The 60,948-nt window shown below is 36.4% G+C and overlaps 2 protein-coding genes across 3 annotated transcripts; both read left to right on the forward strand.

Annotated features, from left to right (window-relative positions):
* The first annotated feature begins 25,172 nt into the window (after window positions 1-25,172).
* LOC117419448 (uncharacterized) lies at window positions 25,173-32,008 on the forward strand. Its single transcript, XM_058986500.1, has 8 exons — window positions 25,173-25,189; window positions 25,688-25,912; window positions 27,858-27,955; window positions 29,066-29,160; window positions 30,027-30,242; window positions 30,787-30,923; window positions 31,087-31,163; window positions 31,455-32,008. Exons 1-8 carry the CDS (start codon window positions 25,173-25,175, stop codon window positions 31,568-31,570), a joined length of 981 nt encoding a protein of 326 aa, XP_058842483.1. The 3' UTR covers window positions 31,571-32,008.
* A 2,271-nt stretch (window positions 32,009-34,279) lies between these two features.
* LOC117419526 (neuroepithelial cell-transforming gene 1 protein-like) lies at window positions 34,280-59,448 on the forward strand. 2 transcript variants are annotated; one of them, XM_034032327.3, is made up of 12 exons: window positions 34,280-34,640; window positions 39,513-39,579; window positions 44,192-44,251; window positions 54,053-54,160; window positions 54,358-54,525; window positions 55,143-55,205; window positions 55,458-55,554; window positions 55,832-55,908; window positions 56,023-56,280; window positions 56,433-56,603; window positions 57,127-57,313; window positions 57,727-59,448. In XM_034032327.3, exons 1-12 carry the CDS (start codon window positions 34,507-34,509, stop codon window positions 58,137-58,139), a joined length of 1,803 nt encoding a protein of 600 aa, XP_033888218.1. In that variant the 5' UTR covers window positions 34,280-34,506; the 3' UTR covers window positions 58,140-59,448. The 2 variants fall into 2 exon arrangements, with proteins under 2 accessions (XP_033888218.1, XP_033888217.1); XM_034032326.3 differs by lacking the exons at window positions 34,280-34,640; window positions 39,513-39,579; window positions 44,192-44,251 and adding an exon at window positions 49,941-50,184.
* The last annotated feature ends 1,500 nt before the right edge of the window (window positions 59,449-60,948 follow it).

A 60,948-nucleotide genomic window follows, 5' to 3' on the forward strand; every position in this document is an offset into this window, starting at 1 on the left:
TTTTCATACAGTCACTATTTTGAACACAATCTGAATATACAAAAATGAAAAATAGTTCTATCTTAATGTGTTATTGTCAACCTGATATTTTTTTTGAGGAGGATAGACTTTTAAATAACTTGTAGATAAAGTACTTGTGAATTTGCTGCCATTAATCATCCTTGTAAGGGGAGCTTTTATGCGTTTGTTAACCTGCTACCCCAGTCACCACACTTACTGCTGTAAATATCATAAACCATTTAGGCTGGCAACTTCACATTTTCAGTGCTATGGAAACTCTGCAGGCAAAATCCAACGAACACAATGCATAAGTCTTCTAAGCGAAGGTATTACGTTAGTCCAGTGATTCTTTAGACTAAGAGCTGTACTAACGTGTTGCTCATATGAGTAGAATCCTTTGATGTGTATTTTCAACATATTGAACAAAGCGGTTATTTTTTTAATTATAAAGCATTGAGTTAACATAATTCTGAATGTGTAAATAAAATATTTTGACATTGATTTAGATAACGTCAAATTGTAATTGGACAAAACAAAAACATGTTACATGAGTAAAAGGTTACACTCAATGATTTTTGCAAAAAGCCTGTTTGCTAGATTTCATGGACGTACTAAAAAGAAACATGGTTATACATTTAGACAACTGTTTGGGCAATAATTTCTCTAATGTCTGCTAACTATTCTTTTAAGCTTCAGGTACTGAATATCTTTGCATTGCATGCTACAGAAATTAAATGTACACCTATATCTTGCCCTCTTCAGTTCCATTAAGAGTGTTATCTAGTAAAAATGAACCCTTTCACTGTGACATTGCTTTAAACTCTTGACCATATCAATGATACAGACCACATGCTTTGACATTGGGTCTTCATGGTTGGTAGAGTTATATTCTGTGATTTTCTCAAACAAGTTCCATACAGGTGGTGACAAGTGAACATTAACTGTTTACGTGCCACATGTTTTTAACCTCTGGATATATCAATGATACAGATCTTTTTTCACATTTCCGTATTACTTCATGTTTACAAAGCATTTGGTCTGGATTATGCTACCTGGAATTTTTTTTATTTTTTTTTTAACTTGGCCTTATTTGTTCATGTTAACAATGTACCAAATTAAGCTATCTGAAATTTTTTACTACATTCATATGGATTTATGTTCCTAATCCTATGTCATTGTACTTTTCTGTACTGTATTCTTAATGGCTGTTAGAATTGTTGCATGGATGCTAGTTAGGCTGCTGAACGGTGATGAGTGATTATAAACATGTGGCATATTTACAGGATCAAAGGTTAGGAAAGTATTTGTCTAGCACTGGGCGTTTTACTTTGCTAAATCACCTTGGCTTACGGGTGCCGAATAGTTAAGGAATCCACAGCATGTTGCCTGCACTTTAAAGTGGCTTTATAAATGATTTGCACATTATACCTGCTAGGTCATGAAATATTAGGAAACTGTATTCCTCAAAGCATTTCCAAATGAACATTTACGCGATAGTGCCCGTCGATGATGGCTCTACTGTGTGATAGTTGACTGCAATGGGAGTTATGCGTCCCGAGCCGAAGGCGAGGGCGCTAACGAAAGTCAAGGACAACTATCGCATGATACAACCATCGTCAAGAGGGCTCCATCGCTATTAGAAAACGATTTTTTACCATTGTTTTCTTTAAAAAAACACCTTAAAACCTAGATTAAAACCTTGAACTTGTACTGATTCGTCGGGTACCTTTCCTCTGAGTAAAGACGTTCTAAGAAAATAGTCCCGAAGATTTTTTAAATAAAGAACAAGGATGACGTACATATGAAGAGAAAAACAATGAGTTTTTATTTGGTAAATTGATTATTATTTTTTATTAACTTGTTATGGTTTTATTTATAATCAGGACATTGCCTGAGGAATGACTGATGAACAGTCCGTGTACGATGGAGTCTGAACTACCAATACAATCTCTCATTAAAGACCACTCTAAAATGCCTCTTGTTTCTACCATCAGCCAAAGCCTTTCTCTCCTGAATCTATGTATGAATGGAGCAATATTACTAAACTGTCCGCGTCTCGCGTTGTTGTTGAAAGATGCTGTGTCTGTGCTCCAATCGGGCTGACAGTCTGTGATTGGCTCTCGGCAGTTGCAGGTACAGAATTGGTTGCTTTCGTCGATGCAAAGTATTAATTGGCTGGTTTTGGTGGATAATAAAATTAATTTGGACCAATTGTGTCTTTGTTTAGTATTTACTGTCCAATAGATGTGAACTACACTGAAAAATACAGCAAGTCAAAAACAAAAGGCCAGCAGTTGCGCAGATTGATTTTAAATTTGATTCACAGTTGGTGCTGAGACGTTCCAGCGGGCATCTACTGTCTATTAGAGCCCGCTAGAGCTGGAAGCTGATTGGCTGACGGTACTGAATCGTTTTCTAATCTTTAATAATGTGTATTGCTGATCAAAAGGGGAATTTAATGTGGGCATACTTTGAATCTAGACATGATGTCTGTTACAAAAAAATGAGGGAGTTTTTTAATGTCTGAGCTTTGTTGGCTAACGGAAGAAAACACCTTTATGATGTGCTGGCGTACACCTTATGTGCTCATGTCAAATTGACAGAACTTCACATGGCAGGCTACCCTGTCAGAAAACAGCAATGTTATATTAGGACCCTCAGTGGGAAGTACAGAATGTGTATCTCCTGTGGCCTTGTTAGGGTTCCTATATAGGCCAGAGAACCCTCCTTTTACTGGACTGAGACAATCAAGTGTATCACATCTTGATAGCTTAAAACATGCTGGTCCCTTTGGTGGGTCTTTAATAGCGACTTCCTACATTTTTGTTTGCTTCTTGAATCTGGTCTTGAAATCACTCAAACAGGTATGTAATATTGAATACATTTGTGAATAATGAAGCACCATGCCAGAATTTAGCTGTGATGTGAACAAATCGGTAAATGTTTTGTAAATGTACTGCTGTGAGTACTGTGTGAAAGTAATGTTGCATGACCTGGTAAGGGATCGATTATACCGTATCCTGTCAATAAAAAGAGTACCGCGTGGCTCATTCAGCAGCAGAACAGATACAGACCAGTAATGCTAATGACATCTTAATGCCCAGAAAATTGTTTTGTTTCACGTATAGTTTTAAAAGTGGCACCTGCAAGTTACATTGACTACGCATCAATGACTTCAGCTTTCCACTAAGCATTTTAGTAATTTTTCCAAACTTCTAGGGCTTAGTGCTTTACTAAAGTCTGTTGTACAGTAACTATCTCACTATGAAGGATAACGCAAAAGTCGCAGAAGACATTATTAGTTGATATGTGGGCAATCATTATGCAGCCCACTCTTTAGATGGATGCATTAATATTGCTGCTTTTGAAAGTACATATTATCTAAACTCAATGAAATTTAGTTTTAGGGAATTAAGAGTATAATCTAGATCAGGGTTCATTTCTTAATAAAGTAACTGGATACTGGTGGCAGGTGATTCAATAAAAGCTGGCATCATTTCTGTATGGTGTTCAAAAGCAGGAATTGACTCACTTCATGCCTGAAATGAGAAGGGCCCCCAGAGGAGTTTGTTTCAGCTCTGGGTGCAGCAGGGAGAAGCAGCTGAAAAGAACTGAGGTACAGCAAGTCATCTTGTGGTCAGGTGAGTCACAAGCCGAGCACGTGTGTCAGTGGTCTTTGTTTTTCTCTTCCATCAGTAGATTTATTATGTGGATGCATAACTCAAACCGGGAATATGATTTCTTTCCTGTGAATCATTTCCACAAAAGAACAGGAGCAGTTGTCAGTAGCATGTGGCTCAGATTACAAAAGACTTGAGAAAGAATGTATGAGTCATGTGTTTCGTAAGACTTACTCAAAATGAATCTAAAGTTATGGATTAACCTAAATAGTCAAACATGCACCTGAGCTTGTAATGGGACATGATTTATTTTGGTTCACAGAATCTGACCTTATGAATCTGCTGGTCTGGCTACCTGCTGATGATGTTTTTTAACAATTATGCACTCAGCTTTACTATAATGCATTTGTTTGTATGTTCCTGCCACTATGCTTTTAGGGCTTTAGCAAAATCATCAAATTGTATATATTATGGCCTGATAAAGAAAATGTGGGGACATTACTCATACATACAAACATACGAAAGAGAGTTTATTTTTTTTGCCCTAGAGAAGAAGCTTATAAAACAGTCCATAAGTGCAGTTGGCTGTGTGTTCTTGGCAGTATTCTTTCATACCTTTTGTGAGAGCGCCCCCATCTGTCTGAACGCCTGCAATACTGTGTCTGTTAATGTGTTGGTGAAAAGGTGAACTAATTTATCTATGCCTGTTGACTCACTTGACAAGAATTACTTGAAACCAACTCGGTGTGGTTTTCTTTTTATTCCTGTGGTTGATTCAGCCAGTCTAGAAATATGTGAAGTGGATTATAGAGCAGCGGCGGCTCTGGCACTTGTTCCTCTTTCACTTGATACCAGGAAGCATTTCATCTGAGTTCAGCGAGAAAGATTTTCAGGCTTCTTGAAATGGACTAGCACGGAGGAGACTGAGGTTGGTTTACATAGCTTTTGTACTTCCCTATTTAAATGATCTTGTTTCATGACTACGGTAGCTTAAAGTTCTTTAATAATACAGTGTGCTGGTACAGCAGTTTCTGCTTTCTGCTTTCTACACCGGCAGTGTAAAAAACAAACTACGACGAACAGATCAAATATAATGTTGGCTATAATGGATTAATCTAAGAAACATGTGACATTTTGAAAATGCTTTTGTGATTTATTTAGACCTTTCATAAGACTTGACCGCAATTTCTACCTTGGTGTTCATAGCAGTTCAAAATGAGGCTCATGCAAGTGCATTATATGAAGCAAGATTAGGCCGTAGTGATGAAGCAAGATTTGGTCTTTCGGGTTACTGAGGACTTTAAAAGTTTTCTTATTGAATTTTTTTTTCACATGACTGCACATTAATGTGACTATAATGGAATGGCATGTAACTCACTTTTAACTTGTTTAGTTTGATGGATCAGGATTGGTCGTACCTCAATAGAATATATGCATTCTTACCTTCCTAATCAAAAGGGATAGGTTAAATATTTCTTAAAGCTTCTTTTTTAAACAAGTTTCTCAGAAATGAGGGACATTAGGACATGTGTTCTAATGTTTAAGGAACCTTAAGAATAAGAGTGTTTTATTGCACTATTTGTATGTTTATCATTGAGCAAGCTGAGAGAATAAGAGATGGGTCTGCATTGTAAGTCAGTGATAGAAAGTTGGCCATTAATAAATCCACTCCTTTTGTTATACTATTAAGTACAGAGATACTTTTTTTTAAAGAATTAGGATAGGAAAAACAGTTGTTTAAAGAACCTCAGCACTGGGGGGCAGCTGAATTGTTATGTCCCTCATTAATTAGGTTGCTGCCTATATTTGAGTCGTTTTGTACTAATTGAATTCAGATGTGGTCATTCTTTCTTTTGAGGAAGCACCAAAAACTATTTGTGTGTGGTGGTGGTGGTGGTAGTGGGGCTGTCATCATTTCAAGTTACTGTATTTCTATTTTTAGACTTCCCCTTATGTTTCCATAAGTGTTATATGAAAGACATTACTTAGACTTTGCGTTGCTTCAAGGAGTCGTGGTCTAAAGGATAATTCATTGTGTCCAATGTCCTGAGGATTTTTTAGGAACGTTGTCACTGGAGGAGTTCAGGCAAGGCAAAGGAGGGGTTTGTAAGTATCTGTTCAGTGAGTGTTACGATAGCTTTTGTACTTGGAGTGAGGTCACAGTAATCCCTGGGCGGTCACAGAATGCCACACCCTGCTTATGAAAATGTACACAGGCAATCTATCCAGAGCAAATGTCACATGTTTTTGCAAGAGTGTTCACAGAGTTACGGTATATCATCACATATCTCGCTTTGCATCTCAGAGACCTTTGACAACTTCTGACTTCTGAGGGTGTGCGACAGACAGGCCTTGGTTCAGCTAAAAGCCCACACAAAGTTTGGGGAATTATTTGTTGGGGTTTTCTGGAGATTAATATTTCCATTGGATTACATTGCCATGCCTACCTTAATGCAGTTGCAGGAATACAGTGGAACTGTCTTTGAAAGATTTGAGCCAAATTACAAAGACTTCCTTAGACTTTTCTTTTTATGTTGAAAGTAAACTTTTAGAAAAGCTTTATGTGGTATCCTATGGATAAAAAACATAGCAAAGTGTAGTAAAGCACAGTAAAAGCAGTAAGCACATTGTAAAGCACGGGCAAGCATTGTAGTAAGGTAGGCGTGGTAAAGCTTTTGTAAAAATCAATACTGTATATTGGTAACCATGGTAACAATGGTACACCTGGTATAATAGTAATGTTAAACTGCAAAACTACCATGCAAATACACCTTGGTTAGAGATATTGGTCACAAAGTAAAGTATTAATAAGATTTGCAAGTAGGACTTTTACAGTATTTTAAAAATAACTAACCTTTCTACCTAGTGATATAGAACCTACAATTTTTCTTTACTCGAGAATTGTATATCGGGCCTTGTGATAGGGGGTGTGGGTTATCCACTGACAGAATGGAAGAGACAAGTAGTTGATTCTGACGTACCTCATAAGCGGGCAGGATTTATTTACACAAAGAAAACACAGTGCGTGACTATACCAGCAATGGCATGTAACAGGCGACTATACATCAAGTGTACAGAAAATAAAATCCATAAATGGCAAAAGAAAACACTAGAAGAAAAACTATAAACAAAAAGGAGCCATGAATAAACCCCAGAACAAAAAATAAACAAAACACAAGGGTGGAAATATGGCCACCTCCATGTGTTAACATTGTCATACTCATTTGTTTTATTAGATTATTTATATGAACATTGCACTGCTCAAAATGGTGCAGTTTTCAGCTTTGGCCTGCAAAAACCCTCTGAGGAATGCTGATTTCCTTTCTAAAATACTACTGTATTCCTAAGTGCAAGGGTTTCCAGTGGATACTCGTCAAACTAGTGAGAGATTGACATGGTTAGGTGAGTAAACCATTGCACAGAGGATAGGCACAATTCCTCTACCTAAATCTCTTCAGCACTAGGGCTGGGACCAAATCAAAACTTTGACAACCCGCTAATCGCACTTAACAAAACTGTATTTAATAGCATCTTCTTTTTATGAGTAGAAGAAATAAGATACTTACAAAAAAAAGAAAATGCTATTAAATACAGTTTTGTTAAGTGTAAAGTTTTGATTTGGTCCGGGCCTAGATCTTAACTACTATAAAAACAAACAAAAAAACAAAGACAGACCTACAGGCCTACAGTATTATGTTCCCCATTCATAACCAGATTGATTCCAGAGGAGTATTGTACTGACTCCACCTACCCTGTGCCATACCTAAATATTGAAATAGGCTGCCATGGTCACAATATTTGCATAATTATATACTGTCAAGGAAGCAGTCAAATTCAAAGCCCTTAAGTAAAGCAGCTCTGCTTGAACCTTGGCAGCCTAGCTTCTATTCATGTCATGTCTGATTGCAAAGTTCACAAGGGGATGGGCAGAAAATGTTTGCCAAATACATGTTCAGTGTGTCCTTGGTAGAATCAGTTAAAGCTTAGAGAATAGCTGCCAAGAACTTAAAAACATTTAAAGTAAAAGGCATTGGGGGTCATGTATCAAGCATTTGCGACGACATTAAGGCCATAGCGCCGAGTTTACGCTGGCCTTAAAAATGCCCTGTATGTATCATGACACTTTTTTGGCAAGTTAAGGCTGTGTTAGCACTGCAAAAATGTGCTCTGCCATGCAATGCACTTCGCTGCTCATTAGCCATGCACTGTAAGGCATGTCAATGCTTAATTATACGCATGGGCAAATTGTAGGTGGGGCTCATTTATAAATGAAGTCTGTAATATTAAAATGAGATTTATGAAGCGGCAGAACAGCTGTGCCAGCTCTAAAAGGGTCACAAAAAGTCAGATTTCAAATTGGTCTTATTTGGGCGCAAAGAAAAAGTCAGAAAGCAGCTGATAGGAAAGAGCATTATGGCAGCAGTCATAACATATTTCTTATGATGGAGAGTTCAGGCTCCTAAACTTCCTGAACAACCCAAGAACAGAGGGAGAGTACTGAGAAGAAAGGAGTGTATTTAGGGTCCGTATTACCCTTTTTGATCTCCCTGAGGATGAAATTATAGCTTGATACCGGTTATTTCATTATGTACAATTGTTTGTATTTGTCATATAATAAACTTGGTTCATTAAGTTATCCTTTTCATTATGTATATTTGGTTTTATCCACCGTATAATAATAATAATATAAGACACTTAGTCAACATGGGTGATTTCTGCATCTTTAGATGAGCTACCAGGGCTTTAATAGGTTAAAACCTGTACATTTTATTTAAAACACAGGTTAGCACATTTTGAACTGTCATTTCTGCCCTTCCAAATGACCTACCTATTGTTTAATTGAGGTAGCCCATTTGGAGGGGAGGCGCTATTTTTCAGATTAGTCTGTTAATCTGTGCTACCGGTAGCCCGTTTTGAGCAGGTGGCACAGCGCATTTTATTATTATTTGTTTATTTAGCAGGCGTCTTTATCCAAGGCGACTTACAGAGGCTAGGGTGTTGGAACTATGCATCAGCTGCAGAGTCACTTACAATTACTTCTCACCCGAAAGACGGAGCACAAGGTGGTTAAGTGACTTGCTCAAGGTCACACAATGAGTCAGTGGCTGAGGTGGAATTTGAACCAGGGACCTCCTGGTTATAAGCCCTTTTCTTTAACCACTGGACCACACAGCCATTTAAATGTGTCAGTTTATGCTGTGACTCATTCATTTTGGCACAGTTAGTACATTCGGGATGGGGTAAAATTTGTGCCACGGCAGAGCGCTACTTTACACTCTGCCAGTTTAGCACTGCGTCGTCGATCTTGATACATGTTCCCCATATTGGGCTGGGCTTACGTGCATACATAGATACGTAATACATGAGGATCATGTGTTTTGATGTTATAAAAATAGCATTAATTAGCAGAGCTTTTTTTTTTTTACTTTTTTACATTTTGATTGTGCGGGTGTCATATAGATGCCTGATCATTCACTATATTATATACCAGTATTTACTGTAACAGTGTTGAAATGAAGAAACACTTTCTATTGCTTTACAGGAATATGTGACGTGGTTTTTGATGGGGCTTCAGTATGTTGTGAAGGTTAGTATATCTGTTACATGAATTCACATAGAAAACGCTTTAAAATCCAAAGACATTGCCTTTATGTGCTGCACTGATGTCATATGAAAGAAGAGGGTGAGTGAATCTCAAATTTCAGTATTTGGCCTCATTTTAACTTCAATGAGAATTTTTAAAGCCTTTTGAATGATTGCTTGTTTTTAATAATAATGTATTTACCATTGCTTCTCTGGAAATCTAAGGGTTTCAGCAATTTTGCTTCTGTTCAAAGTGACGTGCGCACCAAAGGCACACCCACATAGAAGAAAGGTTGAATAAAGGTTTCTCGTACCCAGTAACTCAATGCATGTACACTACGGATCAAACAGATTTATTTTCATCTGATATTCCATTAAATATACTATTGTTTCCTGTCTTCTTTTGAGAGCAGCCTCCGTGAAGTATTGTAGTTGACATGCTTGATACTCTGCCATTTTTTTTTCTAATGGGTGTGTGCTTCCTTTTTTTTTGTTCAATCCACCGCTCCCTCTGTTTTAAGAGTACGACATGAAGCAAGAGTTTAGACACGCAGCATTTTGTAAACACAGCAGGGTTTCCTTAAGTTTCTTTAATACATGTGAAGGTGACAGAGGGGAAGAGCAGGCAGCAAAAGAGGACTTCATACAGTCAGAGGCAGAGTGGCTTGCTGTGCCAGGTGGCTTGGGAAAACCACGGCACAAGACCAAAAAAACCAGGACAACCGGATATTAAAGTTGGGTTGAGTGGAAATTCACTGTGTCTCATACTTCATACAGTATGCGTTCTTTTTTGTCTGCAATAAAACCTTGCTGGGTCGTGGCGGTGTGCTGTAAAGTGTAAGATGTTTTTCCTGCTCTGTTTTATCTAAGTTTGGAGTTAAAGTGAGTACCGATTTGTTTAACCCTTCTTTCTTTAATGAGCTTTTGGTTGTGAAACAGTTTGACATGTAGTCTTGCTCTCAATCCCCACTACATTCAGACTATTGAAGAGCCGATTGAAAGACTGGTGTCATGTTCCTAACAGTGGGAGTACACTTCGAAGTTTATTTTGATAAGAAAATTGGGACACTGTGTGTAGAGAAATAGCATCCTGAATTTCATTTAAGGATTGCGAATTATTTTGTGCTATTTATCAGGAAAATGTCTGGCGTGTAATGTTTGATTATTTTGTTTGTCTTTTTATTAATTATTCTTGCCAAAAAGTGGCGTAAGTTGACTGTGGATGGAGATGAGTCATAAGAATGGATGAGGCTCATAATGCCATGTGTTAATAGAATAGATCCTTTGCAATTTCTAGGAACAAGATAACACTAGAAAAGTGCTGTGCTGTGGTATTTTATGCCATATCACATATAAAAGATAAAAAGCCTATAAAACATGCATTTGTGTCACTGCATATTTTATGTAGGATGTAACGCAGCTGCTATATGGATCCTACGGAAAGCAAATGTTATGAACATTATGGTAACTAATTATCAAAAGGCCTTAAAAGCAAAAAAAATATGTTTTGATGATTTCTGATACAACATGCTCATTAGTATTTAACAGTATGAGCCTCAGATTTTGAAAACAGTAAGTACATTACATTGTCTGCATTATAGTAAATGATGCATTAGGAGAACTAGAAATAGTGATTAAGGGACTTGTATGTACAGTACTACTGTATAATGTGCTTAATGTGAAATGGCATGTTTGTAACCTAATCAGTACTCATGTCTGTGGGTATTACTTTGAATCATGTGGTACTACTGTATATCTGCAAGCTGTCCAGCTCAGGTTTTTATTCATACAGTATTTAATAGTCATTCACCTGGTTGGGAATAACTATTAACTATTAAAGGGAATAACTGTGTCAGCACAGCGTCTTTAGTAAGGACTGTTGCAGTAGGGTAAAGTAAGTTGTTAGAGGAAACTTAATGGCACGTGTACAAACAACATAACTGTCTACTTAAAGCACCTGTAGTACAGTTTAAACCCCTTTTAGTTAGTGTTGAAATATTCAGACATTCTAGGAATTTCTCTCCAGGCATTAGTCACCCTTTTGATGTATTTTTAAAATTACCAGTACTCAACAGTCATATCATGAATTTGGTGATTCCAGGAAAAATTGTTTAAAACCCTGTTTTGAGGTGTTCCTGGAACAGCATCAGGAAACAGAGGCTTTTTATTGGTCTCACAGGCTTCAGCCTGTGGCTTAGGAAATTATTGCAGTTAATCATTAGTGTAATGAGAAATGAGTGTCTTTGATTAGAAAAGCATAGTTTTAGGACATAAAGTATGAAATCTAGTTTGCTATTACTGTCAATCCGTTTTCAGTTTTATACAGTTCTGTTCTGTACTACTATAGGAAACAGATGTTGGTAAGGCTTGGTCGGTTACATAGATACCACAGCCCCAGTCAAATAGTATTCTCTAGTTGCAGTAAATCTGTTGTTCTTTGTTTTGAAAGAAAACCATGCACCTACATACTGTACAGTGAACATATAATATACAAACTTCTCTAGACAGTAATTTACTATTAATTAAAAGGAGAGACTTCCATGTTTATGCAAAATGAGAACTAAAAGAGGGACTTACAGAATTTATTACACAGGACAAACTGTGTAATTTAATGCATGAAATATCTGGCATCTGTAGCACACACTTTGGTGTAAGTGGGCTGTCCCTCAAGTGACTGGTCATGCAAATAACATGCCTGGATTGCGTTTTACTATTTATAAAAACTACTTTTCCTTGTTGCAAGTCAATTCCGGTCACAGTGACGAATGGGCATGTATATGAGTATCACACACAACATGCTTTTTAAAATTGAGTTTTAAATGTGTCTCAGGATAAATTAACATTGAGGCAAGTATCATGCCACCAGTTAAGGTTACATATTTCCGCAGATTCAGAAATCACACTCAAGAAGGATATCAAAATAGTGTGGAAAAGCCTGAAAAAAGGGTGTTTCTGAACTAATCCAGTTGTTTTTAACATTTTAGGAATGCTGTGAAACCTAAGAGGGGCAGGAATGTTTTGAGTAATGTCTCATATTATATCATTCTAAATTACTTTGCCTTTATAACTGTTTTTCCAATAAACCAGCACTTGTCCTGGGGTTATTCTGACCTTGAAAAAACATGTGGTTTTATATAAATTAAGGAAATATTTACTAAATAGCATTATGGTGAGTAGTATCCTAAAAAACCTTAGTTCCTCTCTGAATGATGACTAATGTTGTGTCATCTTAATAGTATTTGGAGTTGTGTGGCTTTGATTGAAGTGGAAAGGGAAACGAAAGGATTAATCCTGAATGTTACTTCTGAGTATATAGTGTTATGAGTCGTTGTCATAATTGCAATTTCCTGTTAGTATTACCGGAAGACATTCAAGCATCTGTCATTGAAAACTTTGGTAACACACACAAAAAAACAACAAAAACATAAGACTTGATTGAATCCTGCCAGCACTATAAAAAATAAAAAAAACACCACTGTGATAAAGTTACATCGTGTGAAGGGTGCCTCAGTCTTACTGTGCAAGAGTCTTATTGTCATCTCATGCAGTTTGAGGCAAGAGGACCACAAAGCGAAGCTGAGCACTGGATAAAAGGTACTGGAAGCTTGACAAATACTTCACTGTGCTTTTGATATGTGATTTATAATTATTTTTATTATACCATTTATATTTGAGCAATTTTAGCTTCAGGCATTAGATAGCAGGAGCTCAGTTGTTCAAAACAAAGCATGATTGTTGTTGCACAACCATTATTTTTTTTTTTAATTATAAAACAATACTGTGTGTAAAAAGGGACACTGTGTCCCGGACAACTAATATGTTTATGCTGAAATTGTTAGATATGTGGTTCATTAGTACTACAGGAAAGATATATTGTGTCATTATTTGCTAGGAACCTCTGCTGCATGCTGTATCTAAAATTTCTTAAACACAGGAGAGTGGTGATTTCTTCAGTTTTTAGGTGGGAAAAAGAGGGAGAGCAAAAATAAATAAACTGCCACATCAAAAAGCTTACAACAGTGTTATACCTGCATTTTACAGGGTAAATAATTCAGACCATTTGTGGAGCAACAGTAAAAAACAGATTAAAATAGCTCGGACCCTAACTAAACACGATGATAACGGCTTTTACTGGCTATTCTTATTTCCTACTACAATACATGTTCATATAATAGTGCTGACAAGTACAGAGCCACATTATGTATGTTATTGGCTAGTAATGTGCTAAGACATGTAACATGTATGTAAGACATTTGAACAGTAATTTTATTGACCTCTAACACATAATATGCATGAAACACTCATCTGTTTAACTACTGGAGCATAACTACCGATTGCTCCAGACCAGCCCTGTCAGTAAACTTTGACAGGAAAAATAAATGTTTCCTTAAACATTACTAAACCTTTTGTGCATCACTTCGAACTCCCAGATGAGCAGTTAATGCACAGATAGCAAGCCACACAGTCGGGATTGTGTCAGTCATCGGTTTGTGTATCTCAAACATTCGTTAAACGTGCCTTAAACGTCCCTTATTAAGACATTTTGTTTGCGATAGTTTTGAGTATAGAGCCCACTGTCACTGATGTCGCTAATATCCAACACATGGTGCCTCAGTAAATCCTGTGGATGGATGGATAAATATATAAATAAATAAAAGTGTCACTAATGCTGTGTTGTAGACAACGGTAAATCATTAAATTGTATAGTTGTAACCAATTTAAAAAGCCATATTAGTTACAGTACCACTAGCACAGACCTTACCCCACTTTCTGCATGCAAATAATTGACCAGTAATTACTTAACGGTTCTTTTTTGTACCTACATACGTACAAGTGTCAAAACTAAACTAAAATGCCGTCATGTACACTTACAGAACACATAAACCATATAAAATGATCGAAATCCAATTGTACCTCAGGCTGGTTTTCCGCCATGTTTGAATTGAAATGCTCATCGATCGTGCCGACAATCATCTAAGCTGCCTGAGCTACACATTTACTGATTTTTTTTGAGTAAGAAACTGCTGTCAAAATACATGAGCGAGCAGAGAAAAGATGTGAAAGAGTAGAAAGAGAATCGAACACACGCAAAATAGAACTGTAAGTTTAATATAAAACCGCAAGCAAATGTTTTTTTGAGAGGTTGTATTTTTTGCATTTTACAGTTACAAATTCTGTTTCTGCACTCTCGTATTTTTGACAGTAATCTCACTCCATACAGGATGGTCGTATCATTTAGAGTGCTGTTAACTGATTCCTGAAATACTAAACCATGCATCTGCTGTGCATTGTGTTATCTCAAGTGATTGTGGTGGTAGCCGTGATCCCAGTTATGAGGAGATAAGCATTTTCTTCGAATTAAAGCACAACACTGTATGGACTGGTAGGACTCCTGTTAGATTCCTTCAGTTTCTGTGTCCAGAGTTGGCCTGAACATTAACATCAGTATATAACCTCAAGCCATTTAAGCTATTATTGAAATGAAAGTAAAATTCACTACTGTAAAAGTCATTTATATTAATGAAGACAGCATTCTTGCAGACTTTCATTTTGAGAAGGAAAAAGTCCCTAATGAATGCCAAACAGAGAGGAGGTTATGATAAATATGTCATGAAACAATATAAGGGATTGTGCCTGTCTATCTAAAGAGTAGCAATTCTGAAGAACCTCGTCGTACAGGGATTTTCCATAAGACTGCAGTTCCACTGTAATTTTCATTAAGATGTCATCCACAAGCACAAGGTGATTAAAGGTCAGCCACACACCAGATGCGATGCGATTTTTCATCGGGTGACAAGATATTTTCACAGCGACTTGACCATACACACCTGAAGCGACACAGACGCGATGCGACAGGTTTGAAAACTGCCTTATGTATAAAACTATTAAAAATTGCTATTGACAAAACTATGATAAAGACTGGTACATATTCGTCAACATGATGTGGAAATCATGAGTGTCTTCTCTGACGGTATTTCAACATATAGTTCCTTCGAAGTGGTGAAGCAGTATTTGGATACTGCATCACCCTGCTGGACCACGTGCATTGAAGCTGTTCTCTGATTGGTTATTTGATATTTGTCGCACGACAGATTGCAAAAAATAGGATTCAATCCTATTCATTTCGTGCCACCCTGATGCCTCTCCCACCTCGCCTGTCATGTCACCTGTGGTGTGAATCATAATTATCAAAAGTATAGGTCCTATTCATTTTGTCACATCACGTCTTGTGTGCAGCGGCCTTAACCCTTTATAAAACTGTTTTTAGCATTTCATCTCCATTCACATTTTAAAGAATTGAAAAACACATGTGCCAGTGTTACTCCTATTTGAATCAGGATTCTGACTGGCACTCTGAATTTATAGTGGCTTACTGACTCATGTTGTATTTTTTGGAGCCCTGACGGTGTTCCATATGTGTTCTATACAGAGCAGACAGTTGTGAGCCATCTTGTGATTGTTCACTAATATCCATACAAGAGTGTGAATAGAATACGTCATCATTTCACTGTGGGGGCAAAGTGCATTTGCTTTTAAAGACATTAAGGGTCCATATTATCCACTGTGCTGTAATGGTAATGTGTAGCTTATTTATTTTATTGTGGTCAAAAATCTCACACTGTAATTGCGTTTATTTCATATTTATTTAAACTCTCAAATAACATTTTATATTGCATGACCCTTAAAATGGGATATATTTTAAATGATGGGTTATTTTCAACACAACTTAAAAAGGATCCACCACTCCCTGTGTGCTCAGTGATTCAGAATATGACTGATTAAAGCATGTGTCATTGTGTGTTGGCAAACCAGTTGTCAGGAACTTGGTACAGTGCATCATTTTCTGTAAACTAGTCCTACTCTGCAAATGTTGTTTTGCTTTTCCTTTCAGCAGCTAATATCATTTAAACGTGTGTCACGATAAGCTAAGGTTTTCTTTTAAGTTGCAGTTGTTGTTTTTCGTATGACTAATAAAATAACAAGGAATAAGAAATAACAATAAACTTTCCCACCCCACAAACGTAACCTACAACTCAAAGGTGTGAACAGTTTTTGTAAGAATATTTCAAAGCTTGGCCCGGTGGTCAGGGCCTAGCATGAACAGCAGAAATATCCTGGTCACACCGTTTCTGTGGTACATTTGACCTTAAAGGCATGGCACTTGACCTTTGTCTCTGGTTGTGTGTTTAGACTAAGAAAGACAAAGGCATAACCTGTTTCCAATTGCATTGTACTGATAGGGGTACTTTACCATCATCTTCCTTTCTATCCAGGTATAGGACTCGTGGGCAAGACATGATGATTTACTGCTTAGCCTTTCGGTTGTATCCACCCTTTTTTAATGTGTACACTGTTTCCATAGGAATCAATATAGTAGGGAGGTGCTTGTTTTAACAACATATTTAAACTTCTTTTTAGGTCTCTGATAAATGAACGGACACAACTAAAACAGTCTCCAAGGTACTTTAAACAAGGTATGTTTATTTGTGTTAAACACATAGATGCAGAATAATAGAGCAATATGAATTGATGACATGAAGATCTGCATTAACGTGCTGGTATTACTTTCTATAAGACAGAAACCCTGTGTGTACTCTGCCAATATCTTTGTTTATGAGAGCATCTAAAGGTAGTCTCTAAATAAAGCCCCTTTGTCCGACCTGTATTGTGTGGGTCATGCCAAGTGTTCCATTTATGTACATTGGTAATGAAATGATACTACAGATGTTGGCAGTTAGGGTCTTAAGTACGATTTTTCAATATGCAATGTCTTTGATTTACCACTCAGTTGACCATTGGACTTCCCAGTCGTTTCGATTTTAAGCAGCAGTACCTCCTATTTCTTACATATGAAAGTAGTACAGTACTTTATATCAAATGACATCCTAATATTGCACTGTTGACAAAAATTACAATAGTGCTCACACTTTTATATGCTGATATTTACTTTCTTTGCGGTTTTTATTCTTGCAAAGTATATTTCGGCTGAGGATCGTGTCAAGACATTTCCCAAAGAAACTGTACATGCAGATGGAGGTAATTGTTTTGCACATCTTGTAATGTGACTTAAAGAAAATATGATCGATCGCTATAACTTCAGAATCACACATTAAACAAAAGGCTACTACAGAGGCTGCTAAACACAACATAAAACAAACAACAGCTTTCAGAAAACAAACTTGAAAGTCAGCGCAGACAAAAAAGTATCCCTGTGTTGGTTATACCCCAATTTAAATCAGCACTACAGGTCCAATCAAGCACAGCTACCTTGGTTCAAACAACCTGCTCTTTACTTTTTAAACACAGTTAGAATTTTAGACCCGAATAGGCACGTTGTTTTTGTTTTGACTCGGTACTGATAAAATAAATTCCTGGATGGGACAAATAACATGACAACGAACGTGCTGCATATATGGACTTTATTAAAGAATGCCAGATACCTTTGGGTAACCGAGTTTTGGGACTGTTCCTAATCGATGGCCACATCTGTATAACTTGGCAAAGCTTTGCCTTACACTTCCAACCAATTCAGTGGATCCGTGCAGTCTCAGTGTATGGGCAAATCCACACCAGACAGAGAATGTCGACAGCAACTGTTGGGAGATGTTGCACGCTTGCCTTTTAACAAATGACAGCACTCTGTTTTAGTAAGGAAGCAAGTACCACTATTTTTAGGCTTTTATAGTGCTCTGAAATATTAGGTGTATTTAATGTTTAAACAGATCTGCAAAATGTCAGTGAAATCCTAATTATAATCCTAATACTAATTGCGTGACTTGACCATGGGCATATGATTGAATCCATTTTTTTCCCCACTGCATTCAGTACTTGTACTTTTTTGCTTTTTAGTGACAGGCTCGTCAACAACACCAGCCATCATGACACTTCGCCATTAAACCCGGACGCACAGGAGCACACGCACCAAGAAAAACACATGACGCATACCACATCATATGACTGCAGGTTAACGTGATTGGATAGCCGCATAGATGTAATGCAAATAACTCACTCAAACAACACGCCCTAAACCAGTAGAGTATGCTGTTGCACCGCGAGACAGTACAGCAGCCACATATATGAAATTTCCTAATGAGAAAATAAAAATATCACATTTTAAGCCTGGGTTTTCAACGTTTACTCTAAAAATCGGGACAAGTGGTGTCCCGACAGTACCTCAATCGGGACGTGGGACAAAGCCCCTAATATCAGGACGATCCCGATTTTATCGGGGCGTCTGGTCAACCTAGTTCTACCTGAATGAGAATGCAAGTGCTAGTTGACTGAGTAAATGGGAGCCTTGATCAGCCTACTGGCTCATTGGTTTAAAGTCAGTCAGTCATTCATCCATTGCACATTTATTTTATTTAGGGAAACGTTGCCTTGTGGCAAGATGCCACATTTAACCAACATATCCACATTCACTTTTTTGTATTTTTTTTTTCCAGAACATACTTACACTTCGGACAGAAACGGTCGATAGTTATATTGCCCTCTGGTAGTTTAGTAAGACTTTTTCCAGCAGGAGCATGAGTCTATAGAGAATAATCCTGTGCATCTGGCTGTGCGGTATACCCACAGGTCTCTTTGGAAAAGCAATTGTTTGTAATTAGCTTGATTTTATGCAAGCTAATGGATCCACATTTTAACCATTAAGCCTGGTTAAGGATAAAGTATGAGGTACTGTAGAATTTAATTGGTTTATTTTAAGTACAGATATATGTTTACTTTGTAATTTTAAAGAGTTGTTTTTTGTATGACTGTTATGAATGTTTAAAACAACAGATTTGTCCTCTTTCATTTAGGTTCTGGGAGTTAATGCTATTCACCCTTACCGCAAGTACCAGAAAACTGCATCCCAAGGTTGTACTCTTCCCCAAGAGGCTGGTTTCATATGGTGGTTTAGATGTAACTGTGCAGTGTCTAGCACCATTTGAAATCAGTGTTCTTGGAGAAAGAATGACAGCATTAAGAACAGAATGGACAATTATCTCAGTGCAAAACCGTGGTAGTCACATCATAGGGAAATGAATACTTTATTTTTTAATAAATACAAATGCAACTGATGTAGGTAACATACATAATATAAGAGTTTGTACAGACATGGTTTTAAATAATTTATACTGGGGCAAGCTATAGAAAAATGGCATTAAAATGTGTACATTTCTAGATTTTTTTCATGGTATTTATCAGATGCCTGAAAAGCCAAGCACAGGTTTTATTTTTTGCATTTCCCTGTGAGAAGTTGAGGCATGTTCTAGATTTTTGGTGCACATGACTTGGTATTAAAAACTAAAAGAGTCCCAAAGTGTGCAGCAATTTCCTGTCAGCAAGAAAAACATGTTGTTTACCATTTGGAAAATCAATGATATTTGCAGCCAAATTAACAATTTCAGTGTTCCTAAATAAAGATTTCTGAATTTCTACCTGTTACATTATTATTATTATTATTATTATTATTATTATTATTATTATTATTATTATTATTTATTTATTTTTTTTAATTAACTGTTGCTACTTCTTCGTTTCTTCAATTAAACCCCTTTGGAGGATGACTGGTTTCTTTTGGTGTTCAGAGTCCACAGTATTTTCTAGCACCATTTGAAATCGGTTATAATGACTGGGGATACATTCATCTGCTTCAAATCAACGTAGCAATGAAGAGACGGAACATTTCAGTGTACAGACTTTCTTGTCAAGATCAGGATGTTTTGTTTCCTGAAGGGATATAATACAGAACAACAAATGATGTGCAATAAACAAAAGGACTGGGAAAAGGTTCAAATTGCTTGTATTTATCTGTACATAAGTCCACTAGGGGGTAAAAGTATCAGTAACACTTAAAACAGAGTTGTACTAAAAGCTAGTACCACAAAAATCTTCAAGGCTTTAGAACTGGCTCTGCTGTTTACTATTGTGGACCTACACAAGCTGTGGATGACCCATGTATAGATTATAGATGGACTTTTTTCAGTGACCTTAAATAATCCTTAAAGGCGTAACCAAATCTGGTGGTATTTCCAAGACAAATGTGCAATGGAAAAGTGGCTCACAGACAATTCATGACATCACTTAGCTCCCATTCTGCATAGACTACATTATATACCATTACTTTCCTTTTGCAGCATTTACAAATAAATGAAAACAAATACTGTGAGTGCCTCCATAGACCACTTCACCTGTGTGCAGCTGCCCTGAAAAAGGAGGAATCCTGGATGTAACTTCTATCTGCCTCGCACCTGGATGTATTTACAAAGAAGACGGGATACAACCAGTAATTAGGAAAGCATAACATGTTATACAAAACTAGAAATATCCAAAGACCTAATAAGCAGGGCCCCAGACTCCTAAATCCACATTTTTCTTTAAATGTACATGTTTTTACATACGCTGATAAATCTGTTTGTTTAAATCATGAAATGTGTAGGGAGAAGACATGAAGAACACAGATTCAATTACTATCCAAGTGCTGCTTTAGTGAAATATAAAGCAACCTCAGATTTTAAATCAGAGAGAGCTTAATGGGTGTATAAACAACTTTGCAGTAATGCATTTCTGCAGGGTTCTTTTTTTATCAATATGAGGAGGTTTTGTTTTCAAAATGTGCTCACTTCAGACTTACAATTTGAGAGTGTTGTTTTGTTAAACCCTGTTCTGTTTGAAACATGAAATGTTTACATGTTCTCTTCTCCACTGCACTCTTCTTGCACCAGAGTATTAAGATATTTCTTACATATTTACAGTATTTGTAGCTAACAAAATAATTCAGTACATTTTTCACGGCATTCACGGTCTAGGTCTCAAATGTTAGTTTTAAATAAAACACATGATATCTGGAACTACACGAGGTGGAATAAATTGCAGCCTTTCACTTTCGTCTTCATTTCACCTGGAGAGTGAAATTATCCCCGTCCCTTCAGGACAGCCTATGCTGTCAGTAAGCAACCAGCTACTTCCCATCACAATAGAAATGCTTTGCAGCCAGTAAGATACTTTGACCCCGAAGCCACTGCTGAGATGAAATGACCCAGAAAGTGTAACAGATTTCCTGGAAGGGAAGGCAGGCGAACTGAGAACTTTCTTTTACCTGGTGTAGTACCCAACGCCATGTTTACAATGAAAATACATATTTGCAATATCATGTTTCTTTCAAATCTGCATATTTGATTCCTACATAGTCAATGGAATTGCATAACAAGTAAGATTTATGAAAGTATGTCAGTTAGCTACAATCTACAATTTCTGCAAGCTACAATTTCTAAAACATACTACTGTTGCAGTGGAAGCAGGAGCACGCCTGACTCAGCTTTCAAGAAATGGAGGAAACATGTAACATTACCTTTGTGGAATATAAACAACCTGTAATATCAACAGACACCAATGCTTGCTTCAAGTCTTCTTCTTCAGTTGTTAAATATTGCATACACCCTGCTTTAGAACATAAGAACATAAGAAAGTTTACAAACAAGAGGAGGCCATTCAGCCCATCTTGCTCGTTTGGTTGTTAGTAGCTTATTGATCCCAGAATCTCATCAAGCAGCTTCTTGAAGGATCCCAGGGTGTCAGCTTCAACAACATTACTGGGGAGTTGGTTCCAGACCCTCACAATTCTCTGTGTAAAAAAGTGCCTCCTATTTTCTGTTCTGAATGCCCCTTTATCTAATCTTCATTTGTGACTCCTGGTCCTTGTTTCCATTTTCAGGTCAAAGAAGTCCCCTGGGTCGACATTGTCTATACCTTTTAGGATTTTGAATGTTTGAATCAGATCGCCGCAGTCTTCTTTGTTCAAGACTGAATAGATTCAATTATTTTAGCCTGTCTGCATACGACATGCTTTTTAAACCCGGGATAATTCTGGTTGCTCTTCTTTGCACTCTTTGTAGAGCAGCAATATCCTTTTTGTAACGAGGTGACCAGAACTGAACTTTGGTTTTTGCAGGTAAAAAAATAAAAGATGATCTCAATTTGTGTTACAAATACAAATCTTATCACAAATATATACTGTACAAAAATAACTTCCCACCAGTGTCTTGTTGATTTGCCTAACTGCTGCATGGAAAACTATCTTTCAGAAATTGCTTTTTCCAGACGTTCTCATATTGGCTGCTTATAGAGTTTAATTATAAAGTTGTGCCTCTCCCTGTTTCTTATCCTTGTTTCTTTTTTCATGTATTCAGTTGATGTGTTCTGTATTTCTCCAAAAAAAATGTTTGCAAATCCAGTATAATATGTATGGAACTCTATTACTAGGTGTCAGTAGTTTTGGTTTTTATTATTGTTAGCACACACAGACAAAAATAGTAACAAAACCCACCTAGCACTAGATGCACTTGTTTTTTGCTCTGTTCAGCTTTACATTACACGTCTTTTTGTGGAAGAAATATCTATAGTTGCCAATAGCATAACAAGTTGAATGATTTAAGAAAACAAACAAACAAAAAAAAAACTATCAGTCATATCTTGGAATTCACAAGTTTGAATTCATAGGTTTTTCTTGATCAATTTTGACTTCAAGCTATTGTAGGAGTAATGCAATATAATTTGAAGTTGTGGAAAAACAAAGATGTGCACAAGTAACGATTACTCCCTTTTTAAATGTTGTTTTGTTTTCTGTGGCAAAGAATGGGTGCATATAAGGTGTGAAATCTTAATACATACCAAACTTTTTGTGGTAAACACCCATTACAGGTCATTTTGTCAACACCTACATTGTTTGATGCCAATATTTAACTTGTTTATTCTCCAACTGAAACCAAGCTGATTTATTTATTTCAGAGAATGGTGTTAGGTAGACCTTGTACAGTTTTCTTTGATTGCAATTATTGCTTGGTTCTAGATGGACAGCAGTGTAAACTATTGTTCCAATGGAGGATAGAAAGTAAACATTCCAGGTTTTGACAAAAAAAGTTTGCTCCCTGGTGCTATACATTTATACAATAAATATGTCTCTAAATGACTTTGAACCAGTTTGATATGTTTTGCCAAATTTAAATATCTCCACTGAAATAGATTTTTCAACACAGCCTAATTTACCAAGACACCCATGGTTGAGCGGTCATTTTCTAAAAAGGGTATAATGTTAATATTGTAAGATGATGTCCTAAATTAGTATTTGTATAATAAGACTGAAATGTCTGTTCTGTTTGTTAATGTAGCTGGTTGGTTGATTAGTTTTACAAAGCCATAAGTACAATTTATTCACTGATTGCGATGATAGTATCATATACATAGCAGCCTACCCATTCAAGCCCTAGCTAGATACAAACAGCATAGTCACAGAAAGCAGTAGTTAGTTATTTTTGTGAGTTTTATAGCAGTAAAATATTTTTATTCTTCTCTGAAATGTCTCTGTACTTGCTTTAAAATAATGCCCCAAATGTTTGTTTTTATTTTATTCTGTTTGCTCATAAAAGAACAAACAGAATAGTTCAAAAATAGCCGTAAGAGCCCTCTAGAGCCCTCTTATCAGACACAAATCTCCAGTGAACAATCCTATTGCTTTTCTGGCTAACTGGCCCACACAGTAGCAGCTATTTTGCTACCTCTGCTACTATCCAGGCCAGAAGCAAGCCTTACAGTCAGTGGTTAAAGTGGGAGCTGAAATAATACTATCCTCTGATATTGTTTCAGCTCCCCTTGGCCCCTTGTTCCATATAGCTAGGGGGGCTCTCTTTAGCAATTTCCTTAGTTGGGGGGCTTTAACCACTGCTTACAGTGCTACATCAAAGACAAGTCTAGGCACATGCAGGCAGCTATATTCCTGTCAAATCAGTATTCATAAAAAAGTACCCAGTGTGTCAATATAATAACACACTTAATTTATAATGATGTTTGTTTTGAAGACAACCGCTCATCTGGCACATGCATATTATATCAACTGTATAGTGATCAGTGTTTGAGTCCTACTGGATAAGGCATATGCTAAAAAAATTTCAGGTGTGCAGCTCTGGTGATCTGCCGTAAAAGCCAGCCACTGCATTAGAGTGCATTTTAAACTTAGAATTGCTTAACTAGAGACCAAGGACCAAACGTTCATGCCATATATGCTAAATGGTATGGTATGTTTTGCCCATGCGCACTCCATTGCTAATGAAAAAACACCCACATACACAGGATAAATTCACCTAAAGCCACTAGTTGGATAAAATCACAATTTGACTGCTACTTGAACGTCAATAGTAGTATCAATTAAATGTTCACTTGTCGTTTGAGCCGTGAGCCACCCACGCATAACCTTTTCTCTTGTTCTTCAGTTCATAGTCCAGCTGAGTTGATTTGTATCTTTTGTTGAGGGATAAGTCCCGACATGAGCTGACTATTTGTTTACTGCGTAAGTGCGTCACCACTATAATGAGCTGTAACAAAAGTCTGTGTTAGCTTCTCACAACATTGCTGAGATCAGTCTCCTTGCTACTGAGAATCGGCTTAAGTTTTCATTTTTGTGGAGTAGTGGCAGGACAGAGCCCTGCACGTGTAAATAAATTATTGTTTGTTTGTTTTTGTAAATATTGGGGTTTGTTGTGTGGGTTTTTGTCCTTGTGTGTTTATGGTGTATATTGGGTGTGTTTTGTGGTGGTGGTTGGCAGGGATAGGGATAATTCCTATCCCTACCAAATACATGTGAGAACGTGTGTGTGTGAGAGAGAGAGAGAGAGAGAGAGAGAGAGAGAGAGAGAGAGAGAGAGAGAGAGAGAGAGTGTGTGTGTGTGTGAGAGAGAGAGAGAGAGAGAGTGTGTGTGTGTGTGAGAGAGAGAGAGAGAGAGAGAGAGAGAGAGTGTGTGTGTGTGAGAGAGAGAGAGAGAGAGAGAGTGTGTGTGTGTGTGTGTGAGAGAGAGAGAGAGAGAGTGTGTGTGTGTGTGTGTGAGAGAGAGAGAGAGAGAGAGAGAGAGAGAGAGAGAGTGTGTGTGTGTGTGTGTGAGAGAGAGAGAGAGAGAGAGAGAGAGAGAGGTTTATGTTCCTCACCTGTGCACCATGATAGCACAGCTTGGGTGAGAGTTGTTTTTGTTTTATGATTGTGTTTTGCAAGACTGTTTTTGTTTAACTTTTTATTTTTGTGCCTGTTTGGGTTTTGTTTGCTTTAAATAAATACGTGCTTAAACTGCAGTCTCTGAGTCTTCCTCCAGCCTTGACCACCTGCGGCTATCCTTTCACAGGAGTGCAAATGTAGTAGCCCAGCTATTTCAATAAAGAATAAAGCAAGAAGTTAACCCAAAATGTAAAAATTACATTTTAAAAGTTTGTTAATATCATATTGTGTTGAATGCCAGACACAGATCTGGAACTTAATCCATCTGTCATACATGCCTGTTTTGATTAGATATTGTGCGTATCCTTGCTGCCAAATAAATTAGATTGCCACCTATTCTATCTTTGTATCCTATATCTTCTTACAATTTCTGTGCTCTATAATGCGGTCACTATGCATTTATCGACTTCTTCACCATAGTAAACATTTATAAGGGTAATGCATCATTCGTTTTTTGTAGGAGCTTCCAGGAGAACTCTGAACCAGGAGATCAGAAGGGAAGTCTTTGGGTAAGAAGAAGAGAAGCAGCTGCAGCAGCACCAGCCTTCTCTCCTCCTGTAACTGGCACAGAACTGGAACCCATCTATGAGCCTGAAGAGGACGAAGGCCTGGGAAGTGAGTGTGCGATTCTGTCTGACACAGAGTCTAAGGAAGAGATACCACTGTACATTCAGACTCTTTACAGGTATCTACAGATTTTCTGGGCAGAATGTTATGCGAGGAATTTTTATTAAATTTCTCAGTTTTTCACAGATTTTGTTTAAATGTGAAAATATAAAATTGGATTTTTGACTGATCTGTACATTTATATATTGTGGATAAAGTTTGTGTCGCGTTTTTTCAACAGAGATGAAAAGGCGTTTTAAAAATACATTTTAAAAAAAATCAATTTACAAGGGAGTTTATTTTGAATACTAGTGCAATCATAACATTCTTCCACTAGATGGCATTGTAGGCTATGAAAAATCACATTATCTTCAAAAGGACCATTATTGATTTGTAATACTTACAATGGATAACTCTGACAAAGGTCAGCTGAGTGAAATGTTAGTGCGGTCAATGTTTTAAAGAATAATAAACAAAACAAGTCTATGACAAGACTGTGCCGTAGATTAATTTTATTTTGATCTATAATCGCTTCAAAAATCTTTTAGAGGTGAGCAGATATTTGTTTACAGTTTAACATATAGATTTAGAACTGTGGAAGGTCCAAGGGTGTTGTAAAGAGCGTTTGCAGAAAAAAGTCACACAAGTCTGATAACGTTCAAGTTCAACAGTGTTTTATTTTTATAATAAAGTTCGAAATCACCAGGTTAAGGATGATCCCTTTAAAGCCCCCAATCCATTAATCCAGGGTTTCTGTGAGGCAGCAAGTTCCAGCATCTTAAATAGTCCCCCTGCTCTTCTCCGTCCACGTCTCTGTTTCTCCAACAAGATATTCACTTGTATTACTGTACTGTACTTTATAACCAACAAAACAATTAGAGTTCAAAACCGTGATCACATGCGGTACAGAGCTGGAACCGTCACTCCTCATCCCCAGGCTTACCAACCCCATATCCCACATGTTCCCCTTATATACTCCTACCCACCTACTGAATCAGTGATATACCTGTCACTAGTTATGCAGTGCTCGCTCCTAACAATGGCTGTATTCCTTAAGTAGAGTACTGAAGCATTTGTGTGGTTCACCTTCAACGCAACCGCACCATAGGAAGTGGTGCTCAACTCTGGCCCTCGAGATCCAATCCAGTCCAGGTTTTTACAGTCATATCCTAATGTAGTTGATTGAAGCAGTTAAGAGGCAATTAACTAATTTAGGAACTGGTTGGAATAAAGACCAAGACTGGAATAGATCTCGAGGGTCAGAGTTGAGTCCACTGGACTATGGTTTGTTCCATCTTGGTGAAAGGTATCAGGAGTAAGTGAGCACAGCGCCACTGTCACAAGAACACTTTAAGGAAATAATTCAAGATTGTATTACGATTTCCATCCATTTTGGTAAAGAATAAAATCCTTCCTAGCCTAATATTGTACTATATAATTAAACATTTGAATTAATTATTATCAATTGATTTTTAACTCTATTTGGTACTTTATACTTGTTTTTGCTGAATGCTTTATTGAAAAGATTGAATAAAACAAATAAAAGATAATATAGTAATAATGAAAACACAGTTATTAAAGCAATGGAATTGTACCTGAACACTGAGGATTACAATAATGTGATGTCATAAAAAAAAAAAGTTTGGAATCCTCCTCATGAAACATTCCTTTTACCTGGTTACAACACTGTTCTCTAAAATACCCAAAACCTGTTACCTTATGTCTAAAAGGTAAGAGCAAGAAATTGCTATTTTTATTATTAAAAAGTAGGCCAGCAACATGTGAAATAGATATTAAAATTTATATTTGTAATTTCCTATTATAAAAGTGTTACATTACTAGGTGTGAGATTTAATGATATTCCTAAAATGTTACATTTACTTGAAAACTGTAATTTTATCTAATTGTCAACTAGGCTATATGGGACAGCATTTACTTCCCAGATCCAAAAATGAAGGAACTGTACTGTACAGAATTGTACTACTGTGTGCTTTTCAAGATCATTTATAGACTTTATTTAATAGCTTTTTAGGAAAAGAAACAGCCGAAGATTTTCTTCACCCAACTATTGAGGAGAAAACTGTTTCACCAAGAGCCAAATGTGTGTTAAATAAAACAAAAGGTGAGAGATACCAAGGAAGTTATATAGAGTGAACCTTTTTAACTTCTGTTTTTTCATTGTCAGATTCTTTAGTTTGCCAGAGCCGTTTAACCAATGAAAGCCGAGAGAATATGTTCAGTCAATCCATAAAATGTAGCATGCAATCTGCTTGAATAAAATGACAAAGTGGAAGATTCCAAATAGAATTGTTAGTTACTGTATTATACAGACTTGTGGCTGTTAGTGCTTTGTTTGAGTGTGGTGTATCATCTTTAATGTTTTCTAAAGCATGGTTTGATGAATTTCACATGTTTATTTTGAAACAAATGCCATTTTTGATATTAATAGTCTATAATGTTTTGGTTTTATTTTGCTGAATACGATTTTCTGGTTTATTCCGAGTCCTGTGCCTTTTTTTAAACATGACAGTAATTGCTTCTGTTTTGCTTCAGGAAGAAACAAAGATTTTGAGAAAAAAAAAAAATTGTGAGCAGTTATTTAAATTTTATTTAAATTGTTTCATAAGAACAGGCCGGTAAATCATTTGAGAATCATGTGAAAAACAGCACACACAAAAAGAAGGACCATAAATATTTTATTTCATTTGAAAAAAATCCACTGTTGCTGTTAGGCATGAGAACTGTGGATTACAGTTAACCTTTTATATCAAGCCATTCAGTTTAGCTAATGTTCATTTAACTACGTTTTACACAATTAACCATATAATACATGATACAGCACTTTTACTATTTAGAGTCTTTTTTTGACCTTATGTCATCTCCATGGATACATTTACCAAACAATGGCAATTAATCATGTTGCTATATGGGTAATGAAATAGCATTACGATGCATTGACAACATCACTGCTTTGTTGTCTTGTCCTTTAAAAAGTATTTATTTCTCTTAGTTTAAACTTTGACATGCTAGTCCACATATTACATTGACACCTAATTGGCCGAGCTATTGAATTCTTTATGTGGAGGTTCGAGAACCACTTGTCTGATTTTGATAAATCTGTACCTGTTTCACATGCTGTTAGCCTGCATTTTCGTGCTTCTGAAATAAGTCATGTGTTATTTATATTCTTAGCAGGGACATTTCTGTTACTTAGACAGATTTTTTTAAACAGGTTTTGTGGACTGTGAAGACATCTGGAAAATTCTGAGAGACAATTTCAAATCCAAACAGATACAACTGGACTCCACAATTCCTCAGGCATTACAGGTAACACACTATAGTTAGCTGATTTAAAGGACACTAAGAACTTGGATGATTTAAGTCCTCTGCCTGGTCTAATGTTATGCTTATAATAATAAAATACAATGCATTTGAAAACCTGGTCCTGGTTAGAACGTGGTCTGGTTGGGACCTCCCTTTAGAGCCAGAAGTGGGTCAGAAGTCGTTACAACTGATGTAAATCATTATTCATAACTACAGTCGATATTTGTGTTTCTCTTTAGATTGCATATGACACCTACGTTAGAGGCATCCTGATGAGAAAGAAAGATTTTTCATAGCCTGTTTTTTTTTTTTTTTTACCTCAGATGAAGTATGTATACTTGCAGTGTTGTAACTACAGCTGACATTCTTCCGAGGTCAAACTTAGGTTTCAAGCTCTAGCTGCAGCATTTATATGACTGCTTGTTATTTACTATTCAACCTCCAAATCTGCTACACAGCAAACCAACAGAAAATTGAGGAGTCTTTTGTACTTTACCCGAATTTTAACAAGAGCATCAGCATTGATGATGCAAAAAAACAACCAAAGACAGAACCTCTTATCCTCATAGCTAGTGACCGCCATGCACACTTGGTATATTCTTCTAGGGGCCTACAATAAAACACTAAAGCAATGTCATTCATTCAAACGTTGCTGCAAATCCAAAGAGCTTACTTTATCATATGCTGCAACTGAAACATATATATATATATATATATATATATATATATAAATGTAATTTTTTTTAAATTTGTTTTTATTATTATTATTTTTATTGAGATAACATTGTGATTTTTATAATTCTTACAAACCTACCATATAGATTGGCATTCAAGATTGGATTGAGTTGGACATGTTTCCTTTGCATTAGATGTCCAAATTTGAGAATCTACCCACCACTAAGTATCAGAGGTTTCAAGGGCAGATGGCCCGCTATCGAAGCCATCTAGCATTAATGCAAAGAGCATCACAATCAAACCAAGATAAAACTTCACTGATTATTGCCAATAATCCACTTCTGGGACTTAATGACTTGGAAGGGAAGAGTGGTCCAATGAAATATCTTACCCCAGGTTCCTCGAACAAGGTACTGTATATTTACTTCACTTTTGGAAGAAAACCCATTGTTCTGAAACAGTGATAAATTAAGATTTTAGTTTTCTTATTAGGAGATTTTAGATTGTTTAAATTAATTCTGAAATGTAAGGGTATTACATGTATCCGATTCTTTAAGAATAGGTCTAATGCTGAGGGCTTAACTGCAAATGTTTTTGTCTTCAGCTTAAAGCTGAACTTTATAAATGACTGGGATCATTTCTACCATTCTCTTTAGTTATATTATATAATCTATAATATTCTGTTTGAATATAGTTGCAGTGGTGTTTTTCACAACTGTTTAATATTGCAGTGAAGTGTGAATAGTCATTTATGGTCCTTATTTTCATGACTTACTATACTGCACACTGTATGCATGCAAGTGAAACAATCTATGTGAGGAAGTCTTATATTCTGTAATTAGTGATTATAAGAACTTCATGCATTGAGCAGCTGCTAGAAAATAATTACTCTTTGAAACAATTTAGCATGAAAGGATTTAGCAAATAACAATTATAATATTGGTATCTTCACAGGCTGAAGAGCCTTTTCGCAAACCTCACGGGTTACCACCTCCTAACCACCACAAAACTCAACTATCCAGGATAGCGAGAAACTCTGTCAATCTGAAGGAGCAGGGATTGAGCAAAGCTGATAGGAAACAGACAAACAGGTAACAAATATTTAAGGGCAGAGGTTAACTTTAAAAGAGGATAACCAGCTGATTGTATTCAGACCGCAAGTTTAACTTCCCTGTTTCTGTTGCAGTTGTGGTTCTACAGTGTAAAAAAATAAAGTGCAGTGAAAGTATTCAATTCATTTTAACACACTTCCAGGTTTTCAGACCATTATTCGGTGAAGAGAATCAGGCTACTGTCTGGACAGAGTACTTCTTCAAAGGACACCCCTAAAGGTTCTGGGATTATTATTATTATTATTATTATTATTATTATTATTATTATTATTATAAAAGTTTGAAAATGTCAGGGTGTGGCTATAGCTTTAACTAGAAATACAAGCTGTACAGCTGTAATGGAAAGACTTATACGGAGTGCTCATATGGTCAGTGCTTGAACAGCAGCCATCCTTATTATTGTTGCTGGTTGTAGTATTGAATAAAATGACTGCATTGCAAGATTCCATATCAGTTCTGAAGAAGAATGCAATTGATTGTGAATATAGAATATTATGGCTTCTTCTTCAGGTCAAGAGAAAGAACCTTCTTCCATATCCGGTGAGGAAAATCCTGGCCGCACCAGCAGGAACAACTTATCAGCCCCTGTTTTACTGCATTTAATCCTGTACTTCAGAATACTGTAATCTGCCAAGTTTTTAACCTGTAGTACTTTGTGTTTAATCACATCCTGATGTAACTATCACTATTTAATCATATCCTGATGTAACTATCACTATTACCTGCTGTATTATTGAATTGTGGTTTGTCAAACTTGTACTTTACTTGAACAAAAGTTATTGTATTTCTTGCTCTTATTGTATTACTTGTATTGTAACGCTTGAAATGTTTTTGCTTACGATTGTAAGTCGCCCTGGATAAGGGCGTCTGCTAAGAAATAAATAATAATAATAATAATAATAATGTCTGCTCTCATAGAGACCACACCCACAGTAGCTGCACCAGGACAGGGCACCTTTAAATGTGGAAATGTGCCTCAATGGACTGTTGATCTGCCTTAGCTCTCATTTTAATATGTGAATCTCTTTATCGCTGCACAAATATTAAAATTCTATTGGTTTCTGCTTGCCTTTGTATTATTTTTATGAACTTTGTTAGGGAATGGAGTGCAGATATCTGCTTTATTTTTCAGCAAAGGATGCCAGTTCGTTGTATGCTAACTTGATCCCACATTATTGTCCAAAAACCTTGTTTACAGAACCATTTTAACAGAAGAAATAATGGGCCCTATTCACAATGCCTTAACACCTTTTAATTGAAAATAGCTTTTTAACCCTAGTGAAATTCATATACTTTTCAAATATTTTTCTCTAAATGTATATTATGTTTATAAAATGAAAAATGCAATTAATGTCAACAGGAGTACGAGTAATTTTTATTTGTACGTAAGTATATTATAGGGGAACTTTGAAGTCTTTTTTGTTGAACGAATAATATTTTGCAAGAAACTTTAGACTGGTGAAAAACTTTGCAGCTACAGTTTCGTTTTGGTGTGTTTAGTAGGCATTTTTTACATGCTGTGGTAAGCGGTACGTGCAGATGCAGGGGTGATGCAGTGCGTTAATGAAACACAGAGATTTATAAACCGGTTTGGAAACAGTTTTTATTTTTATCCAGGTCTGGTGACCAAATAATAATCCCCGGCAATACACAATAATGTGCAGTGCACGGAGTATAAAAGGCCCAAATAATAAACACGAATATCCGTCCCACAATGTACTAACACGGTCACCAGTCCTGGGTGCATGCAGTGCTCGTGGTGGGTGATGATACAGGTTTATACGGGCCGGTTTCGTGCTGGCCCCTGGCGACAGCTCCGGAACTGTGTTAACTGTCTGGTAACGTCAAGACAAGACAATTACAAACAAACAAAAACACAACACTCACGATTTCACTTTAAATTGGTGTACCGTCCTTCTGGCTCTTTACTCACTAAAAACCAATGCGAAGGAACTGATTACAATTCTCCACCCCCCTTATATGCTGTCAGGTGATGCTTTGCGATACGTCTCCGAGTTAAAGACTAATCAGAGGGGGTGTACTATTTCACGGTGCACTTTTTCATGATACACCGGTTTTGGATCGACCATACATGCTTTCCTATCTATAGTTAGTATGAATATTGACCGTATTTGATACCTGTACAAAGTTCTAAGCTACTATAACTTGGCGAAAATGGTAGATCGGATTTATGGGCATGCGAATTTTGTGTGGAAATGCGTACTTTGGGTAGCTCAGATTGTCAGAACACCACTACTGATGGTACTTGAATCGGAGTCTCCGTCTCCGATAACCGGCACGTATTTAAAATGTTTGTAGTCAAATCACACACATCTCCTGATTCCTGCACAATTAATTGTACGATTCAGTCAGTCGTCCTTGTGGTGCAATGAAGATAACATTAGGAACTTCTATTACAAACTACAGTACTAAAGTTTAATAGGGCTAACAGTGTCTTTTAGTTAAAGTGTTGATGAAGAAGTAGCCAAATTGTGTTTTTTAAAGCAGCCAAAAAACGCACTTACATTTAAGATTTAATATATATTACAAAAGCATAAATAAATACTTGCTACACGTTTATTAAAACAAAAAAAAACTGTAATGTTATAAACTATGCATTTATTTATTTAATGTGTTTTTTTTTTCTCACAATTTACATTACCAGAACCTCTTTTTTTATCTGATGAGATCAAATCGGGGGGGAAAAAAACAAACATGTATTCAGAATGTCGTGTAAAATTAAACTGTCCAGAACTGTCAGGGGATACATTCTTTAAAAATAAACCGAAAAACAATTGTAAATGTACAGTTCTGAAATTGGTGACGAATAAAAAATAACAGCGTTTGTGTGATTCGTAATTTTATTGGATGCAGAGCTCCAGAAAAAACAGGGGGAGGACGTGATGTACTACTACTATACAATACAGGACGTTGTGGTGATTGAAGTTCTGCGCTGGTGATGGCCTCGTATCGAAAGGAATAGAAAAAGAACGTGCAGCACGATAAAAAAAAAAAAAAAAATCACTAAACCACCAAAAACAGTATTTACCCGCAAGATGCTTTCAAAACAACACAAATTTGCCTGGAAAAATGGTTTCAGAAATCTATATTTTGTTGGCGTTCCGGTACTTTTGGATTTAGGACTAGACCACTGGTTGTTACCCAGTATTACTGAACTGAAACCCCGGTAACTATTGCATTTCACTGCAGTTTAAGAAGAACAATAAAAATAAGCAAAAGCCTCTAAATCTAAGTCTAATCCATTCCAGTGAAAGTGATACCTTCACCCACCGTTCTGTTTTGTTTTATTTAATTCATGCTCCTCCCATTCACTATTCTCAGAGCTTCGTTCTCTAAGCAACCAGACTCGTCACGCGTTCCTGATTGGTGGATTTTCAAGTTTCCGCCATTTTCAAACTTCCTTTGGCAGCGGTTTGAATTGTGCCTTCCTTAATAATGTTGCCCCTTGAAAACAATACAAAGTAATAATAACCACTTACACTTCCATGTTTTGTTTTTAGAATTGTTTTGGTGTCATTTCGATCCCGCTGTGTATTTGTAAATGGAGGACAGGGCGGATCCCCAGATCCAAATTGCATCAGTGAAAGAGAGTCCGAAACAGAAAGCTGGATCCAAGAGAAGAAATTCCTCCATCAACTCTGAATCAACCAGCCCAGAAAGCTGCAAATCAAAGCGGTGAGTAAGCAGTGATTACTAGCTTGCAAACAAAACGTCGTAAGAAAGGTCTCCTGACATGCAATGAAAACGCAGAACGTTTTCCTCCACTTGACGTTGTGTGTTGTCATTTAACAACATGCTCAAGTCTCTCACACACACAGACTTGAGACGTGTTCGGTTAAAGGCCTATTTATTAATATGTCATACTTACTGGTAGTTTATATTTTTATGTAACCTCTGCATTCAATCAAACAGGTTACCTGTAGCGTTTTAAATATTGCTGAATCTATGGTACATAATACGAATTAAATCTGTTGGTTGGTACATTTAGACCAGTGACCTATATATCAACATTGCAGGTCTTTTGAAAACATAATTGATTCCATGCTGACTGACATTTCACAAGTTTGGGGTATAGCAGGCAGTGAACTCAACAGAGTGTTTTCCACTGTGGGACATACATATCCAATGTCGTGCCAGCCTGCCTTTCCCCTCCAAACAAAAATATTGTTCAAATTAATCAGACTCTTGGGGTAAGCAGTTAATTTAACATACAGTGCCCATTATGCATTAGGTTGGTTAGTATGCGAGATTTATTGACCACAAAAGTCAGTAACCCAACCCCCTGCTTTGCAGTAGAACATCTTTGGGTTTCTTCCTTTTCCATCTTCACTGCAGGGGTCCTGAAACCTTCTCGGCTTGTGGGCCCCCATGACATTAGGATTTTCTGACTACTGAATGAATCCGTAGAAATGTAAAAATGCTATTTGCCTTGGAATGATCCCTTTGTGGTGTTTTGGTGTAAGTGAGTAAGGCAGTGTATAAATGCATGATAGAGGTGACTTCAAAAGTGTTGCAAAAGAAATAAAAGACCAGCAGAGTTCATGTAAATGTTGTTACTTGATCCCCCGGCTTGGGTAACATTGACTGGTCAGGCAGCAGGGAGAGTGGGCTGCGGCTTCCCTGAAACGATCTTCTGGTCTCCGGCCCCAAATTGGGATACCTTGCACACTGCTTAGTTCAAGCTACTGTAGTGTAGGCCCCCCTTGTTTGAACGAAATGTCTGAATGTTAACCAATTAGTAAGGGTCACCAGTACCTTCTGGCTGAATTAATGCAGTCTACATGCACAGGTGTTTGCATGTACTGAAAAACTGAATGCTGACCTAGTGACATATTGTATCTAATGTCAAAACCACAGACTACCTAAGAGGCAAGGTTGTCTTCACCTCTACAATGAATGGTCAGTGCCTTCTCTGTAAACTAATAGTGTAGTTGTCCCTAATGTCATTATTGATTGTTTCATTACATAGTAATTCCTTGACTTCAAAGACATTGGGTAGATCTACCATTAGATGGCACTAAAGAGCATGAAGCACTGCATGTGATTTGGATCAGTTAACCTTTTGGCAAACCACTGGTTCTAGTCTTCCCTTTTCCTATCACTAGTAACAACAGGGCTCTGGACTCTTGACCGGAGGGTCGTGGGTTCAATCCCAGGTGGGGGACACTGCTGCTGTACCCTTGAGCAAGGTACTTTACCTAGATTGCTGCAGTAAAAACCCAGCTGTATAAATGGGTAATTGTATAGAAAAATAATGTGTAAAAAAAAATGTAATTGTATGTAAAAATAATGCGATATCTTATAACAATTGTAAGTCACCCTGGATAAGGGCGTCTGCTAAAAAATAAATAATAATAATAAATAATATATTGTTTGATGTTTGTAGCTTTACCAACATGATCTGAAAAAGGTTAGCCTACTCTTGCCTTTTAACAAATAAAAGAATATTGTCATGCAAATGCTGAAACACTAACGGTCTCCCTGTTACTGTAACTTGCTTAGCCACACTTTGTACCTGGTCTTCATCTAGCTACAGCATGGTGCCTGTCATCTGAAAGTGGATACTCATTATACACATTCCAGTGGTCAGCAGCCAGCAGGCATGAACAGAATTGGCAAACAGATGTGTTTTATTTTTTGTTTATAAAACATTGTTAGGTTGAGTCTGGCACGACTACTAATTTGAACAACTACATTACCTGACATAGTGATTGAATAACAAGTTTTTAATCGAAATGAATTAAAACTTGAAAATTGCTTGAGTGAGAAATGATATTCCTAGGGAGCAGCAATGAAAGCTTTTGCAAGATCCAGTCTCCAGCTCAAGTCAAATTGGTCTTGACAAAACCTACAACTGACACACTAACTTCTGAAACACTAGTCCAATAAAGCCAAAAAATAGAAAGTAACAAAATAAATAAATAATACATGTGCAAGTAAACACATTTTATCTTAATCTGAGATGGTTCTGTACTCTGCATGTTATGATTTCTCAAAGATCTAAAGATTCATGACACTGCTTCGTTGCTGGAATATACTAGTCTTGCATCCACTAAACACTGGCTGTGTATAAATCGACAGTGGACATGCTAGGCTTGGGAAGTGCCTCTCCAGAACTGCACTACAAACCGTTTTCTTTGTTTAATAAACCACTAGGAGGCAGCAGAGTCATTATTATCAGTTTACTTTGTACCATTTTAGATAAGATTGTTACAACCATGCATTTTTTTATCCAGGTGGGATTTTTGTCCATATCTTTCAAACATTTTGAATATATGTCTGAAATTGTAAATGAATGGGCCAAAAATAGTAAAGACTGAGACAGAAAATAAATCTGAATTCTTCAGAGGCCTGGGCAACTTTACTTGCATGATCTACTTCGAGTTGTATTACCAGTCTTGTAATTGTAATCTATTTGATTATTCTGTTTCTTAACAACATATTGCTTAGTGGTAAGTTTATACATTAAGGATACTTATGTAGACAGTGCATACTTTTGAGTATTTTGAATCTACTTTACTATTCCAGTATAACAAAAAAAAAGTAGTAATGCATTACGATACCAAAATGCGGCACAAATGCACTTTAGCCTAATGGTGCTTTTTAAGTGTGGTTTAATCCATGATAAAAAAAATTAAAAAGTGAATTAATTACTAATGCAAAATTCACGCTTATCTATTTATTCAAATTATCGTTGCAGCGCTAATATCAATCATCTGCACATGGATGTAACCTTTTACACGTTTTTAAATTATTTATACCTTTAAAACTGTGCTAGTTTGTTTTATGGTAAATCAAGAAACCAAGTTAAAGCACACAACTAATAATAAGCACAAGGAGATAATAAACACAGTTAAGTAATCCATTAAGTACCATTACATTGATATACTGATTTACTTTCTAATTTTGGCAAGTGGAAAGTCCTTAAAAATAACATCAATAACCAACCACAAGAAATGTCAGGACATTTCATTAAATGATCCTGAGAAAGTTTATGTTGGCTGATGCCACCCTAAAACTAGTTAAATCCAGCTCAACATGATTTATCCTTCTGAGATTTTTCCATTTAATCTGCCAGTGTTTTGTACTTATAAAAGCCCAAACTGTATAATACACAGAATATTTATAGAATGATCCTGTTGTATGTTTTTTTACTAAAGTTTTCCAAATTCATAAATAATTACAGTGCATTCTAATGTAAGAAGGTGAAAAAGAAAATGGCTCAATCGTATTGAGGAATTGAACAAGATTTTATATTGTGTTTACCTCGTGTGATGTTCGGTTACTACTATAAAAGCAAATGATGTACGTGATCTGTTTCACATCGGTTAGCCCTATCTTGTGAACAATTAACAAAGTGGTAAAGCTTACCTATACTTAAGACAGGGTAATGTTCGTCGTGCGTGCAGGAAGTATGACTAAGTTGATAAGAATTACATTGCCTTACCTTTGTTTACTCAGTATTGCTAGTTCGTCCAGCTCAGTCAAAGTTCATATAATGTATTCCTGTACAGAACAGTGTGATTTCTGCATAACAGTGGTAAAGAAAATAAAATGGCATTAGGGGTGGGACTTTCAAGTGGAAAGTAGTCTTTATGCACCACAAATTGTGAGCTATCAAGAATTCTCATGCATAACTCCTCTTACGAGAGGCTATGATACTTATGGGTTATTGTTTTATTTTTGTATCAAATGATGCCTACAGGTACAGTTGACTGTAGCTGACCGTATTTGAATACTATAGGGCTTAAAATTGTACTTTGAGGAACTGACCCAAGCATTTCTGGAGAAAGTACAGTAACTCTGACTGGACTAAGAAAATGCTGGCAGACCTTGTTCATGTTATATCTCAACATATTTTGTCTTTCCTGCAGTATGTTCAGACATGTGATACTGTGTTTTGCTTTTAAACCACACCTGTATAATTGCCCTATGGTACCTTTGACTGCACAAACTTTCTAAAGTTAGCTTGGAACAGTTGTTGTAAATCCTTTATATAAAACACTCTTACTCAGTAACAACCTCTTGTTACAGCACCTGTCAATCTGACCTTATATGTAGGGTTGTCTTATATCTATAGATAGAGAGAAGACCACCCTCAGTCCATTTAGTTTTACAGAATTAGAGATGGCTCAGTATTGATACTTGGTCATTAGGATATTAAGCCACCAAAAACAACACCACATTTTGCAATGCTCAGCCTTTGGTATGTTGTGTTTGTGTGAACTAATTAAAAAATATTTTAGCTGTTTTATTAATACTAGAGCTACGTAGGCAGTAAAATGTAAACGCATTAAGAAATTATCTTACTAGAATTTTGACCCAGTATTCTTCTCATTATATACATGTAATGCAGTGTAACATATTGTCTTGTTTGTAAAACTATTATAATTAAAGATGACAGTCCATATGGAGTGTGATCTCCATGGACACTAACAGAGGCCTGGCATTGGTTATGCATATGTATTAGAAATGATACACTGTTTTGGTAGGACAGAACAATGTGGGAACATTGGCAAATGACTTACACAGTGCTCTCAATTCCAGGCCTCCACTCCGACGAGGAAGCTCTTTCACCTTCCTAACTCCAGGGCCGAACTGGGATTTCACTTTGGTGAGTAAAGAACGAATGTAATATATATATATTGTATAATAGAATAATAGAATAATAGTTGGGCTTCAGTGAGTTACAGGAAAATAATTCCATCTAGGGTTTCTGTGAAATCATAAATTCCGAGACCGAAGGTCCAGTAATTTATAAACTGTCACAGAAACCCAAGATGGAATTGTTTGCCTGTAACTCACTGAAGAGGCACATCTATTATTTTTTTTACATGGATAAGTGGCACAGTGGCTTGTTTACCTAAGAAAGGCATTGGAATATCATTATTTTATGAAAAAAATATTTTTTTCTGTCGAGGGCCAGCTTATTTGCCTGTCATTTTGGGGGCCTCTTCCCAGGGCAAGGGCAATAAATGTGGTATCAATATTTTGTGTGGCGTGTGTACTTTCATGTGGCAGCAGTGGTTAAGTGGCACAGCGTTTGTCTAAGAAATTAATTTGAATATCATTATTTTATGAAAAAAAAAAGCCTTTTTAGTGAAGGGAGCAACGGCAATAAACACTTGGGGGGGGGGGGGGGTACTTTTGATTTATTACATCATATATACATGATGCTTCAGAAAGTGCTCTTATCCCAAATAATCAGTTAAACTATAAACACTAAATAATGAATACGTCTAACTTCAGGTTTCAGTCACATCCGAATATTGAATAAGTGTCTAACTTCAGCTGGGTCTATATTTTAAATTTCTGTCAAATTTTGTTCAAATCAGCTACCAACAGTCACTGAACATTTATTTAAAAATCGAAATTCTTCTGGAACTTTGTGGCTAAAAAATAACATGTACAATATACCATGCAAGTTTGTACTAGAAGAAAAAAAATGGTCATGTACAAAACTATTAAAAACCTGACAGGTCATGTCTAGCATTTTGAGCTGTGCAGACTTTGTACAGAACCAGAGGCAAATATTTTCTGTCCATTTTATTGTTTTCTCCTGATTTCTCTTGGTGAAACACACTACTCCAAACAATTAAGGGATATTCAGAGATGGGTATTCAGAAGGCATTAAAAATCTCAAAATCTTTTGTATTGATCTAATAGCTTTAGAGTAATTAATGCAAAAACAGGTATCGGGTGAGGTGTCAATAGGGGTCATATGCAAATATCCTATGGTCTGAATTGTCCACCTCCATGCCTTGTGTCTACCCACTGAAAGTCAGTATGGTGTGAGATCACGGCTGACACTAATAGAGGCCTGGTATCGATTTTGCATACTAGAAATGAATGTGTTGATAAGTGCTGTGTACACAAGCAAAGCATAGACATCACTGACTATCATGTAATTGTTTGGAGCAGTGCAAGTTCAATGTAAGTTAGGCTGATTATAACTGTTTATACTGAAGGACTTAATGTGTCTACTTATGCTCATTCAGAGGTTATTTCAAACAGCAATTAATCAAATAAAAAAAACAGGTAATGGACATCATTGTCTTCCCCTTTTCACTAAATGAATAATAAAAACAATTTAAACAGAGTTGGCTGTTTTAAAACTGGTAATCTGTGTTTTGCTAAGAACTTTTAAGTGTAAGTAATCTTTATTTTTTGTAGACTAATTATCAAAGGGCACCATAATACATGGATTATGATAAGATGGGCTAAATAAAATAAAATAATGTAAACAGTAGTTACCAGTAAACCAGCTTGACTTTGAACACATCTCTTTTCTTGTACAACTGTAGTTCATAATGTAGTTGATGTTGAATATGAAGACAGTTGCTTAAAGCAAAGTGTTCTTTTAAAATACTTAACAAATAATTCAAGAAGTTCACTATTAAAGTCTGTCTACTGTGGCATATTGTGTACTTAAAGTAAATGATGACTACAGCCCATGTCTACACAAGGGGAGACTATTTCAAGGCATTTTGCTTATTGCTAAAAGTGTTATTATAAAAGTGAATGTAAATATGCTGCTTGCATGCAAGGTTGTCCACAAAACAATCCATTTTCATATGTGCTATTATGCAAGTGTGTATTGCAGGGGGTTATGTATCATTATTTTCCCTAATTTTAACTGCTTTTGAACAGACTATAATTCACTAGGTCTAAAAAGGGTAGTGTTTTGTACATGGTACCTAAAATTACTTCTAAATTGCATCTGTTTATCCCTGTGGATATTTATTGGTTTCCAAACAATCCTGGGCTAGGTGGTTATTCTGAGCTGCAGTAACATCACCAACAAAATTTATAATGCAAGTCAATTAATTTAATATACAGATTTAGTATTTAAAATGGCTATTTTAGCCACGGGTTCTGCAGAAGGCCTGTACATAACTGAAGGGATGTTTAGCCTTTTTGTCTAATCTCTGTGGGACCTGAGTTTCGTGCAAGTCCACCTGATCGCTAAGGGGTCAATTTGCACATGACCACTGTGGCTCTGCTTGAGGTCAGGAAAACATTGTCAGAGTAAATTATTGCACAACCATGTTTGATGGGGATATTTTGTTTACAATTTCTGAGGAGAGATGCTTAAAATAATGTTCATGCTACAATTGCTGCTGCATACGAGCCTAAAGAAATTAATCGAAGTAATAGGAATATTAAACAAAACAAAGGTAAGCTCTATTTTGTTAAACTTCCACGCCTACGAATTTTTATTTGAACAGTGTCATTAATAGTACCAAGCTAGTGTAAAGTAAATTTAGGAACTCATTCTTTGCATGAGACCAGTTTGGAATTTAGCAGTTACCACAGCTATTCACTTCTCTAGTCAAATTCCTGAAGCAAAGCGTGGTTACATAAAGCCAAATCATACATAAGAATGCATTCATTTAATAATTTACCATGAAAAACCTCTTGCCAGCAAGTTTATTTACTGTAGTCTTTACGGTATTTCTTCTTTTCCTTGTAATTCTCTAAATAATACATTGGAATTTGTTTGTATACATTGTTAATTTTTTAAATACAAGTGTCATATTTTCAAAAGCTAGATAAACAGTTGGCTTTCTATCTAGACTGTGTGCTTCAGTTTGTACTTTCCCTTATAATCTGTTCTTTATGGTTTGAAAGGTTTCTAGATCTCTGGTATAACTTATAGGACATCGTAGGGAAAACTGGGATTTCAATTAGGAGTAATTTGATGTTGAAGAGCCGGCAGAGATTTTAAAATGCATCCTCTTTTGCCAAAACTTTATAGGTAGGAATTTTTTAAACACTGGCTGGTTTCCAGTAAAAATGGTGGTTTCCATTTTTAGTTTTAACAATCGTAAAAATGGAATCATGTAGAAAAATGTAGAAACATTTTTTCTTTTTTATCCCTTTCCAAAACAGGTAGTGAAGTAAAGCTGCTGTTTATTTAAAGTTGAGTTCTTCAGTTGATTAATTATATGGTGTAATTACAATTGCAATTACACAGCTGTGTAATAATTATATTTGACTCCAGTCTGGTGATATCAGTGTTTCTTGGACCTCTTGAAACCTTGTCTGGCCAATAGCTGATCTGTTTTACCCCAGATATTGCACTCCCATATTTGTATTTCAGTTAAAGTACTCCCAGTACAGTTTTCAATGTGTAAACTTGAACAGAAAATGTAATTTTCAATCTTGTTTAACTTGTACTTTTTGTTCAGAAAGATATTTAAAATATCCTTCCTACTTACCCAACTACATAATCTTATAATCTACCCAAAAACCAATGCTTTATTAAGGGTGGCATGATTGGCATCATTCATCTCTCAAACCAGCATCTTTCTCTTGCCAGCAACTCCTTTACATTCTTCCTCTTCTAGATCCACTTGCTGGTGATTACTAGTAGAGTAATATAGAAATTGAATTTGATTTAAAATAGGGTTTCCTATATTTTGGGGACTGTAATAGGGTGTGTGCTCTGCCTTAGTCCATACAGCATTACTTCACTCTTGAGGTAATGTGGCTTTGTTGTAGGTATTGGTGAGAGTTTAGTGATTCCTTCCTGTGGTTTTTCTAATCTTTTTAATAATCTCTTTGGTTTTTATTTTATTCCACAGAAAATGACCATATGAATCAATTGTGTTTACGAAATGATGTTGATTTAGAGGATGCAGAGAAAACCACTGAGATGTCAAAAAATTGTCCTTGCTTGTTTTAAATGTAACATCACTCCTTTTTAATACTGAATAAAAGGTGATTCTGATTCACTTGGTCATTAGATCTGTTTTATGTATTTTTTTACTGACCAATACATTCTTGTACCCAAGCACAGCTTTTCAAATTGCTTTCAAATAATTAATTCAATTTTACTTTCCTGACTTTGCATTTTAAACAAGGATTATTTAAGACCTTCACAAAATAGCCCAAACCTAGTCTATGGATTACTTGCCTGATGCATCATCTTATGGGTTGCAATAGAAAGCCTTTGAAATCAACCTGGTTAATAACCTGTTTTTTCTCTCATGATTATTGCCAGGCAAGTAAGCAGATATTTTGAAAACCCCTGCTGTGTTTTATCTTTGATTTCCCTTTCTTTTAGTATACAACTGCTAAAACCATAAATACTTTTTTTTGCTAATATACCCTTTTATTGAGAAAATAAATTAATATAACTCTCTTATTTTTCATGGTTTCTTTTTCCTTATTGAATAACTACAGTATCTGTTTTAATGTTACATTATTTTCTTCCTTTCCAGAAAAGAAAACGAAGAGAGAAAGATGATGATGCTGTTAGTCTGTGCAGTTTTGATTTTAAGGTAAGAATAAGTCATTTCTTTCACAATTATTACATCAGTACTTCAAAGCCTTTAAAAAAAAAAAAAAAAAACTTCGTTCTTGTGGGTACACAACATGATTAAGTCCGAGTCCACTGAACACCTGGAACTTACTATAAAAACAAAAGTAATTTAATATATTAATGAACAGACCTTTCTGAGATATTGGACCACTACAGTTGGTTTTGGCACAGGTGAGGGTGATACTCCCTAATCTTGTCTCATCAGTTTCAATCTGCCAAACCAGTTAATCAAGATCTCGCTAACGACCTTCCCAGATGCTCCAGACACTCCAGCATTGTCCAAGTCTAATGAAACCTCAAGATTTAAAGAACAACACTGAGCATCCTCACGATATATCTCTATTTTTCCATGGCAAAACATTTTAACAATTATATAAAAAAAATACATTGTAAGCCTATTACTAATGGGTGTACCATTTTGTTCAAGAATGTGAGATGAACAACTTGGGCCCATTCACAAAACTTTAAACATTGTAATGTTTTGTTAAGGAATGTTCTTTAAGCCAATTTTGACTAATTATAGTAAATCAAGTTTCAGAGAGGGTTTATTAGTTTATTCTAAGTTTAAAAGCACCCTTCAAAAAACAGGACTTAAAATGTTTGAGAACAGAGCCCATTGTTTATAATTAGGAAAACACCACAATTGCAGTGCAAAATGTATACATATTAACATATTTGTCTTAAATTCATTCACCAGGTTAGAAATGATGAGATTTTCAATCGGCATGCTAAAGAAGCAAACGAAGCAATATTTATTTAAGTCCCTCAACATGCAAACATTCAATAAGTTGCACCTGGTAGCATTCACCTTTTATCCTGTACTAACTGAAAGTGACTATAAATGCTGGTTTATTTATATAGTATAGTGCTATTAAAAGTAAAAAGTTATTTGAGATTTGTTCTTCCATTTCTACGTATGATTGGTTATCAAGTGTTTCAAGGCATTACCTGATTCATAGTTTGTTTGCTTAACTGGAAGAGTGTTTACTGCACTACCTTCAGTGTTTGGTAGCAACCAGCAAGGCTTTTCTTAAGACAGTGTATGTCAACCTTAAAAGTATGGGTGTGGGTGCAGTCATGTAGGTAGATGGTAGGAAGAACAGTTGGACTCATAAGTTACTGTACATTTTATCTGCATAATAGGAACCTAGTAACCATCACTCCCCATTTATTTATATATATATATATATATATATATATATATATATATATATATATATATATATATATATATATATAAATAAATATATTATTGTTATTATTTTGTAATTCAAATATATATTATCCAGGATAACACCTTATGACAGGATTTTGAGGTGCATGGAAAAGAAATGAAGCATATCTGTTAATGGCAGAACATAGATCTCCTCTAACCCTAAAATACCTTACTTTATAAATTCAGTGATGTCCTACTCAAAAGGCTGTAACAATATTCTACCAGAGCACACTTTACCAGTCCCTTGGGTGAAGTTATCTTCCCTAGACTGTTATGTCAATCTGCAGTTGTGAGTTAGACCTTTCTTAGACCTGTTGTGTTGGAATCAGATATTGAGTTGGATGAAGAGGAGTTCTTTATTCCAGCTCATTGTTGATACCGACAGTGTGCAAATCGGGGAACTTCTTGTTGGTTTGCTGCCCAGCTGTTGACTTTTTTCCTTTTTTTTTTTTTGTTATTATTTGGAAAAAAAAAAACCGTCCATATAAGCCTAGTGCCTTTAAAATTAAACTTTTTATAGCCAACACTAGTTAAAATTCAGAGAAAGCTTGCTAGATTTGTTTAGGAGTATAAACCCATTACAACAATCTTTTCAGTGTTTTATGCGGACCTTGAAGACTAAGCCCTTTTTCTGAGTACAAATTCTGTTGAAAAAAACATTTGTGTAAAAAAAAGAGGCGGGTCACTGGTCTTGTAATCACTGTGCTGTGTTTGTAAACTATATTAGATTTTTTTCCACATTTACTCTGTGCGCTCATTTCAAGGCTGAATTGGCAGGAGACAGACAACATCACAAGTGGAGGAACTGGGGGACTGCTGATGGTTATAGATCTGGCTATTTGGTTAATATTACATCATACTTCTGTGATATGTAAAAAATAAATAAATAATAAAAAAATTAAAAAAAAACAACACATTTGACACCAGTTGTAAATTTGTGCAGGTACCTTTCTTTTACTGAGTTCAACTATATAAAATGGTTCTTTCAAGTCTAAATACAGTTATTTAAGTATTGGTCTTGCGGTATTTATTTAAAGTATGCTAGTGTTTACACAGAGGGAGGTCAGTATTCTTACTGGCTCTTGACTTTTGGTTGATTTGAAAATCTTCATTAGGCCTACATATTAAAGCCATTATAATGTGGTAGTCCTAGTGAAGACATGTAGGACTTTATTTTATTGTCCTTCTGCTGGGGATGCGTATTCCTGTTGTCTTCAGGTATTCTTTGAACATGTGGTGTGTTTCCGGTTATCATTCCCTCAGGCTGAAGGTGAGTGCTTACCCCTTCTTGGTTCAGCCACAGTTTACACTAGCACACTTCACTCCCACTTACCCAGATAGGAGTGGTTTTGCATGAGACCAGACTTGCTTGTTATGATGCAGGACTTTTGTTGCCTAAAACATGAATCCTTACTTACACATGAGTAAGGTAATCCCAACATCCCAGACAACCAGTGATGTCAAATGAGTCCTCCTTAGGCAAGTCCATGCTCGGATCTCTGTCTGTTTGCTATGTGCAACCAACTCCTTACAATGTATCTCCAATAACAGAATCCCTGGAAACACATATAATGTACCCTACTCATTTTACAATGCAGTGAACTTTAAAAATGTAAAAATAATAAATAATAAAATACAAATGTGGATATAATAAAAACAAAAAATGACCTGAAATAGAAACAAATGTAAAGTGTTGTCCTTGGAATAATTGTACACACAATTTGATTCCAAACTACATGGTAATCTTAAATACCCTAAATATTATTTTGTGTAGCCAGCGCTGTGTCCCTATACTATGGCTTTCTTATGAACTACACTTCTATTGTACAAAGCTGTAATATAGTGCCTATAAACTGAAACTTTTTGTTGTATTACTGATTGCCAGTTTTATATATTTTTTTTTCGTTTTTATTTCATGTGTTCAAGAACAACCCTGTAAGAATATTAAAGTTGGGTGGTGTCGCCAGAATTGACAAGTTATGTGTTCCACTCCAAAAAAGAAAAAGCGCCTCTCCTCATGATTCATTGGATTTTCCATTTCATCAGTATGCTGACTGGATTAGGAATAACATTGTTTTTATTTTTTTAAATCTGTTCCACGTAGTACTGGTTCTACCTTAGGTGTGGGTGTGCCTAACAAAGTATGTTTTTATTTTGTCTAGTTATTTTGCTTATGGGATCATTCTAGTATTAAATATCCTACATATGCAAGTATGGGTTAGCAGTGCTCCCTCTTTAAAAACATGTAATACTGCAGCTAGTATGTGAACTGCATGTTTTCTTCTGGACTGATATCCTAAGTGTCTTAAACAATTCAGGGTCATTAATTAAATAATGTAGACTTGCACTTGCACTTTCACTGTTAAAAAACTGTAAAAAGCTCTAACAGTGAGAGTCTGCAGAAGATCGTAAGAAATAACACCACATATGCATACGGTGTCCATTTTAGGACATCCTCAGACGCAAGAACTTGCAGACTTCATACAACTGTGTTGAGAATTTAAAAATAAAGCATTTTATGAGATTTCTAACTAGAGGTACTGGGAATATGACTGCACGCCTCGAGGTTCCGGGGCTGAGCCCCGGCAAGCCCCAGCACAAATTAAGCACTGCTGATGCCTGACTCGAGGAGGACTGATGCCTGACAACTGACTTGAGATAGACTGGTGCCTGACGACTGACTCGAGGAGGTCTGATGCCCGACCACAGACTCGAGGAGGACTGATGCCCGACCACAGACTCGAGGAGGACTGATGCCCGACCACTGACTCGAGGAGGACTGATGCCCGACCACAGACTCGAGGAGGTCTGATGCCCGACCACAGACTCGAGGAGGTCTGATGCCCGACCACAGACTCGAGGAGGTCTGATGCCCGACCACAGACTCGAGGAGGTCTGATGCCCGACCACAGACTCGAGGAGGTCTGATGCCCGACCACAGACTCGAGGAGGTCTGATGCCCGACCACAGACTCGAGGAGGTCTGATGCCCGACCACAGACTCGAGGAGGTCTGATGCCCGACCACAGACTCGAGGAGGTCTGATGCCCGACCACAGACTCGAGGAGGTCTGATGCCCGACCACAGACTCGAGGAGGTCTGATGCCCGACCACAGACTCGAGGAGGTCTGATGCCCGACCACAGACTCGAGGAGGTCTGATGCCCGACCACAGACTCGAGGAGGTCTGATGCCCGACCACAGACTCGAGGAGGTCTGATGCCCGACCACAGACTCGAGGAGGTCTGATGCCCGACGACTGACTCGAGGAGGATTGATGCCCGACGACTGACTCGAGGAGGATTGATGCCCGACCACAGACTCGAGGAGGTCTGATGCCCGACCACAGACTCGAGGAGGTCTGATGCCCGACCACAGACTCGAGGAGGTCTGATGCCCGACCACAGACTCGAGGAGGTCTGATGCCCGACCACAGACTCGAGGAGGTCTGATGCCCGACGACTGACTCGAGGAGGTCTGATGCCCGACGACTGACTCGAGGAGGTCTGATGCCCGACGACTGACTCGAGGAGGTCTGATGCCCGACGACTGACTCGAGGAGGTCTGATGCCCGACGACTGACTCGAGGAGGTCTGATGCCCGACGACTGACTCGAGGAGGTCTGATGCCCGACGACTGACTCGAGGAGGTCTGATGCCCGACGACTGACTCGAGGAGGATTGATGCCTGACTCGAGGAGGACTGATGCCCGACGACTGACTCGAGGAGGTCTGATGCCCGACGACTGACTCGAGGAGGTCTGATGCCCGACGCCTGACTCGAGGAGGATTGATGCCTGACTCGAGGAGGACTGATGCCTGACGACTGACTCGAGGAGGTCTGATGCCCGACCACAGACTCGAGGAGGACTGATGCCTGACTCGAGGAGGTCTGATGCCTGATGCCCGACCACAGACTCGAGGAGGACTGATGCCCGACCACAGACTCGAGGAGGACTGATGCCCAACCACTGACTCGAGGAGGACTGAGGACTGATGCCTGATGCCTCATACCTCATGATTGACTTGAGGAGGGGTGATTCCTGGCACGGGAAGCAGCGATGTCTGAGGATGTCCTAAAATGGACACTGTATATATTGCAGTACTGAGGTGAAGGCAGAACAAGTGAACTGTCTATTCTTGTATACAGTTTTTAAAAGATTAAACACTTTTTTTTTTAACTTTTTGGTAAGTGCCCCTTCTGAAACAATTTGAAAGTACTGTATACATCTGTAGAAGTCTTAATTATGTTTTGTTAATGGCAAATCCATTTTGCTGCTATACGTCTTGTGTATACTCAAGTCCCATTTTATCAGGGTAATTGGAAATGCCTCCACCCCCTCTAGCAGCAGCTGTCAGTAGTTGGAGGACAGATGATTCTGGTAAACTGCTGCACTGTTAAGCCCTCCCACATTTACTAAAGTTCTGTGTACTTTGCTCTAGCCTGCCACATAGCAGTTGACTCGCAAAGATAGAGAGACTAGGAGTGTTCATCAAGTATTCTGAAGAAGAAGAAGGAGGGGGGAGGTATTTATTTCATAGTAGGGATTTACGTGTAGAAGACGTTTTAAAGGATTTTACAAAGGATGGTGGCTTACGATGAAATCGGAAGCCTTTTGCCTATTAAAAGGAGTCTTCAAGTCATAGACTTTCAGAACCAGTCCAATAAAGAATCAGAGGTAAGTGTTTTTTATTTTTTTTAAACAAATGTTTTAGTTTATAAATCAGACATTTTTTATTGTTGTGTTTATAAAAGTTCCTAAAAAATAGCCCTTTCAATTGTATTTGTATAGCTTGCAAGTGGTTGTGATGGTCATTTTGTTAATACTACTTTTTAGTATGTGTGCATTCGTTTGGTTTAGGTAAAGTAGACTATCTCGTACCAAACGTACAACCTTTCTCAGGTACATGGTTTTTCTAACTTTCTTATCAGTAACGTTTTCGTAATCATGACTGTTATCAGACAGGTATTGTTCATAAAATGTGTTTGGGGGCTTTACTCTCAGTATCTCCATAGTTGCTGATCAGATTGTTGCTATAGTGTTTATCTTCCACAAACCATGTGGATCTCTTAGTTCATCTTTTTCAAAGTGCTTAATAACAATGTCAGCATAATTTTAAAACCACAAGTTTGGGTATTTTGGGGGACAATGGGGAGCTTTTTTGACCTTTTTTTGTTGATTTTGAATATCTTTTGAAGTTTGTCTTTATTACCAGAGGAAGGTTGCGTCCTTTAAAGCTGTAGCCAGACAGCATTGCGGTTGACCCGCGCAGTCAGTTCTTGGTTGATTTACCATCAGAATCAGTTTAGCTTTCATTTGGATTTCCTTCCTTTTTGTTAATTGCTAAGAAGGGAACTAATGTGTTTCACTGTGTTGGCGTGCAAGTTACAGTCAGTGACAGTGGATTTCAGTGGAGAATAAACTCATTACTGATTTGTAATTTCATATTTTTATTACTGTAGCTTTGCATGAGTAATTGTTGTTCTTAGGAACCTTTCCAAAAAAAAAATGCTATTTTTGTGCCACTAAGTCCACAGTTTTATTGTTTAACAGAAACCAACCCAATGCTGTTTATTTAAATGTAAAAGCATTCCCTCTGCCTGTCTCTTGTGCATTAAAACATAATCAACAGCAAATGTTAATTACAATTTGGTCCCACTGCAGTTTAGTAAACTAGAAAAATATAAATTGACACAAGGCACAAATGCACTAGTTGGTAGATATACAAATATTTTGAATGAGTTTTGTTAAATATTCTCTTAGGTTAAACAGTCCTTTTAAAAAGGTTTGTGAATTTATTCTCATTTTACAAACAAAAACTTAAAGGTTAGTGAGAAATCCAGTGAAAAAATATTAACAAATAATTTGAAGAAAAAAATAATAGTGTGTTTTGCTACTTGCATTCATTTATTACCCTCAGGTTTATGTTTCTGCTGGAATTTTTGGATTGGGAGGGCTCACTCCTGAATTAATACACATCTGCGCTAGTTTATGAGGCACACCAACTGAAAAGGGGGAAAATGTGGTTTGTGGAGTGGAAACCCAGACTACCCGTATACTGCAGCAAAATATCCAGTCAGTTGTCTGATCTGGGTGGTCTGGGTAAAATTATTTATCCTGGGAAGAGAACAGCCCATGGATTCTATCTAATCAATACCTAAAAATAGATTTATTTATTTTTTTCTTCTGTTTCCGAGAGAGTTAACATAGGGAGTGGATTGTTTTTTCAGGGTCTTTCCAACTCAGGATGGATATTTAAGGTGTCAAATATTTCCATGATTTTCTTTGGGTTGCCTCCAAACTTTACTGATGAGCACTTTAATGTTTCCTTTTTTGAAATACATGGTATTTTTACAGCGTTAGAGGTTTTGAAATAAAGAACATCATGGAAATATACATTGCATACAGTTTGTAAATAACAATATCAAATTACACAATCACCATCTATCAGTGAAGTTGAATAGTGTAATAATTTTCATGAACTAACCTGGTATAGAATATATCAGTTTTGAAAGCATTGTTACCCAGTCCAGTACATGCAAAGATTGCAATGCAACAAATCAAAGAAAAGCAAATAAAACATTTAAGGATATTTTTTTGTTTGAAATACCTGAAAAACACTAGTATACTTATGTAATGCTTTACGTATGACTTAATGGAATGCTGAATCCAGGAGTCAGACATGTGGAGAACATTGTTGCTTATTGTACCCCAGAGTTCCATACGGTCTGCTGTATTTTTTATTTATTTATTTTTTTGCTACAGCAGCAGCAGCCGTTCTATATCAAGGGACATTACATGTAGTAGGCTAAACTGCGAATACATGAGTCTGAATTGTGCAACATTTGTACAGCAACAGTTCTGTACTTTTGCCAAATACAGTACTTCCAACAGGAGTTGCAAATTCGTGACAAGTAAAGTCTAAAGGCATGGCATGTTTTTACATGCGAAGAGGCTGAATGGCTTCAGATTTAATCTGGCTTTTGTCAAATGCAGGTTGTTCTTGTTTGACTTGAATGTCCTTTGTGGTGTCTGTCTACAATGTCTGCAATGTGTGCCGTGCATCAATAGTATACCACATAAATATCATTGTCAAGTGGATATACCTGTATTCTCAGATGTACCATAAAGCTCATCTGTCTTTGTCTTTTGTACATGTCTTTTGTACATGTCTTTTGTACATGTCATAAGGATTTTTAAACCGGTCCTTGTTGTGGTTAGTAGAGATCATTTTAAAACAATGGACCATCTTTTTAGTCTTAGTTAATACAGTACTCCATATATTTAAAATAAGATAGATTGTACTGCTGTAACAGACACACATACACACTAGCCTAATAGTTAAAATAATTGGTTGCACATGAATTCAATGGAGATTTATCCACTAGTTTAGGTATGAATGTGTGTGTTTTTAAAAGAGCATTGAGCATCAACTAGAGAACACTTCGCTATTGTCTTAAAGACCATGTCTTGACCTGTTGAAGCATTGTATATTGGCTGTGCTAGTTGTCTTTAGCAGCTGGCGTTTCATAATTCAGGTGTTCTGACTGTCTCACGCAAGCCTACCTGTTCAAACAAGAACAATTTGAGGTCTGTAAGCCTTTTTGTGCCGCAGGGTTTTGAGTAAATGGATGGTACAAATTACATGTCAAGAGTTAAAAGCCCTTAAAAGGAACCCTAGTGATGAGTCAAAGGTGTGAAAAAATGATTTTACTTTGTGACAAGTACTATACCTCCCCATTTTTTCAGTAAATAGCCTACCCTTAAAGTAACCAATCACTTTGATTTATTTTGTTATGGCTTCTTTTAATAGAACTAGAAAACGTATATAATTAAAATGCAGGTTGTCCATTTGAAGAAATCTAATTAATTACTGCTGTAAAGAGATCAAATAGCATTTTAGATATCTAAATACAAGTTCTAGTAACTTTACCACAAACTGAAAAGTATTATTATTATATATACACACACACTTATTGCCATTTGTGTGCTCTTGGGCTACTCTACCTGTATATGTTAATATGTCTATCTTTCAAGGAAAATGTAAATTGTACAAATGTACAAATCTAAACTAAAAAAAGCTTTCATTACTTGAGATGCACTGTTCAACAGAGTGTAGTTAGTGACCATTTGCTAAGTGCAATACTCCCTTGCTTAACAGCTGAGAGCCGAACAAGATGCATACCAGAAATGCTCCAAACCTTTATAACCTTCTAGAAATGACAGTAGTTCATTGTGACAGATAAGAACCATTGGCTCATCTCATGTTAAAGAACAGCTGTTGGATATGGGCAATTTCCTGACCAGTGCAAGAGGGGCATTATTGTAGTCAGGAAATTCCACACAAGAGGGTATGACAATTGGCTTGTCCACCAGTCCCATTCTGAAACATTCCTTATACGATCAAGTGGGGACCCTCTATTCAAAACATGTTTTGGTTCTTATTTATTTAATGTTAGACTTGGCTTGATATTCTCTGTAAAATGTGACAAATGAATAATCTGTATCAATTATAGCAGCTAATAGTCTGTCTTTGTCTTTGCAGGAGCCAAGTAACAAACGGGTTCGACCTCTTGGAAGGGTAACGTCACTGGCTAACCTAATCTCGCCTGCAAGAAATGGCGCTGTCAGGCGTTTTGGACAAACAATCCAGGTAAAATAATATTTGCCGTCGTTTAAGAATAGCATACATTAATCATAAGTGAAATGCTTTCAAAAATAACTAAAGGTGTAGTGGCAGTGAAATGATCTATAAAGGAAAGGCTTTAGATATGTAATCAAAGCATGTCATTTTAGTCTGCAGTTAAATAGAAGTAACTAATTCACTTTTTTTTTTTTTCCTCGTAACAGTCCATCTCGTTTCGAGGGGAAGGCAAATCACCAAGTGGTTCCCAGAAATCGTGCAGCAAAACTGCAGCCCCAACCCCACCAAAGAGGCGTAACAGCACTCTTTGGTCTGAGACTCTGGATGTTTCCATGAAAGGAAACTTTTCAGCTAAAGAAATCAAGAGACAGGAGGTATGCCAATACAAGACCTTGAATGAATGTGAACTCTGTGTTTTGGTTACTTGTAGTTGGTTGTTGGGCATCCATTACTGACACGTTTCTAATCATTGATTGTTTAATAACGGCATGCTGTACATTGAATTCAGCTTCTAGTTTCACCCTTCGTAGTCTTTGTTTTATTGAGCAGTGTCCATGTAAAGGTTGTGGTTACATTATGTACTTTGCAGTCAGTCTGCTAATATTTAATTTGGTCGAGCCATTCTAACAATAAAAACTCAGCACTTTGTGTACAGTTCCCATTAGTTTTCCTATGCCAGACATCGCACCCATTGTCAAAACTGTCAAACAGTAAGACCATTTGAATAGTATGTGTGATAGTCACATTCAAAATACAAGTTCAAATGGAACGTTCAACTTCAGCAGACATTTTCAGATCTTAAAGATCATTGGTTACAAAAGTATGTTCAAGTCAAGGAAATGAGGAACACATTATTGAATATTAATAGTTTAAAAGATTGTTGTTATCATTATTTATAAAGTGATAACAAAAAAAGACATTTCATCCTGTTGTATGCTACCTTTTGACATGTGCTGGATTTCAATTTGCCCCCCCTTTTTTTTTTTCTCAGGCTATTTTTGAACTGTCTCGAGGGGAAAAAGATTTAATCGAAGACCTCAAGTTAGCCCGGAAGGTCAGTTATTTTGTGGTTTTAAAATAAATTCTCATAAAATGTATACAAGAACATTGGCAGCATTTTTATAAACAAGATTGTTGCTATTAAAAGAATATCTGTGTCTTTTCAAAAAAACAATGTTTTGATGTGCTTGGTTAAAGCTATAAACATGATTCATCAGGTCTCCATTTAAATAAATAAGGTGTGTAACACATTTACTTTAGTTATTTATGTAGGCCTATTTATTTATGTATTTATTTATTTGTTTAGGCTTACCATGATCCCATGCTGAAGCTGTCTATTATGTCTGAGGAAGAACTAACTCATATCTTTGGGGATCTGGATTCATACATCCCTCTGCATGAAGGTAAACCATTTTGAAATATTATTATTATTATTATTATTATTATTATTATTATTATTATTATTATTATTATTATTATTATATTAAAATATTTAAAGAAAACAAAACAGGAAAGCAGCAGTTAATTTACAGTACTATACTTTACCAATGTTAATCTCTTGACACTGAAACTATAGTTATTCTAGGGTTGTCGTTTTGGAAAGTACTTGGTGCCCAAAGAGTTAAAGTAAAAGATGTGTTCTTTTTTTCTTTCTTAATAAGGCTGTTTTATCTCTTCCAGATCTCTTGGCACAACTTACAAAGGCAACAGGGCCAGACGGAACTGTGGGGCAAATCGGTCACGTATTTGTGAACTGGGTGCGTATCCACAGTTGTTTGTTTTATTTGGGGGTGTTTGTGGTTATGTCAAATAACACAAAGCATAGGTTCTCTAAATAATAATGGTATTTCTTTTTTTTCTTTTGTCTTTAGTTGCCAGGCCTCAATGCTTATAAAGCGTACTGCAGTAAGCAGCTGGCAGCAAAGACACTCCTGGATCAGAAAAAGCAGGACCGTAGAGTACAGGACTTTCTCCAGCGCTGCCTGGAGTCTCCATTCAGCCGCAAGCTGGACCTCTGGAGCTTCCTTGACATTCCACGAAGCAGACTGGTTAAATATCCCCTGTTGCTGAAAGAGATTTTAAAACACACTCCCAATGATCACCCAGATGTGCAGAGCCTGGAAGGAGCGGTATGTGACTTTAACACTTCTTGATAAATACGTTCGTAAATTCATATGCCAATGAGACATTGATATCATTTAACCAAACCTTAATTCTGCTTGGTATGCAATACATTTATCTCTTTTTATTTATTTATTTATTTATTTTTTATTTTTTTAAGATTTCCATAATCCATGAAGTCCTTTCTGGTATCGATCTTAAGAAAGGTGAATCTGACTGCCAGTACTTTATTGACAAACTGGAGTATCTTGATGACCGGCAGAAGGACCCACGTATTGAGACAAGCAAGACATTGCTCTGCCATGGAGAATTACGGAACAAAAGTGGAACAGTAAGATATTGCGTTTTTACTTTGAATACCATAACTAACTGGTATTTTTTAGAAATGGGGGGAAAAGTTCAGTTTTCTAAAGTGGGAATGATGGCTTTGGCTTTGTAGGATCGACATTGTAATCAAATTAGGTAGTTAACCAATACAATTGTGGGTTTCTTAATTTACAAATCTAAAAACATTCAGTAGTTGCATCATGCTTATTTAAAGCCTACGCATGAGGGTTCTTATTCTAAAGAACAGGTGATTGTGTAATATATAACTATTGTACAATACAAGAATATCCAGGGATCCTTTTTAATGTCAGACACAATGATATTGTGGCTGGGTTTGCTTACAAATGAAGTTACAGGCTGTGGTTTATTTAACATTCCTTTTAAGTCTACTTATCTGCTTAAAATATCCATGCTACTACTGATTTCCAAATATCTTTGTAACGTATAAGTCTTTTTAGTTTTATTTTAGTTTTGTTTTAGTTTTGTTTTTATGCTTCAAATCAGAATTTTTCTCTTCCTTTGCCTAGAAACTTTATGTATTCTTGTTCCAAGACATCTTGATTTTCACTCGCCCGGTTACCCGCAATGAGCGGCAGTGTTATCAGGTGTATCGTCAGCCCATCCCAGTGCAGGACCTGGTTCTTGAAGACCTGCAGGATGGAGATGTCAGAATGGGAGGTTCCTTCAGAGGAGCTTTTAGCAACTCGGACAAAGGTAAGATATTGGTTGCCAAGGTGTCTGCTACAAATTGACAGAGTAACCAGCAATGGTGCCTTGAGGGCTGATGGAGCATAAAATACACTAAGTAAATGGTATCTTGGTGAAGCCGCATTTCAACAGACCAGATGTCCAAAGAATGAAAGAACATATGTGTAGTCAGCCAGTAAAAAAAAAAAAAAAAATTCCCATTATTGGCCTCTTACTGATATTAGCGTTTTTTTTTTTTTCTAAATTACCCTAATAGAAATGTTCACTTAGCCCTGGGGATTTAGATAAGTGTCCCGCAGTTCTTACTATGTTGAAAGAGTTTGTCTTGCATGATAAATATAATTGTATACAAAATGTAATTTGTCAGAAGATAGTGACAATCAACAGTACTAATTTTTTTTTTATTATTATTTTTTTAGCTAAACATATTTTCAGGGTGCGATTCCAAGACACAACTCAGGGTCAGTCCCATACTTTACAAGGCAACGATATCTTCCATAAGCAACAGTGGCTCAACTGTATCCGTACTGCTATAGCAGCACACCAACCGGCCCAGTCCCCAACAAGAGAAAGGGAGCTCCCACAGCTTAATGAGGAACCAAAATGCTGTTCCCCTCAGGCAAGGAACATCAAAGTGAAGAGGTGGTCATCTACCCTTTCTGGCATTGTTCATATGGAGGCAGATGAAAACACTTCCGAGACTGGTTCTATTGAGGACACCACAGAGGAAATTGAAAATGTACAAACTTCAGTTCGCAAAAAAACATCTATACAGAAAACAAAAAAAGAAAAGTCCCGATCAATAGGGAAAAGAAAAGAAAAGTTGGTGTAAATAAAAGCCATTGCTGGGCTTGAAAAAGACTATTTATAAAACTTGTTTTCTAAGTAATAGAGCAGTGTAATATTCTCCTAATTGTTATGTTTTTTTATTTTTTTCTTTGTATATATCTTTTTAATGGCAGCTACTTCAATGCAGGCATCTGTATTGAAAAACTTAGGGTCTGTTTTAGGGGTTCAGGGTTAAGTGTTCAGGGCTTTTATGATAGAACCTTTTCTGTTCCATCACCCAGTATAGTGACAGTTAAAATTGGTTTTACAGCATTTGTTTAATTTTCATAAAACATTTGAATTTTTTTTTTTTTTTAAATATATATATATATATATATATATATATATATATATATATATATCAGTACTGTATTAGCATTTTAGCAGTCGTCAAACAATGGCATTTGATTCATTCACGTTGTAAATTGTTTGAGAAATGTAAATAAGTGGACAAGATTTTTAAAACAGACCCCAGGTTCAATAGTTTGTACTGGAACACACTGTCTTACAAATGTATATTCCTTATTGTACATATTTTATCCTGCCAAGCCATGAATTTACTATATTGGTTATCTTTTTTTTTTTTTTTTTTCATTAAAGTAAATTCAGAATTGTTATTTTTAGGTTTTTAGTTTTGTTCTTAAACAATCGGCGCATATATATATATATATATATATATATATATATATATATATATATATATATATATATATATATATATATATATATACACTTTGTCCTTTTTTGATATGGTATTTTTTTTTACTGAAAGAATTATAAACTGAGCCACATTGGTTTTAAGCCAACAGCTATAAAACAGATCAAACCATCCAATGTAGCGGCTTGCATGAGGATTTTTTGGTTGTTATTGCAGGCATGTAAAATGCTTTTTGTGGGGGACTACTGAGAGAGAACTGCCATGTAAATGTTTGAAATAAAGAGGTAAACCGGTATGTTACAGAAGGTTAGTGAGGAATATATAATGGAAGGGGAAAAAATGGTGTACATTGAAAATGAATTGTAATGACAAAATGAACTAAAGAAAGGCTTCTGTGTAAATTGATCAGCATGTTAAAGAATACAAGCATTGTGCATTTTAAAATGTGTTTTGCTCATATGAGGGATTTCATTTTGGTATAAAAAGCTAAGTGTGAAAAAAGGATGAAAAAAGGTATGTTGGGGAAGATGAGTTTTGTAGAAAGATGTGGCATGTTGTAACTTGGACTGTAAATATATGGATGTTTATGAAGGGGCAGTTCTCTGTGGTGTACAATATCAAATTATGAAGTACAATAAAATTCTATGTAAGGAAACATTTAGTACTGTGTGCTACTTTGTGTAATGTTTATGAAAAAAATATTCTGGTTAAACCAAGTTTTAATATCATATAAATTACAAGAGTATCCATTAATAAATAATACAATTATTATTTTTTAATATGTATACAAATGTACATTTATTTTACATGCATCACATCACAAGTAACGTTATCTGCCCATATAGATAATCTAAGATTTACAAGAATTGTGGAATTAAAAGTAAATATATAACACCAACTTAGATTTCAGAAGCTAGAAGTGTATACCTACAGGATTGCATTGTTCTTGTTTTATTGCAGGGCTGCTTTATTGCCCGTATTTAGAATATATCATCTTCTGTTTACAAGAATTTAAGGCATGTCCATCCTCTTTCAAGGGTAGCAGATGTTTTCATAGTTCAGTTTGTGATGGCTACTGAAAGTTTCAAAACATTTTAGGGCAACCTATGTAAACACACAATGTCACATGGACTAGTGAACCATACTTGTGCACACTGCATCATATAAATAGAACACTTGTTACAAGAGAGTTTTGTGGCAAGAAGGAATTTCCATTGTATGATGAAGGTCTGTGTCCTGCTAGGAATTTAGAAACTCTGCATGAGATTGAATTCATTAAACAGAGCAGGAGTTATGCTTCTACAGACGGAGAATGATTGCAATTTTTCTGCTACCCAAAGAAATTGTAAAAGCTGGAGGTGATGTGCAGACTTCTAAAATCAAACACAAAGTAATGTTCATTAGTTCATTAGTGTTATCCACTCTCATGCAACTAATTTATCAGAGTCATTCTAACTATGTAGAATAGTTTGTACTATTGTTGTGGGTCTCTTCCTCTGTGCATTGTGGGAATCCCAAAAAGAGCTAGTCTCATGACTCATAATTTAACTGTCAGTCAAGCATTTATAATGTATAAATGAAGCACATGTTTACAGTCTTGTACATTTCATTAAGATGTCAGGCATATTTGATGCCATCTAAAGTCACTTTTAGGGTAATAATTTAAAATACGATATTCAGCATTCCCCATTTAGATTTTTTACAGAATTGTCAACATTGCATGCATGGATATCATCTGCATAAAATGTGGTTGACGTCATAAATCATTATAGTGCTTCCAATGTTGGGATATCGTGCTAGACAAAATGTTTTAATTAACAACACATTTCTGTACTAGGTTGTACTCCAGGTACTTTAAATACCATAGTTACTATTATTTGAGTGGTTTCATAAAGTTACTGTTATTTGAGTGGTTTGAAGAAAGTTTTTTTTTTCTTTTTTGATTGTATTCAGAAGTTTTTCTGCACTATTATCTTCCACGTAAATGTTTTCAAATACAAATTTCACTCTGAAATGATGCCTAACCACATTATTTGAGGTGGGGAGAGGGCATTTCATGACCTGGATTGTTTACTGTGATACAATATTTTCATGTAGTTTACACTTTCCCGATTATTCATCCTTGAACTATAGTGGAATAATACCTGGCATTGCT

This window comes from Acipenser ruthenus, chromosome 14 (genome assembly GCF_902713425.1).
Source record: "Acipenser ruthenus chromosome 14, fAciRut3.2 maternal haplotype, whole genome shotgun sequence".
NCBI classification, from domain to species: domain Eukaryota; kingdom Metazoa; phylum Chordata; class Actinopteri; order Acipenseriformes; family Acipenseridae; genus Acipenser; species Acipenser ruthenus.

Coding starts and splice junctions, on each gene's coding strand:
- LOC117419448 (XM_058986500.1), top strand. Junction 25,913..27,857: donor TACATTCAGACTCTTTACAG/GTATCTACAGAT, acceptor TTTATTTAATAG/CTTTTTAGGAAAAGAAACAG. Junction 27,956..29,065: donor TGTGTTAAATAAAACAAAAG/GTGAGAGATACC, acceptor TTTTTTAAACAG/GTTTTGTGGACTGTGAAGAC.
- LOC117419526 (XM_034032327.3), top strand. CDS start 34,507: ATGGAGGACAGGGCGGATCCCCAGATCCAAATTGCATCAGTGAAAGAG. Junction 55,909..56,022: donor GTCACGTATTTGTGAACTGG/GTGCGTATCCAC, acceptor TTTTGTCTTTAG/TTGCCAGGCCTCAATGCTTA. Junction 56,604..57,126: donor TACGGAACAAAAGTGGAACA/GTAAGATATTGC, acceptor TCCTTTGCCTAG/AAACTTTATGTATTCTTGTT.